Genomic DNA, 72,089 nt, shown 5'->3' with positions numbered 1-72,089 from the left:
TTTCCATGTTTGTCCGCATACTGGCTATGGACGCAAGGATTGCGTCTTTAGATTGTGATAACGGCGAATCACTGTGGCTGGAATCAGACGAGTCTTCACCCAAACAAGAGTTGCATTTCCACGTATCCTTATCGAGTTTCGTGAAGTCAACTTTAACACATTTTATATGGAAAGTTGATTTACAGGTTGAGCACGTAAGCCTATCTTTTTGATGTTTGATTTTGTTTGCACACTTGGAACAAGACCCCATCGTAGAAGTTGTTTGTATATTCTGATAGTCACTGACCACACTATACACGCTTAATAGTAATAAAAAGTAGATCACGATTCAACTTTTAGTATAAACACTCGTTATATGAGTACATGATAACGTATTACAACGACCGGCACGCCAGGCTGGAGACCTATATGAGTACATGATAACGTATTACAACGACCGGCACGCCAGGCTGGAGACCTAGGCTAGAGCGAACCGATAACGATGTTCACTCATCGGCGTCTCGACTAGAACTGCGTCTCGACTAGAACTGATAAATATGATTGTTGTTGGAATGTTTTTTTACTAAACCTATTAACGTTTCCAGCGCTCATAGAAAACTCAACCTGATTTTTGTCTATGTTCTAGGTGATCCTAGATATTCTTGTGATAAGGATATCTTTAATACTAATATCAATACAGTTAATACCTTCAATATTATTTTAATTGATTTTGTTTTGTGTATCACTGAATAAATAAATACTCTGTTGATATGAATATGATTCTAATGAATGGTATTGACGGCTGATATAGACCGTTGAATATTTTTTCTTGTCTAACATTAGTGACAACGTTTGTTTCTCTAATCAATTTTTTTTTTGTGATTTTGTGTTCTTTATTTATTCATTCATTAATTCTTACAATAAGTATATCATAGAAATGATAGGGAGAGAAAAACATAAGGTAACCTTGTGCTATTCCTCTCCCAAATGTAGATTAGGTTACACATAGTCCGATAACTTTATTGCAAGGATATTGAAAATTTGTTTTCATACAGTTACCTTGAAAAGTGACGATTCCTGCACTGATTACAGAACGCAAAGATTCACTTTTCCGCTCTAGTGCGGGAAAAATCTTTTCTGCACTCCAGATTTGCAACATGGCAACACAAAATAGTTGGTGGGTTAAATGGAGGATTAGTGCACCAAAACAAAAATTAAGTTGGTAACAATGACTGTGGTTAGATTTAGATGAGAATCATTTCAATGGCTACCGTACCCTACATTTATGATAAAATCCCAATCTAGAAATCCAAAACAAGAATAATGTTCATCTAAATCATAATTAAATAATCATCATTTACGAATTCTCATCGTTTAATAATAAATAATAGTTCTTTTCTATTGATAATAATTATCAATAATAATTATTATTATTTCAACTGCAAGAAATGAGAAAAGTAGCAAATATACATTATAAAATTCGAATTTTGAGGTTAAATGATTACCGTTCGATATTCATATAAATAGAAATAATAAAAAACATAACAATACTACAATAAATATTCACTGTTGTCTATGTTATTTTTATAAATATTTCTCAGTTTACATTGAGCATTTTTCTCGGTAATTTGAGCAAAAGTCTAAATTCTGAATCGTGTTTCAGTAATTTTTTAGCTGGATGAAACAAACTTAGGTACGATTCTTCCCGCTAGGTCGCGCGCTTGTCGGTTCAGCCATCTTGTTGTGTTCAGCCATTTTGCAGCTCGGTTCAGCCAACAAGCTGCTGGCGTGTATGTTGAATGTTAATTTTTTGTTCTATCTGTATTTTTTCTGATTCTTGAATGAATAAAAATGAGAATTTTGGCTGAGAATTTTCAACTTCAATTGTATTATTAATTTTTAAATGAATTAGGATTGTTATTAATAACAGCATCACACACACAAACATTTGATGGATTTCAGCCATCATTTTACCCATAATTATTCATTTTTCATATTCAATGGTAACTGTAGGAAAAGTTTAATGTGAAATACGTGAGCAAAGTTCCTCTGCTGCACTCAAGAAGCCATTCCGCCCTCGCCTACGGCTCGGGCGTAAACGTTTCTTTCGGTGCAGCAAACTGTCACTTTGCGCACTAGTTGCACAAATAACTATTTCGCCCCACTTGGATGTAATGAGCATAAGGTAACCTTGTGCTATTCCTCTCCCAAATGTAGATTAGGTTACACATAGTCCGATAACTTTATTGCAAGGATATTGAAAATTTGTTTTTGCCCCACTTGGATGTAATGAGCTGGTTTTCGTGCATCATATGGAGGCCGAAAATGATTGTTTTCTGACCAGGCCGGTAAAAGTTTTACGGCCCTAGGGCTGTAAAATAACCTTGAAGTCAGCTGATTCAGATTTGATGTGAACGTGTTTACAAAATGGTTTATGAAACAGAATCAGTTTATGCTTCTAGAATTGAATAAGTATTCTGCAATAAGATACTATCATTTTATTTGGATGAGTAAAATACAGATAAGATATATATTATAAACTATTCAAATTCGATTTTCAGAGTAGGATAGAACTTCTAACCTAAACTTTCGAAGTCGACAACAAGCATTGTTGACGTTGACATTCAGATTGGCCAAATTTCAAGTGCGTTAAAACAGCTGATCAAAAAACTTTTCATTATTTGTGTTTATTATTCAAGAATCAAAACATTTATAATAATATCATCTTATTGTCATTTGGAAGAATAAAATGTATAAACTCAACCTCTTACATAATTGAACATAATCTTTTAGGTTATTTAGACAAATCAGAATTAAAAATAAAAATAATTGGACAATTTCCTGATATTCAGATTACCTCAGATTTGCTAGAGCTATGACCTTCCACTTTTTTGCTTTTGGAAGTGCTTAATAAACAATTATTCTCATATGTATATTGTTTATTTCTCTGTGTGGCGAAAAATAGCGTTCGCACCACGGGCAAAAATGTTTTTTCCGGCTCTCAATCTTTTCTAGTCCTCGGCCTACGGCCCTCGGACTTGAAAACCGATTTCGAGCCGGAAAAGTCTCATTTTCGGCCCTAGGTGCGAAATATACTATTGTGTAAACGCAACTTCGTCAACAGAAAAATACTTTCTATCAACTCCGTAACAGAAACATACAGCAACTTCGTATCAGGCAACAGCAAAATATTCAACCGTCGATATTATCCATAAATTTAACCAATTGAAATCATATTCATAGCTCTGATGGAAGCAATAAATACATGCTTCAGATCACGATTTTAGATTTATTTATATTCTAATATCTGATGAGGATGATTGAAATAAAGTAATTAAATATTTTTAATTTTATTCATACTCTAATATTTGAAGAGGATGAGTTATAGAGTGAGGAATAATTTCCAGAATGATTCAAAAGTAACAAAAGTGAAATATATATTTCAGATACTAATTAAGTTATTGATCATGAACACTTACCCCTTAGAAATAATTTATTCAATTGACTGACTCTCTTGGCATTTCATATTTTCTATATTACTCAACTCATATTACTCTCTTACAAATCAGGGGTTTAAGCATATTTTGACTATAAATTTTTGATTTATATGGAAAATGTTAGTTTATTCCACTAAAAATCTATAAGAAATTCACATCAACATTTTGAAAATTTATTTCTTATTTATGAAGATAGTTATTCCATAGATGAATTGATAATACACTCCTCACTCCTCACATTTATTACTCCTCACTTTTTAAGATAGCGGTACTTCAAAGTAGGTAAGCTAATGTCGATTATTGAACTCGTAACTTTCTCAATTTTACTCTAATTCTTGAAGATATTTCACAAGGAAATAAATACACTTCACATTTCAACACAATAACTCACTATTACTTACAAGAATGTAATTTAATGTATAGCAATTTATAAAAAGTTATGCATATTGTTTTAATTATTTATAAATAAAAATTAGAAATCTAAGTTCCCTTTTAAAATTGATCAATCACGACATGTTTATATAATATATAATGCCATTATCAAGTATTTTTTCGATATCAGTGTAGTAGTTTGTATTAGTAATTTTCTTTTGTTTTTGGATCAACAAATCAATTTTCTTTATTTGGTGTGAGTTTTTCTTTTCAATAATAGGCTTGATAATGGCATTATATAGCCGAAACATGTCGTAATTGAACAATTTTAAAAGGAACTTAGATTTCTAATTACTCTTTATATTTAAGAGTAACCCTATTTGATGTTTTAATTATGTTATGTGTAATTATTTTTGTGAACTGTATGTCGATTGTCAACGTTATTTGGTAATAATCAATGACATGCATTAATAATGAATCAATTTATTGTTAACACAATTCATTAATAAAAATATTGTCGACACAATTCACTGAGTTGAAACTGACGTCTACTGTGGAGATACAGCAATTGTCAAGAATTGTCACTTTAAAAATGGTTTAGGCCTGGTTGCACAAAAGCCGGTTGAATTTTAACCGTGATTGGTCACTACCTCCATAAACAAAGCACTATGTTTCGTGTGACGTCAGCACAGGTAGGGCTCCTACACCAATAAAAAACTAGCTGATATAGATCAGCTGGAATCAACGAATTTTTATTGGTGTAGGAGCCCCACCTGTGCTGACGTCACACGAATGCACTACGGCTTTGTTTACGGAGGTAGTGGATTGGTTCTCGTGGAATTGATCACGGTTAAAATTTAACCGGCTTTTGTGCAACTGGCACTTAGAGTGACAAGAGTAGCCAACACAATTCACTGAGTTGAAACTGATGTCTACTGTAGAGATACAGCAATTGTCTCTCAAGAATATATGACTTCAAATAATGGTTTATGGGTGACAAGACCAGTATTGAAGTATAAAATGATAGTTTTGATGACAAAAATAGCAAAAAAAGAAACAATACCAAAACTATTTTGTCCAGCTGACTTTGGGGATGTCGAAATGCTCCGTCAAACTATCAAGATGGCGGTTGAACTCCTCGACCCTCTGTTTGTGCGTCATCGATGCTTTTTGCAGAATGCGCTCCTTTTGCTGAAATTCAAAGAGAAAAACCAGATTAAAATTATTTCGATATAAGAAATTTCATGTTATAACTTTTCAGTATGTCTTCATAATAATATCGAGTGACCTGGCTGGCTCAGGTCTGGTGTCAGAGTTTTCAGGTTGCAACTGATCAATTTCAGGGCCTCTGACATGACCTAACGACTGCTTTTTAGGCAGCAGGGACGGCTTGATGTGTCATTCCGAAACACGCATTATGTCTACATAATGGCTGATGCATGAGAGAGGTTAATTATATAAAAATAGATAGCATCCTACGGCTTCATTACACAGACAAATATAATGAAAACCAGGGGTCTTCTTGTCGTGCACTAAAAGACCAGGGATCTTCTTGTCGTGCACTAAAAGACCAGGGATGAAATCCCTGTCATCTATTTGCAGATGACACAACCCTAGTTTCCAGGGAAGAGGATGTTGATGTAATATACATTAGAAATATTTTATACATTTGTATATTTTATTTAATATACATCATCATAAAGACGGGGTTGCTGGAAATATACAGGACTGCCCAACTGTTGGGGGTTGCCAGTGATTGGTTCCAGGTGAACAAACTTGCATTGAGGCTTGTGAGTATGGCACTCTACTCACTGGATGATGAGGCAACACAATGTTGTTTTTTTGAGATCTATGACTGACCTCCCATCATGATCTTAGTTTTTGTTATAAATTGTTAAATTTTGACGCAATCTATCCAGCAAATGCTGGTCATGGATGGAGATCAGTGAATTACTGAAGAATAGCAACACGAATGTGAATCAAATACTGCCATTATAACGTGGATCTCACAATAGAGAGTCCCTAAATTAGGAGTTATTTACGATATAGATTCCGATCAAACTGTCAACATCGATTGACAGCGAATTATTGGAGAAAAAAGTTTGTAGTGAATTTTAAAACAAATAGGCTACACAATCATTCTAATGAATATTAAAATTCATACTTATCTCTTTAGTCATGACAAGAGTTCTGGATCAATAATATTGTCTATTACTGAATCAATAAAATAGGCTGAATAAATAATTCCAGAAACTCCCTCATAGTGTACCAACATCAGCAAATTTAAATTTCAGGGTATAATATTATTGATTACCATTTAAAAAATCTCCGCCTTTTGATCAACAACACGGACTTGTTCCATATTAGAGGAGTAATTTTTAGGGGAATTTATTGTAAAATAAATAAATAATTTTATTTCCATCATAAAATTCACTTGACATTCATTTCAAGTTTTGGAAATTATATGACCACTTTGACAAGTTGTGCGGTCATTGTTAGTAATGTATTTAATTGTAATTACTAAATTGTTAAGACATAGATTAATTTTTTTTTGGAGTTCAGTTCATCACTTTACAGACATTTTAGCGCACGACGTCTGCAGCATCCTGTAAACTTTAATCACTATTCCTAACAAGCCAAGATAACCAGCAAGAAGCAAAAAATCAAATATAACAAGACAACATACAATTAACAAAAAAACAAAGCAGCAAACAAAAACAATACCCAAACCGAAGAACAACTGGATGTAAATATTAAAATTAATATAAATAATATTCTAATGTAAACGTTTAGAAGATGAGAAGAATTTGAACAAGATTATTAGTGACAAGTTAGATTATTTCGATTCGGTTTCACAAATAGAATATACTTAGCTGAATAGCCTTATACAGAGATAAGTTTACAAGTTAACTTTGCCAAATTTATCGATTCTTCATCACAAATAGAGTTTTTAATTTAAAATAATGACCAGAATTTCAAAGAAGATGATGATGATCACACGTCTTATTAGTGAAATCTGCTATTTTGTTTTTGTTTTCAGCAGCCACAAAATATTTTTTATTTTTTTTATTTACGATACAAATGACACTGATGTTATAACATTGGTAGATAAAATAATAAGGTAGTCCTTGCGCTATTTTTCTTGATGAAGTACAAAAACGGGCTTCATAGTGGTGTGTGCTGAAAAGATCGAAAGGAGGAAAAATACCTAGTCAACTATGGTTTCCCATGTAATAGGCAGGTAGAGACATATTGAGTAGCCACATTGATAACATCTGTAGGAAACTAGCCAGAGTGATGTACCTACTGAGACGTCTGAAGCCATTAATCTCCAGGAAGCATCTGGTGGAGGTGTATTTTGCTATGTTTCATAGCCATATCAACTATGGACTTTAGTTATGGGGGCACGCTCCAGGCTGTAAAGATGTACTGTTCCAGCAGAGGAAGGCTCTAAGGATCCTAGATTCAGCGGGATACTTGGACCACTGCCGACCCATCTTTATCAAGCTGAGAATACTCACGGTATACAATCAATATATCTGGCTCTCCCTGTGGCACGCAAGGGATGATTTCCACTTGCTCACAAGAAGAGAAGACAGACACTCCTACAACACCAGAGGAAAAGCGAAAATAGACATCCCTTTCTGCAGGCTGAGTAAGAAGAAGGATTGTTTCCCAATACTAGCCCTGAGGATTTACAACGCCTTACCTGACAGTGTGAAGAACTTGGACGACAGGAGCTTCAGAACAAAAATCAAATTTGGTTAATTGATTCTCCATTCTATTCAGTGGAGGAATACTTTGAGGCCACTAGAAACATCAGCTAACGTCGAGTGATAATTAATGTAATGCATACAGGCAAGGCCATCTTGAAAAGTTCAAATATTACTATTCTTAAATTTTTTTTATATGTTTGACTAAGTTTATAAACGTAAATAAGTGTTTATTACGGACATAGTTTTATGTCAACTCTACGACAAGGACCAAGTCAGGTCCAATATCTGACACAGTCAATCCAGTTATCTGGTCATGACTAAGGAGAGGAGTATGAAGTAAGTAAGTATGAAGTAAGTAAGAGAGTAGAAAGTAACGAGTAAAGGGTGAAGAGGAGCGGAAAAGAGTAGAAATAGGTGTTGCCTCTCCAAGACAGGGATTATTTAATATCATAATATTATTATTAAATTAGACTGACCATTTTCTCCTGCATTTTCTGGAATGCAAGTTCAGCTTTCGTCTGTTTCAGTTGTTCAGTTGGTTTGGTCTGTTTTTCTTCTTCAGCTACTTCTGCCACTTTTGAGACTTGTTCCAGAAGTTTCTTTTCACTCTTATTCTTTTTCTTCTTCCTGAAATGTAAAAGCACGAAAAGTGAGGAAATGCAATGTTCATGATGATAAAAAAGTAAAGCGCAAGTAAGGGAAACATTGAATAATAACAATAATAATGCTTCATTTTACAAATAAATGAACTAACCTTAACTCCTACAAGTATCAACATAGGCTAGAATAAGAATAATTAGTTTAAAGTTTAGTTTATTTGAAGCATGTGGAATAGGATATAATAATCAAGAAACTATACTTTATTTAAATAGAAAAGAAAATATTGAAATGTTTACAAATAATATACCAGAACAAAATAACCTAGAACGTTTCATCACAAATAATCAATTTGAAATACGCACTTTTTTATTCCGCTATCACTCTTAAGCCTCAGAGGTGTTTTCTCAACATATTCGTACTCAGACATTATCAAAAATCAAGTTAATTATCAAATAATTCAAATTTTAGTTAACAAAGATAAGGCTGTTGAAAACAAAAACAAAATAGCAACTTTCAATTTCAATAACCTAAAAATTTCTCAGCTGTTTTTCAACATGGTGGATTCTATTAGAGTGACAAAGCCATTGCTTAAACCAGCCTGTTGATCAAATTTCCAATTCATCGAAAGTGGAAGCCATTGTAGGGTACATACAGAGCTCTTGGTGAGTTTTTTGTCTATAGTGAGGTCCACGTTATAATGGCATTGGAGAAAGATAGGAGAACAACGTTGCCGATCCTCAGTCTTGTTACTGCCTTCTACAGACAGTAGCTGATACAAGTTATTGATGTAATATCAACTGTTCATTCTTGTTTAAAAAAAATTGCATGGTTGCCTGTAAAGTTGGTATACGGGCGAAAGTTTTACGTGACAACGACTTTGAGTGGTAAAATAATTTTAATGTGAATATTCATTCGTATAGTAGGAAGAAGGATGAAATAATAACTCACAATGAGACTGAGTGAGAGGCACGCGTCCCTTCCACTCGGGCATGGTTAGCCCGCGCCCACCTAAGAGCGAGAGAGACAACCATTGACTTGACATTTTGAATTAGTGGCGCAGTCGCAGGAGATTGCTTGCGGCGCCTGCGCAGGTTGACTGCTCCGTTTCACTCTCTCTCCAGGTGAATGCTTCGGGTTGCTGGGCTTGCTGCTGCGAGCGTTGCCACAGAGAAGATCCTCTACTCTGTGGCGTTGCTCGCCACTGCTCCTATTCGTGCTCTTTCCAGACGACAGTGAACCGAAACGAACGCTCTCACTCGCTCTCATTGTGAGCGCATAACGTGGGAACGTAACGCAGTTTCTTGAAGTGTCTCCCGGCAAACCAATTTATAAGACATTGTCACGTCAATATCAATGATATTTTATTAAGAGATAAATTATATTTCTCAATAATTTATCATAAATTTTCATAATTGAGAGGAAATATTCTGTTAATTAATTAATTATTCTTCATTGTTAAGAGATGATCTGGCAACAGAGCGAAGTGAGAAAGAAATAGCGCTATCCACTTTGTTGAATGATAGACAAGGATAGCAATGTTAATCAAACACCGCCATTATAACGTGGACCTTACTATAGCTCTTGTTAGTTCAATATTATGATGCAAGTTGATCATTTGAGCATTATGGAAGACAATATAGTTAGGAAACATGCTATATTATAAGTATTAAGTGATAATAAGTAATCACTCTACTCAGAGAAAATTTACAATATTTTTAATCTTCAACAAATTCTATATTTATCAATATTAAATATTGATAAATAAATTTATAATATAAATTTTATATTATCAATTAAGAATAGGCATAGAATAAATCAATTGGTCGTACAAGTTCTCTCCAGTATGGGTGAGGTACAAGGCTTAGGTGAGTTCTAGAAATCAGCTAAGCTCAGCTCTCGACCTAAGATTGAATGGGCTTCAAAACTAATCTAAAGATGAACCCAGAATAAAAGTTTACTCAACTTTTTTCGAGAGCTAAATAAAGAAAACTCTGAATTCCAGTTCGCAGGTTCAGTGGAGGTCAATTGATTGATGTTGTGTTGTAAGAGCTACACAATTATGTCCTTGAGCATTAATTTTGTTTCTGACAAAAATGTCTGAAAGACGCATATTCTTCGAGATACGAGAAAAAACTTTTACTCGTATTTATGCAAAAGTAACAGAATATGATACTTCCAAACCACCCCCACCTCCTCAGCACAGGGGGTAGGAGTGAGGAATTTTAATATATTTACCCCCTTACTATCCTTGAAAGAGCTGCGAGGTCAAAAATGGTGTTCCAAACTTTTCCCTCTATACCTTTTTTTGAGCACTCGTTGCAATGACTGAAACGGGATAAGCTGTTATTTATGCAATATTGAATGTCACAAGATATAAAGAGAACCTGATCTTGAATGATAATTAAAATTCAATTCATCTTTCTCAAGTTGAAACAAATTTATTCATATACCATTGAAACTGATGCTCGAAAAATCCTATGCCAATAAAGTTTGAAAAAGAGAAATTCATCGTTCAAAATGAACGGCCAACAGTTCCTAGTTTGACCAATGACATTTCAACCCAGGATCTTCAATCTAAAACCAAGGTTTCACTACTTGAAAACTTGTTTTTGAACATCCGACATTCGATTTTATCTTGTATCAATCTTTCTAAACCATATCTTTTTCATTGAACCAATATTCATGAAGGCTACATTTAAATTAATGATGGAATTCAATAAATATGTTATAATATATTGATATGTTTATCAATGAGCTAGCAGGTAACCCGTGCTCCGCAAGGGTCTTATTGGCAACATGACGAACATATAGCTTGACCAACTGATATCCTGAAGAATTTGGAATAGGCCTAAACTAGGGTTCTATGAATAGTCTATTATATAGTGCCTTAGCCTAAACCATCCTCGGTAAATTAAGAATACATATCTAAAATTTCTAGTTAAATCAGTTCAGTAGCTAAGACGTGATGATGCGTCATTCGTCAGATGAAAATAAAAATATGAGATGACTTTGTAATATCTCAAATGAACTAAGTTCACGTACGAATTTGAATATTCTAAGGCTCAACTCACATCGAGAAGAGGCTCGACTCTAGTCGAGAGCATGTGTTTTCAAATGGTGAATCGTGAATTTCCTATCCCGTGCGTATAAGCCAACCCTTTCCTTTATTATGTTATAGATTCAATTCATTATTTGCGATAAAAGACAGATGAAAATCAAAATATGAGATGACTTTGTAATATCTCAAATGAACTAAATTCTCGTACGAATTTGAATATTCTAAGGCTCAACTCACACTTACGCGATTCAGGTCGATAAGAGACTCGACTCTAGTCGAGAGCATGTGTTTCCAAATGGTGACGTCCAGGAGACTAGAGAATCGACTGGTCTGAGTGTCACCATTTGGAAACACAATATGCTCTCGACTAGAGTCGAGTCTCTTCTCCACCTGAGTCGCATAAGTGTGAGTTGAGCCTAAGCCTCACATTGTAGGCACCTTCATTACCATTGAAATATATTAAAGAATTCTCATAAAGTTATGAAAGTTACCGTAAGTTACTACACGCTGGGTGCGGCAAGTGTTTGACTTAAAACTGTCAGTATTGATTGAATGGGAAGCATTGATGTTCTCTATTAGAAATACTGACAGTTTGTAATGATTCTAACCGTAGACCTTATAGAAATTGTTGGAGGAAGAATGCATTGAGATAAACCGGAACTGTAATCAACTTTGTATTTGATTGGGCATGTGCGTGCGTGTGTGCAGGGCCGGCGAGAGCAATCGCGGGCCCCAGGGCTGGACCTAATCCGGGCCCCTAGGTATGATATGCATGAAGGCGTTTTGTTTGTGTGGGGTACCGGGGGTCTAGGGATACTCCCCAGTCCCTGAGAACAATGTTGAATTACAGATAAAATAACTCATTTTGGTGTAATCTAGACCTCTTTTCACTTATTCATTCATAAATTATCTTTTCAGGCTGTTTCATATTTAGGTAAACCACAAATTTAGGCACTCATTGAAGAAATACAAAATGGTTTTAATTGAAACCTTTTCAAAAAAAAATTATACAATAGAAAATTCAAATTAAAGCATCACAGATACCGTATGTAAATGTTGATTTAATTGAATAGACAATGGTATTTAAAAAAGAAAAATACAACATGTTTTGATTGGAGAAATTGATTTATTAATCCATATACATAATTATTACATATAATTCACGTAGAGAAATTATGATTATACATAATTGATTTTTTTCCATTTTTCAAAGTAAACAACACTTTCCGTCAATTAAAGTCTTTAATCTAACCATGTCTACAACAAAACTCCTCTTCTGGCTTTTCTTGACACAAATTTGTCAATTATTCTATCTATATTTGCTCATTTTACTAGGTCCATTTCCACCGCCAAAACACCTAGGCTTGACAACCTGTTTTGGAACATTGTTGAGCATAGAACGTTTTTTATCCTGTTTAATACTGAAAATGAACGTTCTGCACTGGCGACTGTGGCTGGAATTGTGGAAAAAATTCTCAAGGCAACAGTAAGATTTGGGAATAAAGATTCTAAATTGAAGAGTTTAATTTTATTGAGAAGTTCAAAGGGTAAAAGTTTTTTTCCACCAGAGTTTGCTTCATATATTTGCTTCAGACTCTCCAGTTCCTCAAGAAGATCGGTTCCCAGATCCTTTTGGTGTCGTTGTACTAGTTCAGCAGATTTAGTTTCGATCAGGTCATCTGGCATTTCTTTGAATGACCACAAAACAGAAAAGTTACTACACAAATCGCTGACTGACTTGAAACACACTGTAATGTCCCCAATGACACTGTCCAAAATGACATTAAAAACTTTGTTTTTAAAAGTGGTCTTTGCATAAAGTTCATGTTCCGTATTGTCATCACACACCTCGTCATCCTCGTCAGCTGCTCTTTTTTGTTTCCCACTTCTTTTCTCTTCCTCTTCAAGTTGCTGCGGCCACCCTATGTTTTCAGCAATGACCAAAACTTCATTGAAGATTTTATCCCAACCATCATTCTGCAAAACTTTCAAATCTTCTATCAATTGACTTAGATTCTTTGACGCTACATCTAAGGTTTCACCACGGTTCTGTAAAACTCTGTTGACTGTGTCAGTGGGTTTCAATATTTTGTACCAAACCGATGCAAGAAGAAGGCAGTTGAAGCTCTTGAAGTATTTCTTCAGTCCCCCTATGTCTCGACGACATTCTGCTGTCAAATTTAGTTTGATCACTTCCTCAAGTGCTTCTACTATTCCAGAAAGATGAGGTGCAACAGGTCTTACACTATCCACTCTTGCTGACCATCGTGTTTTGACATGGAGTGAAGAGATCGGGTATTCTATTTTTCAAAATATCCCACCTCTGGGGGCTTGAACTGAAAATGTTGAATAACTTTTGGACAGCCCCAAAAAAAGTTATAGCCGCTGGACAGCACTCCACTGCTTGTTCACCACAAAGGTTTAAGGAGTGACAAGTGCACACAGAGTAAACAGCTTCGCTGTTGGCTGATAATATGAAAGCCTGAGCTCCTTTATAGGAACCTTTCAAGTTACTTCCATTGTCGTACCCTTGGCCTTTACAGTCTTCTATAGGGATTTCATAGCGTTTCAAAGTACTCAAGATAAGCTCAGCAATATCTTTGCCACTCTTTTTTGTGCAATCAGCAAAACATAGAGGTCGTTCTTGCACTTTGTAGGGTTCACTTTCTTCTTCGGTTTCATGCACGTATCTCAAAATAAATGCTGTCTGTTCAATGTAAGCTGAATCAGGTGATTCAAATGGAACAGAAACGGAACGATAGAACTATCCATGAAACCGCACAGAAAATTGACAGCGTGCCACAGACATAAGTAAACAAAGAAGCTAGACAGATACACTGCCATTGGCCGCGATGACGGCTAGTGCAGTGTTGCCAATGCTGCATGCTGCTACCTCGCAGACTTGATAATACCCACGGGCAGCCGGGCCGGACCTGCGGGCCACCACAGTACTAAAACCCCTCACCTTCAAATTTACCGTTTCTTTTCTTCTATTCTACAATAGAAGAAAAACTCAAGTTTTGCCCTACTGATTAATGCATTACACCCAACTTTATTTTTAGATAAGAAGTCTGTTAAAGGAAATATTGCCCAATCAAAAAGACCACTGATTTGTATTTTAAACCAGACCTAGGGCCCCGGATCGGGCCCCCTCCGGGGGCCCGGGCCCCGGGGCTGTAGCCCCCCCTACCCCTCCCTGTCACCGGCCCTGCGTGTGTGAGTGTGTGGATCTTCATCGACCTTCAGGGTGAAAGTGCGTGCTGTAAGAGTTCAGGGTGTGTTCAACAACAGCTTCTATATCTATATATCTGTGTGAGGTTGCATGCTATCTGACCAGATTATAACTGTATACATTCCAGTATTTCACGTGAATGTATCTATACTGAGGTCCATGTTATAATGGCAGTGTTTGATTAGCAATGGTATTGATATCCTTGTCTATCAATCAACAAAGCTGATAGCGCTATATCTTTCTCGCTTTGCTCTGTTGCCAGATCGTCTTTTAATAATGTAGAATTAATAATTAATTAACTGAATATTTCATCTTAATTATAAAACTTTATAAGAAATTATTGAGAAATACAATTTATTATTTCTTAATAAAAAAATCTGGGGTGGCGCACTCACACAACTTTCCTTGCCGTTATGAAAATTGATCACTTGACGCTAGTGTTCAAGTCTACTATTCAAAGATCTGAGCCAGCTGGTGTCAGGATAATAACGCTGGAGACACACGAAGTCTGCTATCTCTTCATAGTGAATGATACAATAGAATCAACAGTTGCCAAAAGTTTGCAATTGAATAACCACGTTTTCTCGAATTTCAAGCTTATTTTAAATTTAAGGAGAAAATGTTACTGAACACTAATTGTAGAGACTTTCATGCTCAATCTTTTCCACTTTGTTTTTGTTTAAATTGTATATGTAGCCTGATAATTGGGAATCTAAAATCAAGCTTTGCATAGATGGGGCGGAGCTCCTGAAATTTTTACAGATTTGGGACTTGTGGCAGTTGATAAAGCTTATCAATGACTATTAAAATGAGGTATTAATTTGATCAAAATCGTTGGAGCCGTTTTCGAGAAAATCGCAAAAAACCTATTTTTGACAAAATTCTAGCTATTTTAGCCGCCATCTTGAACTTCATTTGATCGAAATTGTTAGTGTCAGTTTCTTATACTGTAAGAACCTTAAGTCTCAAATTTCAAATCATTCCGTCGATTGGGAGATGAGATATCGTCTACACAGACACACATACAAACCAATATCCAAAAACCACTTTTTTGGACTCAATAGAACTCTTGGAACGTATAGAATTTTGGAGATTGGGGTACCTTATTTTTTTCGGAAAGGAATAAGAATAAGAATAAGAATAAGAATTTTATTTGCCATTAAACATATAAACATCAATGCAATAGGCTTCGTCAAAATATAAATTTGAAATACATATTACAATATAATATATAACATGAAAACTAATTATAGCTCACAGTCTAGCAATACTACTAATATCACAGTCTAGAAATTCTCTTAAGTTATAAAATGGATTCTTTTTCAGCCAATTCTTTACCACTAATTTAAAGCTTTTTTCTTGCAAATTTCTTATTGCTATGGGGATTTTATTAAACATTACATGCCTCTGATACATATGACTCCTATGAGTTCTAGATAATCTTACATAGGGTGTGAGAAGGTCACCGTTTTGTCAGGTATTGTAATTATGGTTATCACTATTTTGACGATAATTTCCCAAATTGTTTCTCACCTGGATTAGATTGTAGTAAATATACAATGAAGTCACAGTCATTATACCGAATTTAATAAAACTCTCTCTACAGGAATCTCTTTGCTGCAGGTTAGCAATAATTCTGATGACTTTTTTCTGTAGTATTAACACCCTTCCTGCATTGCTGCTGTTCCCCCACAGCATAACTCCATAACTGATGAGTGAGTGGAACAGGCCAAAATAGGTCATCAGTAGTGTTTGAGTACCTACGCAATATTTTAACTTCCTTATAAGATAGACTACTCTTGAAATTTTCCTGCATACAAACTCCACTTGCTCTTTCCATGTTAATTTATTATCTAAATATAAACCTAACAATTTGACTGATCTATTCTCACAAACATTGTTCGCCAATGAAAAATATATATTCTCAGTCTTATCATTATTAATTGCTAATCTATTAGATTCAAACCAGGCCGTAGACAATTGGATACTCTCTATCAACCTTGCTGTAACGTCTTCCTGTCTTTTTTGAGAGCACATCAATGATGTGTCGTCTGCATACAGTATTGGTAGACAATTATTAGATGATACACTACAATGAAAGTCATTCATGAATATTAGAAATAGGAATGGGCCCAATATCGACCCTTGAGGTACTCCTGCTATCACCTTTACAACTTCTGACTTCTTACTGTTTATAATTACAACTTGTCTCCTATTCTGCAGATAAGACATGATTACATTTAGCTCACTGCCCAAGATACCATAGTGGCGTAATTTATTCTCTAGAATAGTGTGTGATATGGAGTCGAATGCTTTTTGCAAATCTATTAGACACACACCTGCAATTAACTTATTCTCAAATGCTTCTAATATCCTATTAACAACAGTCTCAACGGCTGTTATGGTAGAATGTTTCGGTCGGTAACCATATTGATGTTCATAGAGTAAGTCATTGGAATTAAAATAGTCGTACAATTGAACAAACATACAGGCTTCAATAATCTTACCTATTATAGGAACTAAAGCTATTGGTCTGTAACTATTAGGCTGCGTTTTATCACCTTTCTTGTAAACCGGAGTTACCTTACTGAGCTTTAAGCAATCTGGAAATTTTCCACCCATAAGAACTGAATTAATCAGAAATGTAAGAGGTGTCAGTATACCTTCTATGAAACCTTTGACAACGACATTGCTCAGGCCATAAATATCACCTGCTGATGAAGTGCTTAGATTTTTTACAATGTCAAGAACCAGCTTTGGTTCCACTTTTTTCCATTTGAAATTATTATTTTCTAAGTTCAAAGGCATTTTAAATTTATTTAACAAAATTGAATGATTCTCAGAAGGTACGTTACTAGCATTAATAGCACATCATACATTTATAAAATAATTGTTTAAAACATCTGCTGATATAGGTGGCTCTTGCTGTTTATATCCAGAAGTTGCTGACTCAGTTTTTATAATATTCCATGCCGCTTTACACAAATTTTTTGCTCTAGTAATACAGTCATCATTGGTCTTAATTTTAGAGTTTGTAATGGCTTTCCTATAATCTCTTTTAAATTTCAAGAAGTTTTGCCTATCTTCAATGTCATGACTATACTTCCATCTATTATACAAAATAATCAGCCAATTTCTCATATTTGCTATTTGAGGTGTGTACCACTTATTACAAGATTTTTTCTTAGCACTTTCAACATAAGTAATTACAGGACAACATATATTAAAATGATTCAATACTTTCCTTACCTATGGTAATAGGGCAAGGTAAGTAAAAATATTATTGATTATTTTCAACGAGAATGAACAGTTAATATTACATCAATTAACCTGTATCAGCTAACGTATATAGAAGGCATTGACAAGACAGATGATCGGCAATGTTGTTCTCCTATCGTTCTCCACTGCCATTATAACGTGGACGTCACTATATGTTATATACAAACATGTGTAATTTTGAATGCTACTTGAAAAGAATATAACTATACATCTACAGTGATATACACTTCAGCATTGGTTAGATGGGAAACGCTGATAATTTTGTTGAATGGATGCTGACAATTAAAAGTGAAAGGCATGCTGAAAATCTCATTAGAGTTTGAGTAGAATTTGTTTATATAACGATGTAAAATCGTGCGCTCTTTGAAGAGAGAATACCAATAAGTTCAATATGCTCTTTGTTGTATGACGTATACATAAGATAGATTCACTTTCGTTGATAACGAATTACAAAGAGATTTAGCGAAGATAAATAAAGTGGTGACGAGAGAGAAAAGTGATGAATTGAGTTACGAGAAAGAATGATTGATTAGGTTCTCTTGTTGAAATGTGTTTGTCTAATTTACTGATGGGTGGTATAACAGTCAAAATAATATTAGAGATGGAAACAGTCATGTTATCGGATGGGCACGTTAAATTGTAGGTCCCGGCTGAAGTATGACAGTCGTAAGGCCCTTTGACGGCTTAAATGATATATTCAGGCGAGGTGGAACTTCCGTCAGGAACTACTATAATATAGTATTAAAATTTTATTCTGCTGTATTCTGTGCTAGAAGGTAACCTGTGCTCCGCAAGGGACTAATTTATTAAAAACTTGACCTTCTGAAATTGTGAAGAATTTAAAACTTGCCTATAACTATCCTCGTTAAATTAAGAATCCATATGCGAAATTTCAAGTTACTCAGTCCAGTAGTTGAGACGTAATGATGCGTCATTTGTGAATTTCCTATCCCGTACTTTAATAAGCCAATTCTTTGCTTTATTCTATTTCAGTATTCATTTTGAATCTGACTTTTTTGCGACTCCACCAGCGGTCAAAGACTTTTCTTTTGCTAGTGGTGCCTGAAACAATTTTCAGTTTTTTAGTTCTCGGTAGTTAATTTTATTTTATTTTCTTGTAATAAGTGTTGATTTATTAACCTCGATTTGTTGCATTGTTAAATTCTGGCAATAGAGAATTGAATTGAATAGATTATAAGGAGTACAAATTGGGTTACCGAGATGTTTGGATGTTTAGATTTTTTATGTTTATATGTTTGTATTTCACCGGATCTCGAAAACGGCTCTAACGATTCTCACTAAATTCAGAACATAGTAGGTTTATAATATAAAGATTCGATTGCACTAGGTCTCATCCCTGGGAAAAATCGCTCACTAAATTCAGAACATAGTAGGTTTATAATATAAAGATTCGATTGCACTAGGTCTCATCCCTGGGAAAAATCGCTCACTAAATTCAGAACATAGTAGGTTTATAATATAAAGATTCGATTGCACTAGGTCTCATCCCTGGGAAAAATCGCTGAAGGACATTAAAAGGATAATTATTATTCATCCTTGGAAAAACAGCTGATAATAATTATTTCGTCGTCTGTTGGTGATGGAAGTGAGTGAGCGAGTTCATGTGTGTGGGACTGTGTTAAAATTATGACTCAGCTGTTGAAGTTTTGTAATCATTCAATCAAGTACTAAGTGCCGGTTACAAAAAAGCCGGGTTATTTTCAATCTTGATTAATTCCAGTAGATCTTTTTGAAACGGTCTTCTCTGATTTGGTTCACGTGAAGATAATCAGGATTAAAATTTAACCGGCTTTTGTACAACTGGGCCTTTGTGAGTGAAATTTTGGCATTCTTTTGGGAATTAATCTCAATTTACTGTGATTAGATAGAACATTTCTGTATGAATGTTATTATAATTTCTACTTTCGTAATACATTTTTTATGCTTTTGTACTCCAGAGCGAAGCTCGGTCCCCGATATTCGATTCCTAATAAGGTCAACAACAGAGTCCATTTTGTATTAGATCAATAACTGAGTCTCACATCATAACATTACAATCGTATTCTAGTCAATTGTTTCCCATGCTCCTATTCTCATAGGCCAACATATGTGGAAGAAACATGCACGTATAAACAAGTACTACATATGTATCACATACCACACAACATGTTTACTATAATCTGGGTGAGATCTGCTCTTAATACGCCTAATTTGCTCCATTTCTTGCGTGGAATTACTATAACATCCTACGGTCAAAGACCGCCACATTGAAGCCTGGTAATTATAATACAAATGGTATTGTGTAATCTCGTAACACGTAGGTGGAGATATGCATATCCAACAATGAGTGCAAATTGAAATAATATGGATAAATGGAGACCTGGCATGACAGTAATGAAGACTTCGCTTTCTCTCGCTATATATTTCAGTTGTAATTCAAGTGAAACATTTAATTTGTGATAGGTATTTCTTATGCTGTTTCTTATAGCTGTTTGATAGCCTCTTACTTATGTTCATGCTTCTAGTACAGGGTGATTACCGGGAAACGCATGTTTTTCAAATAACGAGAACTATTGCAATACTTCTTACTATCATCAATATACTTATATTATCAATATACTTCTTAGTATCATCAATCAATAAACAGGATCTGATATAGATGATGTATTTTTGGTATTGATAGGATAGGTGCATGTTTCTTAGTATCAATCAATAAACAGGATCCGATATGAATGATATATTTTTGGTATTGATAGGATAGAAACCAACATGGAATAATCGAAATAAAAAAAATCTAGATAATATTAGGTTGATTGCAACGTTTCCATTGAATGATTACTCAGAATTTTAGCTGCGAGGGGGAGGAGGAGAAGAAGAAGAAGAAAAGAAGGAGAAGGAGAAGGAGAAGGAGGAGAAGAAGGAGAAGAAGTTTTCCAATCATTATAATGATTCTTATCTATTCGATCAAAAAGCATAGAGTATCTAGGATCTACTTAATCGGCATGAAAACAAATTGTCAAGATGTTCGATTTAAACCAAAGTATCTTCTAATAAATAACGTTAGACCTTATCAGGAAATCAGTAGCCTACGCTTAATTAGAAACTTTTATGCAGAAATGCGTTGTTGGCTATCCATCTTGTTTTCACTAATATTATTACTATTGTATTTTTATAACTTTAAAGTGAAATAAAAATCTGGTGTGGCGCACTCACACAACTTTCCTTGCCGTTATGAAAATTGATCACCTGACGCTAGTGTACTCGCGCATCTCAAGTCTACTATTCAAAGATATGAGACAGCTGGTGATAGGTTAATAACGCTGGAAACACACGAGGTCTGCTATCTCTTCGTAGTGAATGATTTAATAGAACCAACAGTTGCCAACAGTTTGCAATTTAATAATCACATTTTCTCGGATTTCATGCTTATTTCAATTCTAGGTGGAAATGTTACTGAACATTAATTGCAGAGATTTTCATGCTCAATCTTTTCCACTTGAAATTTTTTGTTTAAATTGTATATGATGTATTATACACACACACACACACACACACACACACACACACACACACACACCACACACACACACACACACACACACACACCACACACACACACACACCACACACACACACACCACACACACACACACACACACACACACACACACACACACACACACACACACACACACACACACACACACACACACACACACACACACACACACACACACTTTTTCGGACTCAGGGGTCCTTGAAACGTATAAAAATTTAGAAATTGGGGTAACTTAATTTTTTCGGAAAGCAATACCTATGGTAATATGGCAAGGAAAGTAAAAACACTCGCATTTGGAGTCGCCACACCAAATAATGTGAGTGCTTTTTTACTTTAAAGTTAACAAAATACAATAGTAAGAAACCTTCAATCACATGTTATTTCACTAACCTGAAAATGGCACTAAGATGTTGAAACATGTTGTGAATAGAAGTTTCCAATAAAGGATACTTAGATTCCTATTTCCTGATAAATATGAGTAGACCACACTAGAAAGTTAATATCGGACCTATTTAAATACTAATTTTATATGTGTGAAATAGGCTACGGGTTGCATTATTCATTGGAGGTGTCAATCACTTGTCTTCTTTGACGGAAGCTACCTAATTCTTACATCATTACCTCTGTCCGATGGTTATACATCTCAAAACATTTTTCTAACATGTAATAAAAATTGTTAACCATTCACTGAGCATTAACCCGTAGCATATATAACGGAATAAATGTTGACCATTACTGTTTACACTGAAGTCGTTGAAAAAACCGCAGATTCCAGAGAGGTAGTATTTTCGAATAGAACGTCTTCTAAAAGTAGTTAATAATACAAAAGAATTTGTGTTATATAAGGTTCGTTATTTTTATGAGGAAGAATGATGATAATACAGAGGCCTAGATTTCAGATAACAGTTTTTAACCAAACTGCTTGTTGAATGAAAAAGACTGAATTGTCAAAAAAACATTGTCAGTTTATCAGAGATTGACAATGGTGTATTAACTGAAATCGGTCTTTCTAATTATCAATAAATCAGTGGTTTTTTGACAATTTCTTAGTCTTTTTCATTCAATATGAATGATTACCACAATATCAACTTCTCAACTACACAAAAAGGCAAACTGCTTGTCTCTAGAACTGAAAGAAGAGTTCTTTATTCTTCATTGATAAGTATATCATAAGTATAAGTAGATCACTAAAATGATAGGGAGAGGAAAATAAGGTACCTTGTGCTATCAAATGAGAGAAAATAGAACCGTTGTTTTCGATCTTTCACTTTAACAAAACAATATTAAATTAGGTACTGCAATTACTGTCTGAATAAATTCAACAAATTAGAATATTCTCAGGACCGAATCAATGATTTGTGAACCTTCAGGCAGATTAGTATTGCAGGACTTAAGATTATTCGCTAAGATGAATCAAATCTATTCATGGGAAAGATAATCATGAAAAACGATGTCTCTAGTCACCCAGGAAATGCTGCTACCTAGTGGCAGAGTATGGAATTACAGTAGCCTCTCTCTTAACCGGACACCTTTTAACCGGACATCGGTTTAACCGGACTACACTCCACGGAAGTGACATCTCTTTAACCGGAAAATAATTATCAGCACATCGGTTCAACCGGACTGGATTGGCAGGAAATGGAAACTGCTGTTACAACTTTTCTCGTGGGAAAGACTATTTTCTTGTGTTTTGTGTTCACAGATATCATAATAAAGCGTCTAGTTTTATTATATTTACGTAAAAGTCATTATTGGCTTATAAACTACAAAATATGCGTACCAATTTAACGACTTTTAGGGAACGTCGGTTTAACCGGAAAAAACGTTATCCGGACTGGCCTCAGTCCCGATGAGTCCGGATAAGAGAGAGGCTACTGTACAGACATTACAAACTGTCGGCCAATGTGGAGAGAGTAGGCGGAGTTGAAAATATGACCCTACATGTGCTGCCATCTACTGGCAGAAATCTGAGTTAGATTACAAACTGTTTCGATTAATTAGATTGGTTTGTTGGATTGGTTGGAATGTGTATGAATTTCCTTTGAATTTATTGTATTAATAAATAAGTAGTTGTGTTTTTTCTGGCTCTAAATTTTGAAAAATTACTCAAAAATTTTCCAATTAATGGTGATTTGAGTGTGATATTTTTGTTTTTTTATTCTGTTTTCAACCGTCAAAATTTAAAAATCCTAGTTTTCGTTGTTTTTGAGTGAAACTGGACTAAATTTTAGTAAAGTGAAATAATAACCCTATTTTGGGCTTTAAAAATGTTATCTAAATTTGGAAGAAAAATAGTACAAGGAGTATCTTCAGTTTTTCTCTCCCAATCAGTGTTTCTTTGTAAAAAATTAAAATAAATAAATAGATTGAGAATACATTCGAATTTGAATCAGGAGATAGTATTAAGAGTGAAATGGTTATCCAACAAGAGATGCTGATGTATTTGAGTTCCACGTTATAATGACAGTATTTGATTAATATTGGTGTATAGCTATCCTTGTCTATCATACGACAAAGCAGAAAGTGCTATCCCTTTCTAGGTCCACATCGTTTTTGAAAAATGTAGAAGTGTAATTTATTAACAAAATATATAATCTCATCAATGAAAATTTGTTAATTAATCATTGAAAAATATATTTCCTTGGCAAATAATCCATTATTGTTGATATTACATCTGATATACGGGTATCATCAGATATCTTCTACAAAAAGCAGTGGCTAGGCCGAGACTCGGCAACGATGTGGTCCTATCTTTCTCCGCTGCCATTAGAATATAATATTTCTCCGTGGACCTACTATCAAATGGAATCAAATCAACTATAAACTATATCAACTATAGAATTCCAAGTTGGGTATTTTCCACGCTGTCGACCACACTTTTTTTTAAACTTTTTTGAATATAAGTTTCTAAAATCATATCGTAAGTACTTTAATGTTTCAAATTTATTCAAAAGTTATATACTTGAATAGTATAACTCTATCGGTTGATATATGAATAGATAAATTATAATTATTTTATTATAGGCTACTTCTTGTACTGTTACTCATTCCCCACACACAGATCCCTCTATGTGGGGAAAATATTCACAAATTTGTTTTTAGATATGTTGTCTATGTAAATGTACCTTTTGTTTTGTATTATGAATTGAATTGAATAAACCAGAACCAGAAAGTGAAATTGAAATACAATACATAACAATCGTAATGCATGAAACTTTCGTAACGTCTTACTAAAACCAATCGTTATCTAATTTAAATTGAATTCCAAATAATTAATGGTAGGTGTTCAGACGACTGCATTCCGATGCGACGCTCTCAGACCGAGAGAGAGAAAGTCCTCGCGACGGACTTAAAAAAGTCTTTTGATGACTTAGTCAAGTAATAAGTCACTGCAAGCTATAGCTCAAGTAACTCCAGGTTCAGTTTACAACCTGAAGATCACGTATTTCAATAAAGGATGAAACTCAGGCGATTTCACATTGTATTCTTTGTTATGTAGATACAGTACTGTCAATTACAATCTCATTTTACTTTCTTTCTTTGGTCTAAGATTTGCAGTGTTTTCCTTGAAAGAGTTTGTGGAGTAGGAATAAAATGCTGAATTATATTTGAGGAAATTGGATGATAATAGGCTGATTGAGGAAATTAATATAGGCTGATATTATCATATTATATTACACAGAGTGAGTCGTGAGTCATATGCTTGGGAACCCTTCAATAAATTGGAGACTGTTTTAGATATAATACTGTAACTCTCAGGATAAGTTATTGGTCGAATACTCTACCTTTCGACGTACAACTGAATTTCACCCCCTCATAAGGTGCCTTAGGGGTTGTAACTCGAATACTTTGAATGTAAACACCCATTGTGTGGTATATCATTTTAAAGGCCTTTTTTAAACAAGAAATAATGTTCTATGATACTTGTATCCAAAATGGCAACTGATTGAAGTTTCAGTTTTTAAAGAAATGAGGGGCTATAACTCGAATATTATTGCAAATGTTTCTAAAAATTTTGAATGTAAACACCCATTGTGTGATAAATCAATGTGATAAAATGTGATAAATTGTGCGATATATATGACTCACTCTGTATAAACACATTCATATAAAATATATCCAGCTCAACTTGTCAACTTGATATAAAAATGAAAAATAATCATTAAACTACCTACAGCAACAAATATGTAGGATAAAAAAACTATTCACTACAAAATTTTATGTCAAGATCATTTTTATGTTAGCTATTGCTTCGTGGAGTACTACTGTACTACTTTTGGTCCAAGGATCACTTGTGAGACCGTGACTATAGCGTATGTTGAATATCTAGGGTATTCCTCTCACATTCTGATTGGAAAAGCACAACATTTTTGATATACTTGGATAAACCTGATAAAGTTGATCGTTTTTAGAGAACAATGAAACTAAACCATTCGCAGAATTCTCATTCTTTAAATTAATAACATTGTTACAATCAGGACAAATGTAACAATCAATAAATTTTGTTACAATGAGACAAAATTCGATCCTTGTTTCTACACATGTCATTAAACTCTCTCAAACTCATCCTAAATTCAGATTTGGGTCATACGAGACATATAAGTACAGTAGTTATGATAAAACAGCAATAAAAAATCGAGGTACATGTGGGCTCAAAATGTTACCATTATATTTATTTCGACACTACGGATTTGGCAACCGAGCTCCAGTTTGAATCAAAGTTACAGAACAATTGAAGTTAAATACTTTGCATTGTGCACTTCAAATATTTAACGATTCATTGTGTAATTGTTTCAATTTAAAGAGATGTGATAAAGGAATAGGCAACGTTGAGGTATGATCATTATCATGATAATGTTCTAATAAATTCCGAGCAGAGATAACAATGGCGAGAGAGAGAGAGAGAAAGAAGAGAGAGAGAGTGTGAGAGTGAATAAGTGATTTCAATGGTGGAAAAAATATGAGAATTAACATTGGAACAATTAGTTTAGGGTGTAGTCTATATTTGAAAGAATTTATCTTATGAAATTATGTAATAGTTCGACATAATGGTTTTTATCAAGGATCTTCTCTACTTTTCTTATGAATCTTTTTCTAGTGTTTCCTCAATATCTTCTTGTTCATCTCTTTCTCCTCAATCATGAATTCATCGAACAGTTGACTGTATTTATAGGTATTCGAAACAACAAGCTATATCGTTGTTTCAAACGAGAATCTGAGCTAGTTCTTTATATTCTGCTGATTGGAAATCTATAATATGAATGAAGAACGCTAATCCATATTATATTCATATTCTTGTTCTCCTCCTCGTTCTTATTTTTCTCATCCTCCTCCTACTCAACCTACTTATTCTTCTTCTACTCCTCTCATCATCCTTTCTCATTTATCGCGCCTTTCCCACTTGTTACTTACTCCAGCTATTATCATTTTTTCCACTACTTTTGTATTGTTCTTCCAATCAATTTTGTTTTTCTTGCTCACCTTTCCTCAAGTTTAATTTATTTATGTATTTATTCATTTTCCATCAATTCTGCGTCCACTTTCTCATTCGTTCATAGTTCTTCTTCTTTACCTTCATCTCATTTCTTCTTCTACTCGATCCCTTCTGTCCTTCTCTATATCTCCTTCTTTATCAGGACTCTTCCTATTCTTCATCTTCATTATTCTCATAATTATCAACATTCTCTTCTTCTTCTCCTGCTTTCTTCTTCTTCTTCTTCTTCTTCTTCTTCTTCTTCTTCTTCTTCTCCTCCTCCTCCTCCTTATCCTCCTCCTCCTGTCGTCTTCTCTTCTTCTTCTTTGTTTTTAGCTATCATAGCCATCCGATTTTTCATCATCATCTCCTTCTTCATCTCATTCATTCTTGTCGTCCTCCTCCTCTTCATTTCTCATTCTACCTTATAATCTTCTCCCTCATCCTCTACCAGAGATGCAAGTGTGAAGAGCTTAAGGGTCCCAGTAGTCAGTCTGTGGAAGACGAAAGGAGTGGGACAGACAGGAATTACGATAATAAACAATAGAACCGCGCGGTGCGGTAGAGGTAGAAAGTTCTCATGAGAGCTGGTGAATCTCCTTTTCCTCCTCTCCTCCTCCTCTACCTCCTCATTCACATCCTCTCCTTCCACCCCACCTCTTTCTACCCCTCATTCTCCTCCTACATCTCTCCCACAAGAGGTTGAAGTGCATGAAGAAGCAGAAGAATATCGGATAAGTCGATTTACCAGTCAGTTGAATTCAGTAATTCGTTAGTGCACCTCGAGTCAGGCAACCATGGATTATTCAGTGAGTAGTTTTAGTTGAAAATAATTTCGAAGTTTGATTTTTCTGAGTGTTTTGTGCACGATTTGATTGGATTTAACGGCAGTCTAACACTAGGGAGTATGGTTTCTACTAATACAAAGGGCGGTTCAACTTTTATTCTCCTTGGATAATTTTATTATGATACTAGAATTTCAAAAAGATAGTTCTAATGTTTGATTTTTCAGTGTTCTGGGTACGATGTGATTAGAAATTATAGTCTAACATTATAGTTGGGTCCACGTTATAATGGTAGTGGAAAAAGCTAGGAGAACAGCATTGCCGATTCTCTCTTCTTTGAGGATAGCTAATACCGGTATATCTGATAATGATTAACTGTTCATTCTTGTTTAAAATAATCAACTCTATTTATTTCATTTATAAGAAAAAGTATTTCCAATGATTAAAAATAATAAATTTTCATATTTGAGATTCAATATGTTGCTAATAAATTATATTTCTACATTGTAAAAACACGATCTGGAAATGTTGAAGAGCTAGAAAAGTATAGCGCCATCTGTTGTGTCTAGTGATAGACAAGGATAGCAACACCAATGTTAATCAAATACTGCCATTATAACGAGGACCTCACTTCATGGTGTGTGTTTTTCGGTAATATGAGGCGGTCAAGCTTATTATCACCCGTTCATCATCATAAACTTACAAGATAAAATCGTTTAAAAGTTCTGACGATATGTCCTCAAGATTAGTTTTCAGTGTTTTGTGAAGGATTTGATTGTATTTCAACGGTTGTCTTACACTGTGTAGTATGATTCAAACTAATAAAAGGCATTTCAAGTCATTTTCACTGGATTTGCTTCATCTTAAAACTGTTTTCTCACAGTCGTTATATTGTAACACTTTCTTTTCTCAATGAGAATTTGAAGTAAACGTAAATGCAGTAATGAATAAGCATCCAGTAACTGGAATAATTTGAAATGAATTCAAAATTTTGAATAATACTCACCTTTTCTATTAAAATAAAATTATCAAATGGATAGAAGATTTACTCTTCTTTCCTATTCACTTGACACTTTTTACTCGACTCATACGTGGGAGAAAAGATTTCAGGTACCGTACTCGGAATTCTAGATTTCGTCAGGGAATTTCCAATCACAATCAAATTTCGAGGCAATTCATTCCATTCATTGTCTGTGTATTACTTATTACCAGAGAAAAACTCTATAATGCTTAAGTAATACACAGACAAAATAAGTAATTGTTTTGTCTTCTCTAGGGCTGGTTTCCGAGCTCGGGATTTGGCTAAGTTCTAGACTTTAAACAGCTGGAGTAAGAAAATTTGCTTTCCGAAACGGGGCGTAGTCGTAGTCATTGTCAAAGTCACGTTTGAATTAAATTTCAAAAAACTAGAAAATTAAACACAAAATAAAGAGAAAATAGTGTAAAGTTTCAGCTATTTTGAAATATTTAGAAATTTTTAAATTCTTCAAGGAAAAACGTTTCCAATTATAGAAATGATGAAATAAAAACTGCAACTACTGTTACAAAAACTGCGACTACGCCCCGTTTTGGAAAGCTAATTTTTTGACTCCAGCTGTTTAAAGTCTAGAACTTAGTTAAATCCGTAGCTCGGAAACCGGCCAAATGTTTTATTTTTAAAGAATTATTGAATCTTCACTACGTATCAATGCTATATAGGTAGTATGAAAGACTGTGGATAATTTTTCCATCGTAATGATGTAAAAGCCCACATGATGTGTGGGACACTCCAAGTGTTAGAATATTATTAGGTCAATTGAATAAAAGATTTAGTGAGGTCCACGTTATAATGGCAGTGTTTGATTAGCAATGGTATTGCTATCCTTGTCTATCATCATTCAACAATGTGGATAGCGCTATCTCTTTCTCGCTTTGCTCTGTTGCCAGATCTTCTTTCAACAATGTAGAATTAATAATCAATTAACAAGATATTTTATAAATAGAAAGAAAAATAAAAAATCTCAGTACCCTTTTTGAATTATTTAATCACAATTAATGTTTTTATTAATTAAGATAGAATATCTTTATCTCTTTTCTGTATAAGGCTACTTGTGATATAAATAGAAAGAAAAAAATCTCAGTACCCTTTTTGAATTATTTAATCACAATTAAAAACATTAATTAATAGAAAGAAACTGAGATTTTTTATTTTTCTTTCTATTAATTAATGTTTTAATTGTGATTAAATAATTCAAAAAGGGTACTGAGATTTTTTTCTTTCTATTTATATTACAAGTAGCCTTATACAGAAAAGAGATAAAGATATTCTATCGTAATTATGAAAATTCATTATGAAATTATTAAAAAATATAATTAATTGTATACTTAGTACAATTAATTATATCAAATAAGTAATTATATTACATCAATAAATTATTAAAAAATATTATTAATTATTCAATAGAATATAATTGATTATTTTGAACGAGAATGAACAGTTGATATTACATCAATAAACATGTATCAGCTACCGTTTATAGAAGGCATTGTCAAGACAGAGGTTCGGCAACGTTGTTCGCCTATCTTTCTCCACTGCCATTATAACGTGGACCTCACTATACCAATTGCTAGTTCTAAATCCTAAAACAACGAGTGAGCAAACCAAAAAAAGCCATGTTCAAGTACTTGAATTTTCGCCTAGATCATCCATAGATATAAAACTTTAATCAAAGATCTATCCAAGTTTTATATCTATGGATGATCTAGGCGAAAATTCAAGTACTTGAACATGGCTTTTTTTGGTTTGCTCACTCGTTGTTTTAGGACTAAGAACTATTAATTGAGGTCCACATAAATTTAGAACTAGCAATTGGTATAGTGAGGTCCACGTTATAATGGCAGTGGAGAAAGATAGGCGAACAATGTTGCCGAACCTTTGTCTTGACAATGCCTTCTATAAACGGTAGCTGATATATGTTAATTGATGTAATATCAACTGTTCATTCTCGTTCAAAATAATCAATTATATTCTATTGAATAATTAATAATATTTTTTAATAATTTATTGATGTAATATAATTACTTATTTGATATAATTAATTGTACTAAGTATACAATTAATTATATTTTTTAATAATTTCATAATGAATTTTCATAATTACGATAGAATATCTTTATCTCTTTTCTGTATAAGGCTACTTGTAATATAAATAGAAAGAAAAAAATCTCAGTACCCTTTTTGAATTATTTAATCACAATTAAAAACATTAATTAATAGAAAGAAAAATAAAAAATCTCAGTTTCTTTCTATTAATTAATGTTTTTAATTGTGATTAAATAATTCAAAAAGGGTACTGAGATTTTTTCTTTCTATTTATATCACAAGTAGCCTTATACAGAAAAGAGATAAAGATATTCTATCTTAATTAATAAAAACATTAATTGTGATTAAATAATTCAAAAAGGGTACTGAGATTTTTTATTTTTCTTTCTATTTATAAAATATCTTGTTGATTGATTATTAATTCTACATTGTTGAAAGAAGATCTGGCAACAGAGCAAAGCGATAAAGAGATAGCGCTATCCACTTTGTTGAATGATAGACAAGGATATCAATACCGTACCATTGCTAATCAAACACTGCCATTATAACGTGGACCTCACTAAATCTTCTATTCAATTGACCTAATAATATTCTAACACTTGGAGTGTCCCACACATCATGTGGGCTTTTACATCATTACGATGGAAAAATTATCCACAGTCTTTCATACTACCTATATAGCATTGATACGTAGTGAAGATTCAATTCTTTCCAATAAAACATTTGGCCGGTTTCCGAGCTACGGATTTAGCTAAGTTCTAGACTTTAAACAGCTGGAGTCAACTTTGATTGCAGCTATTATGAAACGAATTGTGCCAATTTTATCAACCGATTATACGTTATTTTTTGTTATTTTTGTGTCAGTACAATAATTATTCTCCAAGAATCGATAGAGAGAAGTTATTACAGAGTTATTTTTTGTTATTCTTGTGTCAAAACAATAAATTATTATTCTTGAAGCATCAAAAAGGAAGATTTTTTACAGAGTTCCACCCATTTTTTTTGTTTCTACAGTTACTTTTTTTCTAGTTTTCTAAAATTGGAGTGCATACTGAATGCTCGTTGCTAGCGCACAAACTTTGTTTTGCTTGCAACGCCAATATTATATATTTTATTATTATTTAGTTTCAATAAAAGCTTTTGTATTTTTGTTAGAAAGTTTCTAATGTATGAAACTGAATTTTGTTTTCCATGTTTTGTGAATTATTTATAGGAATTTGGCAATAAATTCTATTTGATATTTAGCTTTGAAGTCATCCGTTTTGCAATATTGGATGAAATCGACTTGATATTGTCGTAACTGCCAATCTCTCAGAACAATGTGAAATTTTAGATGCTGATATTTTTTGGGACTTAGAATTGTGTGTAAATAAAATCATGAACTATACATAACCTATGGACTGTTCATTTTAAATCAAGGTCGAGAGCAATTTTGGCTGTATCAACAGGCAGGTGTTGAACACCTGAATTTGTATATTGTTTATGAATGAATAAATATTTCGGTTGTTGTAAAACATTTTATCAATCTGGATAAAATTAGAAGCTTAAACAATGAGCAGCACAATATTATACTATTTGAAAAGAAGTAAACATGGAATGAGAAAAAACAGAATCGGAAAAGTAGTTATACAAATATTGTCAAATCCACACAAAAATCAAGTTTATTTAAAAACCATACTCGAGTTTCAACGCCATACTTGGCATCATCCTCTGTCAATATTTTTGTATAATTACTTTTTCACTTAATCATGGAGAAGTTCCACAACATTTCTGAAAACAGAAATGCCTCATATAAAGTTATTTTCATCAGTGAGGATTCATTAATTATTTTATAATAAATTATGAATGATGATATTTGTGGTGGAATATGATTGGGCCGAATCACACCAGATTTGGTTCACAATATCTTTCAGATCAACCTGTATGGATCTCTCCAATTTTAACAACCGAAAAGTATAGTTTCTACAAAATATAACAACTACAATACAGATTTCCAGTGAACTATAACTGTATTGGACTCATGTTTTATATCTCCAGATCATGAATCAATCACGACTCAGACAGACACAAGTGAAAGTCATAAGTTCATCAACCAATACAATGATTTGTTCCCGCCTTTAACACAAACATCAACAAAAGTCCAATCAATTCTCAAGGAATGACGTGCTACAATTTAATTTCAGGTGATACAAGTAGTGAAATTCAGTAATCCTTTACTATTAAACGAGCAACTTCTGTTCATATGTTGAGATGTTTGAATGTTTATATGTTTAGATATTTGTATTTCACCGGATCTCGAAAACGGCTCTAACGATCCTTACGAAATTCAGAACATAGTGGGTTTATAATATAAAGATTCGATTGCACTAGGTCTCATCCCTGGGAAAACTCGCTGAAGGACATTGAAAGGATAATTATTATTCATCCTTGGAAAAACAGCTGATAATAATTATATCGTCGTCTGTTGGTGATGGAAATGAGTGAGCGAGTTCATGTGTTTGGGACTGTGTCAAAATTATTACTCAGCTGTTGAACTTTTGTAATCATTGAATCAGGTACTTGGTGCTGGTTGCAAAAAAGCCGGGTTATTTTCAATCCTGATTAATTCCAGTAGATCCATTTTTTTGAAATAGTTTTCTCATATTTGGTTCACGTGAAGTTAAACAGGATTGAAATTTAACCGGCTTTTGTGCAACTGGGCCTTTGTGAAGGAAATTTTGCATTCCTCTTGGAATTAATCTTAATTTACTGTGATTAGATAGAACATTTCTGTATGAATGTTATTATAATTTCTTCTTTAGTAATACATTTTTTATGCTTTTGTACTCCAGAGCGAAGCTCGGTCCCCAATATCAATTACTATAAATGAGAAACTACCCAGTCAATCAATGTGATGACTTAAATGTGAATTTCAAAATAATTATATAATCCCAACGTTCTTTTTGACTTCCACTACTTTGATTTACGAAATCTTTGATAGTCATTTTTTCGTGATTGATGTGTCAGTCCCTATAGTGAGGTCCCCGTTATAATGACAGTGTTTGATTAGCAATGGTATTGCTATCCTTGTCTATCATTCAACAAAGCGGATAGCGCTATCTCTTTTTCGCTTTGCTCTGTTGCCAGTTTTTTAACAATGTAGAATCCTATTATATCAAGCAAGCAATTTCTCTATATCTGTTTATATTTTTATATTTTGTTATTTATATTTATTTACATCTGGTTATTTATGTCCAACGGATCTCTAAACGGCTCTAACGATTTTCACGAAATTTGGAACATAGTAGATTTATGATATAAAAATTTGATTGTACTAGGTCTCATCCCTGGGAAAACTCGCTGAAGGACATGAAAAGGATAAGAATTATTCATCCTTCCAGATGATATTTTCGTCGTCTGTCGAAACAGAATATGCGTGTGTAGGAGAAAAACAGAATTATTTCCAGTTGTGTAATCAATCAGTGAGGAATATTATCTAGAAATTTTAATCGACTTGATCAAAATAATCTGATTCGTTGAGAAGACATGATAATCATTCTAAACTAGAGTATAACATAATTTTCAAAGTTAATCATTATTTCACCATTTTAAGTGATTAGTGAGTGTTATTTTGTTATTCAATTTGTATTGTAAATAATCTGAATTAGTACTTTTTTGTTTTAAAATGTTTGGACTGAAAATTGAACCTGAATTCAAGTGTATTGAACATAACCTGATTTATGGACTATTTATAGTGTATAAATCAAAATTCGGGGAAGAAACAGTTGTAGGCTGCGCCTGTCATTCCTTCCCCAATCATTTTAAAGAATTATTGGGTTCGGTTTATCAATAGTCAATAAATAAATAACGAGCGAAGCTCGGTGCCCCGATATTTAATAATAAATTAACAAAATATTCAATCTTGATTATGAAATCATTTATAAATATAATTTTTTGCGTGATAAAATAAAATGAATTATTATAAACGAGAATGAACAGTTAATATTACATCAATAAACCGGTATCATTACCATAAATAGAAGGCAGATTTATACAGAATTCTGTATTTGTATGGCTAGTCCGTGAACAAATAATAAAATGATTATTCATTTATTTAAGTAGAAGGCATTGACAAGACAGAGGATCGGCACCGTTGTTCTTTCTCCACTGCCATTATAACGTGGACCCCACTATAGTGAATTGATTTCTTGGTAGCGAAATTCGTCACTTTCTTTATGAGAATGATCACAATAATTAAACCATTTCAACGTAACCATGACCACGGAAAATAATATCCAAATTACTCACTAGTCATCCCAATCCAATAAACAGATAGATCTCGCGCATTACAACGCTATAATAAATCAACTCATAATTCACGCTATAATAAATCAACTCATAATCCTCACTATAATCCAAAGCTATAATCGATCATAACCGATTATGGGCAACCAACACATAACGTCGTGATGCCACCTACAGATATATAGATATATACATGGTGGGAGCATATACATGAGTCTCTGTATATATAGTTATATTTAGAGGATGCCACTGCAAGTTTCTGTTCAAGTTGAAAGCATGCTTAGCTGCTAAGTCACCACCTTGTGGTACGAAGTTATATATGATGCTTAACTTTCTCATGGTTCACTGCACTTGGGAGAGAGAACTTGACCCGCCGAGGAAGAGAGGTAAAGTATGAGGAAGGAAGAGAGGAATAGTGGGAGGAGAAGGGGGAAGAAGATGAGGAGAAGGAGAAGAAATGAACAAGAAGAAAAAGGAGAAATGAGATGATGAGAGGAAAGTGAAAGATGTAGCAGATAGAGAGGAAGAAGAAGGAGAGGGGAAAAGAAGAAGAAGAAGAAGAAGAAGAAGAAGAAGAAGAAGAAGAAGAAGAAGAATGAAGGTGATGAAGGAGAAAGAGGATGAAGAAGAAAGAGGATTAGGATGAAGAAGAAAGAGTATGATGATAAAGAAGGGAGAGGATGATGAAGAAGAAGAATGAAAGGTGATGAAGGAGAAAGAGGATGAAGAAGAAAGAGGATTAGGATGAAGAAGAAAGAGTATGATGATAAAGAAGGGAGAGGATGATGAAGAAGAAGAAGGGTAAGAAGAAGAAGAAGAAGAAAAAGGAGAAGGAGAAGAGGGAGAAAAAGGTGAAGAAGGACAATAAGAACCGTAACAAGACGAGGAAATTGAGTAGCAGGAGAAGGAGAAAGAGGAGGAGGAGGAGAAGGAGGAAAAGAGAGATAAGAAGAAGAACTAGACCAAGTAGTAGCTCAAGAGTGTAGGGCAAGAAACATGGAAAAGCAATGAAGATTGATAGGGAAGTGGAAACGTGGAGGGATAGAAGGACAGAATTAGATAGATAGTAGAAGAAATAAGAGAGTGAGAGAGAATAAATCAAAGGAAGAGAAGAATAATACATGGAACCAGAAAGAGTTAAAAAAAGTAAAAAGTAAATTCGTATGGCTTTTGTTGTTGGAGAGTCCCTTGCGGGAAGGTCCCACCGCCTGAATATATCATTTGAGCCGTCAATACGACTGTCATACTTCAGCCAGGACCAACAATTTAACGTGTCCATCCGATAACACGGGAGTGATCTGGTTAAAAAACGTTTGGTAGTAAGAGTGAAGAGGAGTGATATAAGGAAGGAAGAAGGTAATTATGGAGAGAGAAGGATGAAATGAGAAAGAAGGAAAATAAAAAGTAAGAACAAGAAGAGAAAATGTAGAGAGATAGTTGGGGGAAAAGGGTAGATGATAACAGATGCAAAAGGGGTAGAGAAATAAGTGTAATGGTACAAGTGAAGGAGAGAAGGTAAAATACGAGTGGAAGAAGAATGGTGAAAAACTAACAATGACAAAACAGGGTTATGAACTGCAGGAATGTGGAGAAGGGGAAGAAGACGAAGAATAGAAGAAGAAGAAACGAGTGGACTGTAGAAGAAGAAGAAGAAAGGTGTAGACTGTAGAGGAAGAAGGAAGGGTGTTTGTAGGAGTTATGAACTTGAGATGCAAGGTGTGAGTAACCTATACACTTTCACTCTCCAGAGGTTCACCCTGAGATGCTTACACTACACTATACCTCACTATATACCAATACTATATACACCAGACAGTATACAACAGTAACTGAATGGAAAGAGTAACTTATACGGCCGTCAAACGCCTCAACAAATTTCACCTATAAATTTCGAGAAAAAAAATCATGTTCGTTACTGTGGTTCAATCTCCCCCTTCCCCTCCACCCATACAAAACCTGTTATTTGATGAGGGGGGGTTCGGAGGATAGATTTCTGAGTAACCTGTTCCGGAAGTCAATATTCAAGTATTCAACAGATGTGCTTTGTGAGGTGAATTGATTATAAATGTAACCAAAGTTGGATGTGCCAGTACTTTTTCTGAAAGTATTATTCGAATCTTGAAGGATGAACAAACAAGTCTTGACTTATCTCTCTTTTAGAAGAATCTCTCATTTTCACACATCATAGCAATGAAAAGGGATGAATAGCCACGAAGCAAAAGGAATGAATAGTTAAATGAAGACTAACAATTTCAGTAAGAGATAAATTCCGAGAAGAAAAAGTAGTTCGGTCCCAACTGCCTGAAAAGCAGTCGTTAGGTCATGTCAGAGGCCTTGAAATTGATCAGTTGCGACCTGAAAACTCTGACACCAGACCTGAGCCAGCCAGGTCACTCGATATTATTATTTTAGTAAGAGATTAATCAATAGAAGACCTATATAGGAGACCTATCATTAATCAATCTATCAATATCAATAAGAGATCAATCAATAGAAAACCTATAATTAATGGTCCTACCATATTTATAATCTACAATTAAAGGTATAATCTGAGATTAAAAGTAGCATGAAGTAGTTCAATGTTGTCTTTACGCCTACAATCCCAAAAATATCAATCAGTAGGTATCCAATCATTTGTTCGATATACATAGTTTACTCTAAAAATCTGATGTGGCGCACTCACACAACTTTCCTTGTCGTTATGAAAATTAATCACCTGACGCTATTGTTCACGCGCATCTCAAGTCTAGTATTCAAAGATCTTAGCCACCTATGGTGACAGGACAATAACGCTGTAGACACACGAGGTCTGCTATCTCGTCATAGTGAATGATTTAATAGAATCAACAGTTGCCAACAGTTTGCATGTGAATAAACACATTTTCTTGAATTACGAGCTTATTTCCAATTTTAGGTGCAAATGTCACTGAACATAATTTGTAGAGATTTTCATGTTCAATCTTTGTCTACATATTCCTTTGAACATCACGACGATAATATCTTTTGTCTCGCATATCTCACAATGGAACATGCTCTTGAACCAAACCTATCAACTTTTCATTGTCCATAGTTAAAACTTCATAAAACAGAACAAGTTCAAAAAACGAAAACAGACAAGACTGTGATACAATTTTGAGGTTAGGATGATGTTGTCTCAGCTCGACTTCGGCCGGATAGAGCCGGACAATCCCATTCAATTCGGATCGGCCGGAGACGGTCGTGCACGGACGTATTGCAATGGACGAGCTTTCTTTGTTGGGGGATCGTTCTGACGAGTTCGGTAGTTTTCGGCCGATTCTAGTTCGGACGAAATCGGTCCAGTGGACGGCCCACCAAAATAGAACTACTGTGCGATTTATCCACCTACTCATTTGCACGGAATAGCCAACAGTTTTCTCAATAATTACCCTTGATTGATGGTTAAACATGCAATAATTAATCAAGATGTATAAATGCAATTGTTTGTCATTTCTATAACTTATTCATGAGGTGTGGAATTGCTGAATCGTGTACATTCAATCATCTCGTTTTCATGTAAAACATAATGTAGCCAATTATTAATTTTGCAGTCGAGGTATAAACTTTATAGCTTCACTTTGCATTCAAAATAATGTATCAAGTCTCACGATCATTCAAATCACTGTATTTGAGAGCTATATTATCCAAGATTTATTCTTCCATTGATGATAGAAGTAATAAAAATTTTTAATATTCTTACAAAGTACTGCAATTGGTTCATTTCAAGCTTTAATTCATTTTAAACGAAGAATCATAGTCTAGATCCTTCACAGCCAATCAGAAATCAGTAATGGTAGAAGATCCGCCTCTAAGCAATCCTATTGGCCAGCGCTCGTTCCACCAATGAAAACAGTCTCGACCAATCAGGAACAAGAAAAATGGCCGATTCCAACAATATCGTTCATATTTGATCATTTTAGTCAACAGTCGCCCATCCTCAGTGACTTATGGACTCATATTCAAGTACAGTAATATCAATTAAATTATTCATTTTCTTTCCCCAAAATATAATTTCTTTCCCTTAAAAATTCTTCTCAATCAAGAATATTTTGATTTTCCAAAGTTGTCAATTTTCATAGTTATCTCAAGTAACAAGGATAGATACTTTATTGATTCATACAATAAGTACATCATTGAAATGATAGGGAGTGAAAAAATGATGTAACCTTGTGCTATTCCTCTCCCAAATTTATATAAGGTTACACATAGTCTGAAAAAGATTAAGTAGATAGATTTATAGAGTAAATAGATAGATTAATAGATTAGTACATTAATAGAGTAAATAGATTAGTCTTGTTGAATCGCTCCATGGTAATTTATCTCTCATTATTCCTATAAGCTACTTTTCTTCCCTCTCTTATACCCTTGAAATCTCATTCATTATCGTCTGAGCTCAATCATTGTACCAATTTTCCTGAATTTTATATTTAAATTTTCATTTTATCTGAATTTGGTAGAGGAATAGCACAAGGTTACCATATTCTTCCTCTCCCTCTCATTATCCTTTTGATAATGTACTTATTGTATAAATGAATAAAGAATGGATTACAAATAAAGTAAATATCAATTGATTGGGCTTATATGTATTTCCAATTTTAAATTTATCTTCCACAGTGGTAGGCTACCATAGAGTACCGCCTAGATTTTTTGTCTATGGTAGTACGCTCTATCATTTCGTCCTCAACTATCGTTTAACTTGTAAATTATTGAAAAAATATACTGTAAAAAAGTAAGAAATCTCTGAACAGAGATTGTAAACTGTTACTTTTGCCAATCACTCAAATCATTAGAATCAGCGCACACCTATTACCAAGCACAATACACAACTAAAGTGGACATCATATGATTAGAATTATTTTTTTACTCTATCCAATAAATAAATAGATAAATAAATCATCACAAGACGAATAAGTCTTGGAATTCTCTCGGAATTCCCATCGGAATACAATTATATCCACGATAAAAATCAGCTCAACTCTTGTAACATAATTGACCGAGCGAAGTGAGGTCTAAGATTCAAGTCGACGGTTAGGCATTTCTCTTAATGTTTAAAGTTTATATGTTATACTTTTTAATTTTATATGTTGCGCATTTACGGCGAAACGCGGTAATAGATTTTCATGAAATTGACAGGTATGCTCTTTTTTAATTGCGCGTCGACGTATATACAAGGTTTTTGGAAATTTTGCATTTCAAGGATAATATAAAAGGAAGAAGGAGCCTCCTTTATATGCCAATATTAGAGTAAAAATCAGACTATTGAATTATTCGTCATAAATCAGCTGACAAGTGATTACACAGATGTGTGGAGAAGCCAGTCTATTACTGTATTTCCATAAGGTCTATAGTTTCAATCAGGTACTTGTGGATGAGAATACTGTGTGAGGTCTACTGTTCACAGAACTACTAGTAAATAGATAAATAAATCATCACAAGACGAATAAGTCTCACGGAAAACCCATCTTTATAAAATTACATACACGATAAAAATCAACTCAACTCTTGTAACATAATGACGTGTTATAATAACTTTTAACAATCGATGCGAGATATTACAAGATTTCATACGTATATAATTATACTCACAATACATAAGCCACACACAAGATGTATCGTATATGAACAACACACCCAAATACTCGAAGAACAAGGAAGTTGCTTTGACGAGAGTCTTCACTTTCTCCTAAAGATCATCTTCAGCCCGGAGCGACTCAAAGAAAAAAGAAATTTGTGTTGTATCAGACAATGCGACTTATCAGTAGATGTCATGATGAAATACAGGATCGGTGATGTATGTCTTTCATCAATGTAGGTGTTGAAAGTGACTGTAACCATGGAGAAAAGATACCTTTTAATTATACTTGTATATGTAGATACTTGTTTCTGCTGTAACAAACCGTGTGGGAAGGAACAAGAAAAATGTTTTATTTGACATTGTAAATTGTCGGGAGAGAGATAGCTTTGAAATGTTTTATTCTTCCTTTAGCGATGGTTATTGATGATTAATGAGATAAAATTAAATATCGAGATAGAGGTCGGATTGAAGTAGTGTTTCAGTCCGTGAATATACCTTATTTATCAATAAATAACTTAATAGAATACTATCAACATCAAGCCCATTGAAAACATCAATTATTAGTTATTGATAATTCGTTGCCCATCTCAGCATGTGCCCTTATTATTATTATTATTATAAGCGTATGGCTTTGAATAGTGGGGAGACCCAAGGGTAGTTCCACCTCGCCGTATAAAGTGCAAAGTTCCCATTAAATAGCTAAAATAACTCTTGATTTAAAGGCCGCAAAATGACAATGTTTTTTTATTTTATGTACTTGAAATGTAATAATCTTATAGAAGGCACTAGGGAAACCACATTGGTAGTGTGAGGCTCACAACTAACACCCAAGTCACAATAACTACAATGTCATCGTTGTATATTTATTTATTCATTTATTTATTTATTAGAACAGTCACAAACACGATATTTGGAAAGAGAAACAGGCAATTGCCCAAAACTTCTTCAATTCCTTGATTTTGGCACATAAATAGTCCAAAGTGAGGTTAAGTTTGAAATTTCTGTTTTCACCAAAGATTAACACTCAGAGATACGTATTCGAGATAGACTGATTTTTGAATTTCGAAGGGTTGATAAGAGCCGGAAATAACACAAAACAATCAGAAAGTTTCAATAATATTGAAATAAACTTGAAAATTTTGAGCAGAAAAATTAAAACTACTATCACTGCAACTATTATCGTCAAATAAGTTCATTGGTTTCGCATAAATTATTTTATCAAATAAGATTATTGTTTCAAACACTTTGTTTTCAACTATTTGTAATATATATGTGTAACCTTATCTAATTGGGAGAGGAATGCACAAGGTTACCTTATTTTTTCTCTCCTCATCATTTTGATTATGTACTATTTAGATGATCAAGAATCAATAAAGAATGAAAAAAATTTTTGGAAACAATCGATTTTATGACACAAGGCCCTTCAAAATATAATCACTTCCATGGAAACTATCTTATATCATATTTTTGATGACAAAAATTGTTGACAAACAGTTCGTCGGTTACGGAATCTCGAGACACGGAAGTAAAGATGACAGTTTTTACCTCATTTTAAGCAATACTGAGATTCACTCAGTTTGAAGGGAATTCTGACAGTAATTCTGTCAAAATCACTGTCAATTTTACAGAATTACTGGTGTAATTCTGACAGTAAAACGTGAGTTTCACTATATTAGGTGACTTCCCATCGTCGTTTAGCATTGTTTGAAAGTGCACATCTTATTTTCAAAGATAAGGATGAGATATTAAATAACAGATTCGGTTTGAGGAGTTGAAGAGCCCAGATTCAATTACAAACTAATAAGGAAAGTTGCAACTAGTACTTCCGAAATAAGTGAGCATATTCATAAAAAAACAGCCACAACGATCATTAAGTTAAATGATTCCCGAGAGTTTTACGTTGGTTATATTATGGTATCGTTGGTAATGGTTATCAAGACTTGTTATAAACGGAAATATTGGTTAAGAGTATGGATGATTAATTATTATGTCACTTACCCGAAATAGGTAATCAGGAGAAATTAAATTTTGTTGCTTTATTATAGAATAATTCTCCTGGAAAAGATTTTATAAGAGCTTCATGAATAATTCATAGAATTCAGGTTTAATTTACTTCAAAATTATGTAGTATCGAAGTATTTGAACGTTCCAGGTTGTAAAAGTAGATTTAATAATTGGTTCTGTGTTGTGAGAAAAATCAAATCTCATGAATGTTAAACTATTTCTTAGTTAGGTTCTCAACTCTTCATCTTCTCTTTTCGTGTCTGGAATTACCAAACTAGATATGGGTGGAAATAAAAATAAAAATCTGGTGTGGTGCACTCACTCAACTTTCCTTGCCGTTATGAAAATTTATCAAATGACGCAAGTGTTCCCGCACATCTCAAGTTTACTTTCCTAAGATCTGAGCCAGCTGGTGACAGGACAATAGCGCTGCAGACACACGAAGTCTGCTATCTCTTCATAGTGAATGATTTAATAGAATCAACAGTTGCCAACAGTTTGCAATTGAATAATATAATTTTCTCGAATTTCGAGCTTATTTTCGATTTTAGGTGAAAATGTTACTGGACATTAATTGTAGAGACTCTCATGCTCAATCTATTCCACACAATTTTTTTTTGTTTGAATTGTATCTGAAGCCTGATAATTGAGAATCTAAAATCAAACTTTGCATAGCTGGGGCGGAGCTCCTGAAATTTTTACAGATATGGGACTAGTGGTAGTTGATAGAACTTATCAATGACTAATTGAGGTATGAATTTAATCAAAATCTTTGAAGTCGTTTTCGAGAAAATCGCGAAAATCCCTGTTTTTGACAACATTTTCTCCATTTTAGCCGCCATCAACATCAGGTTTTTAGTTTGATATAATCAACATCATTATAGAGTAGCAACATTGACGTCATTCATCCTACGTAAATTATTGAGGTTATATTTGTAAAAATGGATAAGTAAATGAATAATCTCTCATCATCATCCGTCTCATTAGGACCTACTCACGCACAAGCCTAAGGATCATGTGGGCATCGTCCTTAGAAAAGAAAATGGTTGAATAGTCCTGTTGAATTAGCTGAAAGTGAAATAGTCCTGTATGGCTGTACAGAGGATAAGAGAACGTTATAAGAACAAACAGTTCTGACTTTGAACAAGACAGACCAGTTACGATTTGACATTTGAGGAAAATATTGGTATATAAAATGCTGGCCAAGATCAATCTCGTATAACTATGGACCGCTTTACTGAATAAAGAATAAGTCTTCAAGAGTGAATTTTCAAGGAAACATAGATATATTAACGGTGGTTAAGATTGATTTCCGGTTAAGCGGTGAGAGTTGACGTGAGGTTAGACGTCTGCCGCTTTCTGACTGGAGGTCATCTCGAGGTCATAACCGGCGATTACAGTCAGCTGACTGGGGTCAAGTTTACTTGCATAAGTCACGTGATTTCTTTTCCTGTTCACCCTTGACAAATTTCACTGAACTTGAATGAAACTGAAACTTAACGCTGGTCAATGAACGTGGCATTGCGTTAATAATCAACACTTGTAAGCTCTACGATTATTTTACACACTTTTTAATTCTCTGTCACGGAAACTGCGGATTTTATTAAACTGTTTTGAGATATTCAAGTTTTTTCACACTTTTAGCAGCTCTCATATTTACAAATTACAAGTTATATCCAACATACTTCGAGAATTTTTCACACTTTACCATCTCTCATCTATACAAATTGCAAGTTATATCCAACATACTTCGAGGATTTTTCACACTTCTCAGTTCTCAACCATAAAAATGTCTGTTTTATTCAACACTTAAAAAGTTTTCTAGTATTTTCATATTTTATAATCCTACATCATAACAAATTGGTAATTAGTAAACACTTTTAACCATTTCAATTTGCAAGTATTTTCACTATTTTTTCCAGTATTTACGGATAGATTATGTATTGCCATCTACCATAATAGCTGTAAATAATACATTAGAAAATGAATAAACACAAGGAATGTCTGAAATAGTAAAAATATTCCGGTATCACCTGAGGAAGTACTGAAAACATTATTTCAGTCCCACTTTGAGGATTCCGAAAATGAAATACAGAGTTTGAATTTTCGATTGAAATACAATTTATTTTATAATATTATTATTAAACGAAATTCCAATTAAATGCTGTAAATCACCCCGAATACTTCTGCTACTGCAAATATTGACTACAGGATAAACAGCTAGATGGAAATTCAATGAGCGCTACTGTACAAAAATTATCTGTCAGCCCGGGAATCAAACCCAGTGCCTCCTACAATTTATTTATAGAGTTTGTGGAGTTAATACGAAAGCACGCTCCTGTAAAATAATAATTTATATTGAAATAAAGTGGAATATTGGAAAAATCTCAAGTCTCTTCAATAATTATTAATTACAATATTAATCTGGCATAGTGGTTTTGTGTTTTGCTCCGGTTTTGTATATGTTTGGAATTTTTAACATAAAAAAGAACTTTATTCCGAAGTGAACAGTGTAAATTTGAAGTATTGTGCTCACTATAACCTCAGTGTCCGGTTTCCCATTAGGGAACTTTGAACTATATACGGCGAGGTGGAACTACCCTTGGGTCTCCCCACCATTCAAAGCCATACGCTAATAATAATTAGAGAGATTTGCATTGTTTGTAATCTAATCACTAGAAACCCTTCCACCATATTTTGCTAATGAGGATGGTATAATTCACAATACTACACATTTCTCTTCAGTATTCTATTTTGTATATTTCTCTTGTACTTTATTGTAGCTATCCTTTTCTAAAAGTATTAGTTCTACAGAGAAGTTTTCTGCATCGTTATATCCTTTCCTTTCTCTCTTACAATAAGAGTCTGCACCTCTACACTAATCTCTTGAAAGCTCTCCTTGTTAAGCAAATTCTACACATAAATCTCACTCACTTCTGAGAGAACTCTTCCAGTTGCTCCCCTTCGTAATCATCTGGTTATCTGATTACACCTGACATTGTAGTTCCAATTATTCCCACCACAGATCTAGTTCCTAGTCATCATCGTTAGAAATGCGAAATATTCTTCCTTTCATTCTTGAATCTATGCTTTCCATTCTTGAATATCCTTAAACATCTTTCTCCATCCATCACCAGCTTACATCCTTTTCTTTCTTCTTATCTTCCTTTATTCTTTGTATTCTCCTTTATCTCTGTCCTTCTATTCTTATCATCTCTATCTTAATTTATTTATTAGAGCAAACAATACAATAATCAGAAAAGAAGAACAGGTCATTGCCCAAAAATTATTCTATTTCTCAATTTTGATCAAATCATCATTTATCTCTTCCTAGACATATTCTATTACTCCAAGTTCTTTCTTCTCTTTATCTCTATTATTCTATTCATCTCTCCTATTTCCATCTGTTCTGTTACATATCATTCTCAATTATTATTTCTCTGACTTCCTTTTTCCAAATTCCTAATTTCTCCATCCTTATTTATATATCATGGCATACTTTATCACCTATCTTTGCTCCATATTATTGTAAAACTCACCAATCTATAGATTAATATGATTCATTATGGTATTCTACTCTCACTTTCAATTATTTTTAACGTTAGAACGTAAGTTGAATGATTTGATTTGTTGAACACATCTATGGAGGAATCTGAAATCTGAACCCTTTTCCTCTTCTACTCACTCATACTTACATTTAATGTTGGCCGTGAATGTAAAGAAAAATATGAATGAGTTTATATGTAGGGAAAATATTCACCACCATTATACAATAAATAGGCAACACATTGATGTGCCCTATACCAGACTTAATAGAGTTCAGAGAAGTTCAAAGTTGGTTTCTTTAAAAATATTCAACAAGCTACCCATCAGTGTGAGAGCTATGACAATAAATGCCTTTAAAAATAGATTAAAAATGCTTTTAACGGAAAATCCTCTTTATTCACTAGCTGAGTATTTTAATATGGATGAAGGGATATTTAACAATTATTTCTGAACATATGTTTATATTTCCTATTGACATTATACTTTAAAGTAATATTATTGTATTATAGTACATAGAATTTGAGGAATTGACGTGATTATTTGTTTAGATCTTAATTTAATTTATGGCTGACGTTTCCAATTGTATATTCTGTATACTTAAAGGAATAAACTTTATTATTATTATTATTATTATTTAGCTGAACTCTCTCTTTCCTTCCTCTCTCCATTAATTCTTCATACTCTTTATCAAACATCTTACTTATAACTCAACACTCCAATTTTTTTTCAATTTATTAAAAACACAAAACAAAATTACAAAGAACTACGAAACAAATAAAACACAATAAAATGTTACAAATATAAAAAACCATGGGCTTTGTGGTTGGGTGTGTTGGAGAAGAGAAAAAGAGAGGAAGATACCTAGCCAACTATGGTTTCCCATGTAACTTGGCTAATCATACTTTATGATTTTTCCTCTGTCTTTCTCTTTCATTTTTCCTTCTATTCCCATCTCTTTAATTACTCATCATCCTTCATGATTCTTCCTCGGTCATTCCATTTTCACTCCATCACTCCTTTATCCTTTGCCTCTCTTCTACTTACTCAAACTAACATCAGCTGAATTCACTTCATCCTCCCTCTTTCCTTCTCTAATCCTTAATCCTCTTCCTCTTTAAACATCTTCTTCCATCACTCAAAACTAACCTTATCATCCTCCATACTACCTTCTTTCTCTCTCACTGTATCTCCACTTCTTCGTCCTTTTTTTAAATATCTTCCATAATTCATACCTCAGCTCATCATTCTCTCTCTGTCCTCTCTCTCTCTCTCTCTCTCTCTCTCTCTCTCTCTCTCTCTCTCTCTCTCTCTCTCTCTCTCTCTCTCTCTCTCCACTCATTTATCCTTCTCCTTTTCAAATATTTCCCATAACTTAGAACTCAGCTCATCATTCTCTCTCTCCACTCATTTATCCTTCTCTTTTCCAAATATCATCCATAACTTAGAACCTAGCTTATCATTCTCTTTCTGTCTCTCTCTCCACTTATTTTTCCTTCTCCTTTTGAAATATCTTCCATCACTCAGTACTCAGCTCTTCCTTCTCTCTCTTACCCTCTCTCCACTCATTTATCCTTCTCCTTTTAAAATACCTTCCATCACTCAGAACTCAGCTCATTATTCTCTCTCTGTCTCTCTCTCTACTCATTTATTTATTTATTCAATCATTCAGAATTATACAACTAACAGAAAAGTACCACAGGCTAACTTAAGCCCAAATCGGTTCCAATTCTAATTTATACAACAGTCCAAATGGAGCTAGAGGTTATGTGTCACTTCAAAATCTTCAATTACACACTCAATTCACAATCCATACAAACAAAAATCATTTTTTAATAAAAAAATACTTCTAAATTGATAACAAATAATTGGAAAATTCCAAACTTTGAAAAAACTATAAAATTTTGGGACCGAAAAGACAAACACACTATTCAGAACTATTATATCCTTCTCCTTTTAAAATATCTTTCATCACTCAAAACTCAGCTCATCATTCTCTCTCTGTCCCTCTTCCTCCACTCCTCTTCTTCCTCCTTTGGAGTATCTTCTATCATTCAAAACCACATTCCACAAATCACAACAATCATGTGATCAACTCTGTGTAAGTACGAATATCTCAAACTGAATAACTTTCTCCTTCATAAGTTTTATACCCAAGGAACAGTCGGTACCATCCTAGGTGACATCAAGGCACTAACTATGAAGTATCTTCACATTGTTGAGATGATCCAAGAAAATCATAGACCTACATGGAATATAGTGTGAAAACTCATCATTTCACCTTAATCTCAATCGAATTTCAAATACAATTTGGAAATCAAATAATCCCCGGTGGATTTTACAGTGTTCCGCAAGGGCACGACAAAAATAATAATATACAGAGTGGGTGAAAAGTCCGAGAACAGCTTAATATCTCAAACACAAAGGTAATTTGATGGTGGGTGTGATTGGGGATCCGACTCAATTTGAAAATACTACTTTACTATGACTTTAAAAATCTGGTCCGCCATCTTGGATTCACCATATTGAATGCAACTTTATTTTTTTAAATAGGGAGGTTGTCATACGATACATGAATTCAATACGGAATTTCAAGACAAAATTAATGCGAAAACCGTACATCCATATCTCAAACCATTTCGGAGATATTCACGTTATTAATCAATACTATTCAAAGCAGAAAGGAGAGAAAAAAGTCTGAGAACGGTTTAATATCTCAAACACAAAGGTAATTTGACGGTGGGTGTGATTGGGGATCCTACTCAAATTGAAAATACTACTTTACTATGACTTTAAAAATCTGGTCGGCCATCTTGGATCCGCCATATTGAATGCAACTTTATTTTTTTAAATAGGGAGGTGGTCATGCGATACATGATTTCGATACGGAATTTCAAGACAAAATGAATGGCGAAAACCGCACATCCATATCTCAAACTGTTTACAAGATATTCACAGTAAAGTAGTATTTTCAAATTGAGTAGGATCCCCAATCACACCCACCATCAAATTACCTTTGTGTTTGAGATATTAAGCTGTTCTCGGACTTTTCACCTATCCTGTATATATTTCATAGTATTCTCTCCTATCTAGAGAAATAGTCTACTAGTACAATAATTATGGTCAGTAGTTGCATCCTAAGTGCATTCTCATATTATTCCATAGAAGCATTCATTATCTCCATTTCCAAACTCGTATATACATATTATCTAGTTAGTAGAGTCCATACACACAGAGTCCAACTTCCTGATTAGCCTTCTGAGTGAGCTAGGTGTAATAATGTTTACATTGCGATGGGAATGCCCAGCCGAATAACCAGATAGCAGACTGCATTATCACGGAGAAAGTAGCGTCTATTTTGTGAGTACGGTACTCTGTAGTAGCATAGAGTAAAGATACTTAGATTATTTGTCTCTGGTAGTACTCAGCAATGTAAACAAAGAAGTTTCGAATATTGCTTGTAATTCAAACAAAGAGAGAAGTTTTGGATAGTTCTATTCGAGCAAGTATTGCAGTCGTAGGCCTATTGTGTTACTAAAGATTATGTGCTTTCTGGATTGAAATAGATTTGTTACAGTGAACAACTACAAGACTTAACCTATTTCGGACTATGTGTAACCTTATCCAAGTTTGGGAGAGGAATAGCACAAGGTTGCCTTATTTTTTCTCTCATCATTTTTGATGATGTACTTATTGTATGAATCAATATAGAATAAAGAATTCAAACGAAGAGAGAGGTTTCAAATTCAAATGGTAGTTGGATAGTTTTATTCAAGCGAATATTGTAGTTGAAAAGTGGTACTTTGGATTTCGATGTGTTTTAACAGACGTTAGGTCATGTCAGAGGCCCTGAAATTGATCAGGTGCGACCTGAAAGCAGTGACACCAGACCTGAGCCAGCCAGGTCACTCGATATCATTATTAATATATGTGAGTATAATGGAATATTTGTTACAGATGAGATCAATTTAAACAAATAGAGAGGTTTAGAATTCTGGAGTGTTGGATATTTTCATTCGAGCAAGTATTGTACTAAATACTCACTGGGTATTATACATTGGATTCTTGAAGCAACCCAGAAATTAAAATCCATTAGCTTTGTAATACAACCTATTTCAGATTACGTGTAACTTTATCTAAATTTGGGAGAGGAATAGCACAATGTTGCCTTATTTTTTCTGTCTCTATCATTTCTATGATGCACTTATTGTATGAATCAATATATTCATATTGTATTTTGAGCAAGTGTAATAAAACTTATTCTATTTCATTCGATTTTATATTGAAATGTTTGTCCAATAATTAATCAACTTCACAATTTACAGAGATGCCAAAAAAAATCTTTGAGAACCCCGTTGGAATCTCTACATGTCGTAGTGGCACAAGTAAACTTAAGATCAACGATATAATGGCAGTGGAGAAAGATAGGAGAAAATCCTGTCTTGTCAATGCCTTCTATAGACGGTAGCTGATACAGGTTTTTTGATGTAATATTAACTGTTCATTCTCGTTTAAAATAATAAATTATATTCTATTAAGCAAGACATTTTATTATTCGATAATTTCATAATTAAGATGAATATTTAGTTTTAAATGAAAAGTAGAATTAAAGAACACATCAGAGATTGGAATAAACAAAATGGGGAATCTAACATTGCAGAACATTTGATAACAAATAATCTCAAGTTCACAGTTGCGGAGAATGTTGAGTTTCTGCATGTTAATAACAAACGCAGATCTTTGAATATTCTAGAGGCTTTAGGAATAACAAGAGTAATTAAGGAAAATTCCAAGTAAAGTTTAAATGACCAGATTCATTTCAACCAATACAACACTACGAATTTAGTTTTATCATAACATTGTAAGCATACATTAGTCAATAGTTTTTCCATTTACATATTTGTTTTATAATCTTTCACTTGTTTTCTTGGTTCTTATTTTGTACTGAAAGTAGATTTTGTTATTATGGCCAGTCTGCTGCTTAAGCAGCCATTTTGTGACACTGATGAGTGGGAGGAGACTGTCTAGCTGGACCAATGGCAGGCGTTCATGCCCTTGACCAATAGCAGTAATCGCCTACTAGTATAAATTCTGTTGCTCTTGTATTTAGTTTTAGTTTATCAGAGATTGACAGTGGTGTTACAACCGAAACCGGTCTTTCTAAGTATCAATAAATCTATGGTTTTTTGACAATTTCTTCATTTAATATGAATAATTACCACAATATAAATATTAATATGACATTATCTTCATTTAATATGAATAATTACCACAATATCAACCTCTCAACTACACAAAAAGTGAAAATATTTTGTTAATTAATTATCAATCCTACATTGTTAAAAGAGGATCTGGCAACAGAGCAAAGCGAGAAAGAGATAGCGCTATCCGCTTTGTTGAATGATAGACAAGGATAGCAATACCATTCCTAGTCAAACACTGCCATTAAAACGTGGACCTCAATATAGGAAATGAGCATTTCTACCTACAGCTCAAGAATTCTTTCCCCCGAGCTCCAAGTTTCAAAGTCGTGATTGAAAGACTGTTTATGTTGGTATGAGTCGTGCTTTGATAATTCCGATAAGACTTAATAGGAAACACATCACCTACTGTACTACAGTTCACTATATTATACTGATCTATAGTCACGTATAGCACTATAGTTTACTGTATTATAGTTGACTTCATGCTATAGTTGACCATCCAGTGTTATGCCAACAGAGAACTCTGTCTCATCCTTTACTGTCTTTCACCAAACTGGAGAGAAACAGTACGGAAGCGTGACTTCTTAGATAGTCTACTTAAAAAAGCAGCTTCTGAAGAATTATTTTCTTGTCATGACCAAATATTTTCTTCCACCTTAATCTCAGCTTTTAATTGACCTGTCAATTTTTGGGAGTCACGTTTGATTCGGTGGTAGAGGATTGGGGTTAATTGGGGAACTTGAAGTTTCCTGATACGCTATGAATAATGTTGGTAAAGTTTTAAGAAAATACTGGCGTGAGTTCTTAGAGGATGAGGATTATTGAGGTGCGTACAGACTTATGTGCCACGAAGACGCGCGTTTCAATTTATTATCATCAGCTGATTCAATGCTTATTATATCAGTATGTGTACAGAAACAGTAAGATACAGGTATAATAAACATAACATCAGCTGATGGGAATCGAAATGCACGTGGCACATAATTCTATAATATGCACATAAGGTTTTTTACAGCAAAATTTATACTCTTTTGCATATAAACACGTATATGCTTTAAACATGAGATGAAGCAATCGCTATTCTCTCAATTTTCAACATGTAATTGATTGAAAACAGAGTCTTCTCAAATACAAAAATAAAAAACTGGCAGATAATTCATTGAAATACTCCTTTATCTATTTCCATTCGAGGACACCTTCAAGAGCTATTACGTCACATAGTTTCGGCCAATCACAAAGGAGCAGCTTGATTCTCGCATCCTATTGGCCTGTTATACAAAATGGACTACTCTACTTCCTAGAACGAAATCAATCTTTGTTGATTTTGACGCTTGTTGATGCTCAATCAGAGAATGCAACAAATTACAATAATATCAACTCTTTTCACCTTGATAGATAATCTAGATCCTTATATTCTTCTTCTTTTGTGTCTTCTTCTTCTTCTTCTTCTTCTTCTTCTTCTTCTACCTTTCATGCACAATACAGAATAATCTTAATAATAAAGGAAAGGATGGTTTATACATGTACAGGGTAAGAAATTCACGAATGACGCATCATCATGTCTCAACTACTAAACTGATTAACTTGTAATTTTGCTTATTGATTCTTAATTCACCGACTATGGTTATAAGCCTACTTCAACTCTTCAAGATTTCTGTACTTCAAGTTTCCAGTTAGTGAAGTTTTTTATTAGACACTTGCGTAGCACGGGTTACCTGCTAGTATTCAATAGAGATAGGCCCAGTTAAACAAAATGTTAATCATGATTAAATGTCAAGAGAACCAATTAGAGACAGCTGTTTTTAGAAGAAAACGCCTCTGATTTGTTCTTGTGGCAATTCAATCACTGTTAGAATCTAACCGGCTATTTTTAAAAATATTTCATCCTTGAAAGTATTGATGAGCTTATTACAGTAGTTTATGCTCCTTTGATAACTTATCCCTTATGCTGTGATAGATTACGAAACATTATCGATGACATCAATCATTTATTAAAGGTTGATTAATGAATGAATGACCAAATTCATTCAAATTCATTCAGTAGGTAACGAAATGATTTTGATGAGATGAATATAGTATGAATTGGAAATACATTTATAAATTAGGAGCTCTTCAGGTTGGTCTTGAACATTAGAAACTGACTCAGGTTGTCTTCTAGAAACGCAGTATCACCATAGGACAGCTGGACAGACAGTTGTAAGATTTCCAAGACGTTTAAGCATCATTTCGCTCAAGTATCCCATTGTGTTAGTTGCATTCCATCAATTTTGAAAGCATTCTTAACCTATGACATTTCACTGAAATCTTCAGCTGAACCTTCTGGTCTTCTATATAATCAAACAATCTTCTGTAGTGTTCTCTTCTTGTCTTTACTGTATACCTATATCCTTCTAATTCTGCTTATCTTCTTCTCTTCTTCTTCTTCTTCTTCTTCTTCTTCTTCTTTCTTCTTCTTCTTCTTCGTGGCCTTGTCCTTCAGCTACTTATTTTTCAAATACTTGGGACAAATTATGATAGTAGTAACGATTTGGAGAAAGTCCATAAGAGATATCTTGGCATTGATGCCGACTACACGCTTATAATATTATTGCATGTTGTTTCTGCAAGCTAATATTCTTGTCAGAGACAACTAAGTTGCTCTCTCTCACTCTCTCTCTCTCTCTCTCTCTCTCTCTTTCTCTCTCTCTCACTCTCCATCAACTAGTTGCTCTCTCACTCTATCAAACTCACACTGTTCTATCTCATTCATTCTGTCTCTGTCTAATATTTGGTAGAGAGTTACTGGGAAGGTTATTTTTAATATTCTTTCCAAAGAATGGACACTGATATGTCCAAAGCTCCGCCAATTTATGTAGATACATAACAATATTATCTATAGCTATTACCAATTGCTTTTTTCATATCATTCTACAGTTAAATAATTATTTTATTAGTTTATGTTAGGTAAATTCATCTATAATTTTGCTGTATTGTGAGCTATTGTATATAAGTGTATAAGCCAGTATATATTGTAATCTACATAAATAAAGTACTCAATCAATCAATCAATCTAATGCAAACTTTGACTTGTGAGTTTTATAGTTGTCGAGTTTAAAAAATGATGATAATTTCTCTTCTAATCGAAATAATAATACAGTAGTGTCATATTTACTCTGTTTGCTGAGAAAGATTCCTAAACATAGATGATGATGATGATTGTGATGAGGATGATGATGATTTAGTGATGATTGGATTATGATTTTCTAACGAGCCCTAAACCACTGGGTATCTATTTTGAACTCATAACTCATAGTGGAGCAGACTTCAAGCGGTCACCCTTCCAACAAGATTCTAAGAGCACGCACTTGATTGACATTCTGACCACTTTGAATAAGTCGTCTATTTTCAAATACAGATACATCACGAGATCGAAATTTTTCAGGGAACGTAAAAAAACAATTATAAAACGCTATTTACGAGACACATAATTTCTGTAGATGAACTTATTCAACCTACTAGCCGTCAGGCTCGCTTCGCTCGCAATACCCGTCTAGCAAGGGGGCTCCGCCCCCTGGACCCCCGACTGGATCATCCAAAAATGAGATCAGCGGGCTCGCTTCGCTCGCCTGCATTTTTCATTTGAGCTTACTTCATTCCATCAGAAAGTGGAAGTACTGATAAAATGCAGAAAAACGTTGGAAAAACGCTGATTTTGGGCGTATCTTTGATGAAATATTAAAGTCACCTCATCACACAATTTTTAAACACTAGCTAAACCTCTGAACCAAATTTGAACATTTTCTGTCTATTACTTGATGAAAGAACTGAGAAACTGGGCGTATCTTTGGTGTTATTTCAAATTCCTTTTTAACACAACATTATTACACCCCTGCTGAGCTTCTGTAGTAAATTTGAACATTTTCTGTTCATTTGTTCTCGATAAAGCTGAGAAAACGCAAAAAAACGCTAATTTTGGCGTATCTTTGACGTTATTGCAAATTCCTTGCAACACAACATTATTACACCCTAACTGAGCTACTGTACTAAATTTGAACATTTTCAGTTCATTTGTTCTCGATAAAGCTGAGAAAACGCTGGAAAAACGCAGATTTTGGGCGTATCTTTGGAAAATTTTCCAAATCCGTTCTTAGTGTGCCTCCAAAGGGCCAACTGAACATACCTAGCAAATTTGAACGTTTTTGGTCCGGTACATTTTTAGTTCTGCGAGTGAGTGAGTCAGTCAGTCAGTCAGTCAGTCAGTCAGTGAGTGCCATTTCGCTTATATATATATAGATGTAGAATTTCCTGAATAATATAATGATTACTCAATACAATTTTCGAAAAATGAAAACGAAAAGAAGAAGGGATAAGATCCTTTGGCGAATGATATTTGTCACTCATATTTCTGTATCCAGATTCCAAGGAAATAACTCTATGAGCTACAATTTTTGTACTATCTAGAATGCAAATACCAATATGAATTCCCTTGATCAAATATTTGTAGGAAAAACGTTTAATCAACAGGTTTACTTCAATTCCGATAGGAGCATAAATTGAGCTGAATTGAAGAATCAACATTCAGAGGTTATAAGACGAGGGTATAAGTCTTAGTGCCGGTTGCACAAACGCCGGTTAAATCTAACCGTGATTAATTCCACGAGAACCAATCAGAGAAGCCGTCTTTCCAAAAAAACCTTCTCTGGTTCTCGTGAAATTAATCACGGTTAAAATTTAACCGGCTTTTGTGCAACCGGGCCTCGATCTTCAAGGCTTACAAAAATCATACATTTGAAGTCATCACTAAGGGCCGTTTGCACAGTATATATTGCTAAACTCGATTAAGTTAATCTAAAAGTTTAAACTTGAATCGGTTTTCTCAGTGCATTTACTAATCCACTTTAAGTTAAACTAGTTTAGCGTTAAGTTGGTAATAGAATGTCATCGTTTATAATATCAGGAATGCTGATTTTTACAGGAAATTTGGTATTTGTTTACAAACCATCAGTAGATTGAGGTTATGTAGCTACTATTTTCTTGTTCAAAATCCACAGAGCTGTAACCTATACGGTAATAAAGGTGAAAAGCGATCAAGAAATTCTTTAAAAACTTATGTTTAGTTGGCACCAAAAAATATATTTTAGAAGTAAGATAAAAAAGTTATTTTGTTACGCTTGAATCTACTATGGTCTTCCTCTTTATTTATAAATTTCTCGAAAGCAAAATATCTCAGTTATGTGCTATTGAAAACATGTTTTCTAATCAAAGACCACTGTTAAAGAATGTCATAATTTCTATCAAGTGGTTTATTCATTCAAATACTAAATTGGCAATTGCTTTACTCAAACAAAACCATTAAAACAAATTCTCTATCATCCCAGAAATTTAGATTATTCGTTTTTTGCCCAATTTTTCTGTTTCAAAATTTCTTCGCAGTCATCTATATCAATCGCATTAAAAACTTCTATCAATTCCTCCATTATAATTATTTTTCATTCAAATAATAATTCATATTCAAATAATTACTATCGTCTACACAAGTAATAGAAACAACCGTCGAAAAATAATTTACTATATGCTGTTTCCCCATTGAATCTTTACAGATGTCAAGTTAATCCAAATTATTTGGTTTAAACCTCCTGCTTTGGAGGTTTAAACTTCCCCAGAGTTGAAATCAATACAGAGTTTAAACTGATACTGTGCAAATGGAGTTTTAGTTTAAACAAAAAAAAATCCAGATTTGGTTTAAGCTTTAGCTTAAACTTACACTGTGCAAACAGCCCTAAGGGGGTGATGATTCTCAATCCTTAATACTTATGGATCCTCAAAATCCTCTGTTTGTCAGCCCAGCTCTATTAGTATAGAATTCTATACTGGAATCATTCTAATTCTAATACTAGAAGCATACTTTTACAGCCCAAGAACATAAGAGAATCAGGAAGTGTTTGGATCGCTCCATTGTTGCTACAATGCAACTGAATTCGGCAATAACCGCATTAAAAACAATAGGCACTTTTCCCAGACTGCTAAAAAATCATTATAATTATTGTCTTCTCTGTCACTATAACTATCACAAGTCCTTTGTATTTCTTACTGCTAACTTCATTTTTCTTTACTTCTACTTTATTTATTTTACTTCATTTTCATTCATTTTTGTGTAGACGTGGAAGGAAAGTATGTAGAATGAGAAAAAGAATGACTGGATCACAACGGATAGAGAGAAGAGAATGATAAATGAGAAGGAAAGAGGAAACTGGAAGGAAAAACGAGTATCTGGGATAAGAAGATGAATGAGATGACAAATGCGTGGTTGGAGAAGTGAAGAAGAGACAAAATCGAAGTAGTATGAGAAGGAGAAAGAGAGGATGATAAAGATTAAAAGCAAGGGGATTGAAGGAATAACTGGAGTGAGGAGATGAATGAGAAGACAAAAAAATGATAGGAGAAGTAAAGAGAACAGCTAAAGAAGGAGACAAAATCAAAGTAGTGGAAGAAGGAGAAAAAGAAGAAGAAAAAGAAGAAGACAGGAGATAAAGAAGAAGAAGGAGAAAAAGAAGAAGAAAAAGAAGAAGACAGTAGAAGAAGAAGAAGAAGAAGAAGAGAAGAAGAGGAGAGAAAAGAAGAAGAAGAAGAAAAGAAGAAGAAGAGGAGAAGAAGAAGAGGAAGAAGGGAAGAAGAGAAGAAGAAGAGGAAGAGAGAAGAAGAAGAAGAAGAAGAAGAAGAAGAAGAAAGAAGAAGGGGAAGGATAAGAAGAAGAAGAAGAAGAAGAAGAAAGAAGAAGAAGAAGACAGGGGAAGGATAAGAAGAAGAAGAAGAAGAAGAAGAAGACAGGGGAAGGATAAGAAGAAGAAGAAGAAGAAGAGAAGAAGAAGAAGAAGAAGAAGAAGAAGAAGAAGAAGAAGAGAAGAAGAAGAAAAGAAGAAGAAGAAGAAGAAGAGAAGAGAAGAAAATAAAAGAAGAGAAGAAGAAGAAGAAGAAGAAGAAGAAGAGAAAAAAGAAGAAAAAAGAAGAAAAAAGAAGAAGAAAAAAAAAAAAAAGAGAAGAAGAAAAAGAAAAAGAAGAAGAAGAAGAAGAAGAGAAGAAGAAGAAGAAGAAGAAGAAGAAGATGATGATGAGGATTATCAAGATGACGCATAGGAGAAATACTAATGATATTCAAAATTATTTATCTGATGGAGTGACTGTGAGAACATTAATAATAATGAATCTGATTATAAGATCACGAGGACTGCAATTCAATGCCTATAATAATAGATGGAAGCTTAACACCTACTTCAGCTTCGACTAATTGACAAATTTAATTTTAGGTTTCGACTTTCGCTGCCACCACAAAATAAGATAATTATTGTGATTCGCAGTTCGTTGATCCTACAGAGTTGAGAGTTCTTACTAATTATCCAAAAATTCTATATTTGTAACTCTAACTATTAGTTTTTTGTACTATCAAATAATTTTTATGGGATTTCTAGTCTGAGGATGAATTTGAATTTTCTACAATGTATAATGAATGAATGAATTAATTTTCAAGGAAAGAGTTATGAATGAATTAATTAATTTTTATAACAAGGAATGAATTAATTCTCTAGGAACATAATTGATGAATTAATTAATTAAATTTTATGGAAACCATTACCCTATTTCGGACATTTAAAATGTTATCTAGATTTAGGAGAGAAACTAGTCCAAGGAGTATCCTTAGTTTTTCTCTCCCAATCAGTGCTACTTTGTAAAAATTATAAATAAATAAATTTTGTGCATTGTATAATATACAGTGATGTGTATATTATATTTTTTTTCTATTTTTTCTATTTTCTATTTCTATACAGTGATGCATAGTATATGAATAGATCAAACCTCTAGTGAACTCCACGTTATAATGACAGTGTTTGATTTATCAATGGTATTGCTATCCTTGTCTATCATTCAACAAAGCGGATAGCGCTATCTCTTTCTTGCTTTGATCTGTTGCCAGATCGACTTTTTAACAATGTAGAGCTAATAATTATTTAACAAATTAATAAAAGCAATATAAGAATCTTTTAGTACCCTCTATTTTTAAAAACTTTAAAATAGTTCAACGACTAGTTACAAGATTTGTATATTGTTTTTATTAATTTGTTCAAAGATAGCCCATGAAAGGGTGTTTTGAATTAACAAGATATTTCATCTTAAATCCATTATGAAATAATTGAAAAATATAATATCTTGCTTAATAAAATATTGATTATTTCAAACGAGAATGAACAGTTAATATTACATCATTAAACCTGTATCAGCTACCATATATAGAAGGCATTGACAAGACAGATGATTGGCAACGTTGCTCTCCTATCTTTCTCCACTGCCATTTGTAGGAAATTGATTTAGTAGTTTCCTTATAATTTTTAATTATCATTTAATTTCAAATTGTAATGTATATTATTATTTTTATGTAACTCATAATCGTGGGTTAAATGGAAGAGGGGGCTTCTATTGCCTCAATTTCGCCCACATCACTTTTATTGTAAAGTGTAAATAATAGTTATTTGTATATCTAGAGTGAAAAGTACGACTTTTTCTCACTGAGGGAAAAGTTTGAAGCCCGAGGCGAAGCCGAGGGCAACAATTTTCCTGAGGGAGAAAAAGTATTTTTCACTCGTGATGTACACAACATTTTTCCTCCATCTACATTTTTTTATAGAAACTGCAAATAAAATCATTTTAATAACTTACGTATTGGTGACAATGTTTCCTAACAACATAACCTAAAAATCTAAAACCTAAAAACTGGCCGTCTGATTGGCACTGCCGATTGCGCTATCTACCGGCTAAAGTTGTAACTTTAAATTATATCAGCTGGGTGTTTACCAAACATGGCTGACTCCAGATCACGCGGTTCAGATTTGAATTGCAGATCAAAAATATTTGTTGGCTGGTATTTTGAATAGAATAAGATATTTTAAAAATTGTATAAATTTTTATCGTCTACTAATATTAAGAATATAATATCATACAAACATATATTTCATGATTTGATCAAATTTCTGGTTGTGGTATTGAATTCAGTTGACTCAATGACAGACACCTCTTTATGCTTTCTCATCTGAGCTTAGACCTTCTAACCTATTATAATGTAAGTTTTTAAAATAGAGATGCTTCCCATGTTATTTAAATGAAGTCACTTTTACTCCCTAGGGAGTTTTTCTGTTTTTTACTACCGAGGGCGAAAAAGTGACACTTTAGTATTATGTTTCAGGGAGTAAAGTAAGTACTTTAGCCAGTAGGTGGAGGAAAAAGTCATTTATCTATCTATCTATCTATTATAACGTGGACCTCACTATACATTCACTTTATACTGATAGCATTCCTTATAAATAATTCTCATGAATAGTATTAATTTATCTTATTGAAACTCATGAATAATATTATTCTCAATAATTATTCATGAGTAATAAATTCTTAATCAATTCCTCCCTTTGAATTAATGTAGTTTGAAGTGAATATCACTACAGTGTTGGACGAAAACGACTTGATGTTTTGAAAACCACACTGGTTTATTAAAACAATCAGGAATAACAGTTTCGGTTGTTACACCATTGTTAATCTCTAGTAAACTGAAAGCTTGAACATTTATCAGCAGAATGTATGATGTGGGTGAAGCCCTACGATTGGCCATTAGCTGTCGACCAATAGAAGATGAGCTCTACTGCTATTGGCCGAGACACGGCACACTCAAGTATTTCAAACTAGCAGGTAACCGGTGCTCGGCAATGATCTAATTAAAAACTTGACAAACTGAAAACTCGACCTACTGAAATCTTAGAGAATTTGAGATAGGTCTATAACCATCCTCGGTAAATTAACAATCTACAAGCAGAATTTCAAGTTAATCAGTCCAGTAGTTCAGACGTGATGATGCGTCATTCGTGAATTTCCTATACCGTACGTGTATAAGCCGAATCTTTCCTTTATTATATTATAGATGTGATGATGAAGACGGTTAGACAACAACCAATGAGACAAACTTATTAACTAACAAAACCAAATGAATAATATGAGAATGAATGGAAAAAATACTTTTTGAAAACCAGACAACTCGAGAATACAAAGACTTCATCAGAAAACGAAGTAAGAAAACAAAAATAAAGGAGGATTATGCAATATTCTATCCAACCAATGAAATAAATAAAGAGACTAAAAATTTGTCAAAAGGCACAGATTTTATTGAAAGTAGAAAGACTGGTTTCGGTTGTTACACCATTATCAATCTCTGATAAACTCTGACAATCTCTTAGTCTTTATTTAATATGAATAATTATCACAATATCCACTTCTCAACTACACGAAAAGCAATAAAATAAACAACTATTCTTCTTTTTCTGACTTCCTCGGTATAGGCATGATTGCCTGTTCCATTCTTTAAAATAGCCTTTTGAATATCTTCTCCTTCTTCTCTCAAACAGGGATTAGGCTATTGCCTGTTCCGACTCACATCTTGCTTGTAATTAGAATGAAAAAATTGATAATAAATAATAATGTCTAAATTAATAACATCAATATAATCTAATCTAATATAACATTTATCTCTATAATCGCTCTTAATTCTGAAACCACCTTTTCCTTGGTCTCTTCCCCCTTATTCACTCTATTCTTCAAAATGAATAAAAAAAGAATCTGAGTATACTTAATTGAATAAGTAATAATAACAATATAAACTAATGTTGAGCATGTTTAGATGAGCATGATAATGAAACTTTCCTATACCATAGTAGTCTAGGGTTCCTTGAATGATTCTTCTCAACTTTCTGATAAGTACATTGTTTATTTTTTCGCGATAAAAATAATGAACAGCTTCGCTTAAATTTCTCTCTGCACATTCAAATTCTATGCTATCAGTAGCATCAACACACTTTCGCTCATAAATCTAAAAGTCTGATTCTCGTTTTCTTCCGAAATCACGTTCATTGGGTTGACATTGATGTAGATTTATTGTTATGTTTTGGTGCTGGACTTATTCCAAGACTATCTCACTCTGTTACTGTCCTTGATCTTGTGGGCTACTATAAGAATATCAGGAACTTACCTGATCTGAAAAAAGCTTGTAGTATATTCTATAGTATAAGAAACCATGCATTCAATCATTGGTTTTAGTTCTATTAATGGGATAGTTCTCAGTTCATTGACGAATATACTGACATATTATTTTCTAAAAACGTATTTCCTCAGGGCTACTCAATTTGTTATAGTTGTAAACTAATACCATAGTACCCTTTCAAGTCATATACTGGCTTTCATTTCATACTTTCATCTCCTTGGAATTACTTACAATAAATCACTCTCCTCACTGAAGATGATTCGTTACCAATACATGCATAGATCACCAATAAAGGCGTATTGAACTGCAATGATCCTTTCTCCTCTAGAGTAGCTTTTCAAGTTCAATAGTCCAGTCAATATAGACATAAAAAGGGGGTGTGCTTGCAATTCATATTGTGGTTCTGATTTTTTAATATATTATTTGGGTAAATATGAGAAGTCCAGAACCATTTTCTTCATGCAAAATTTCAAGATCAAATATGATTTTTATAATAAGGGGTTACCGAGATACATAGCTTTGAATATAGAAATTGACCATTTTTTGGGTATTGGAATAATATGAGCTTAAGTAGCCTACACTCAACACTAAATTTTCTATTTTTCGACCGAATTTGTCTTATGATGCATGAATTTGGACCGCCTTGACGAGACGAGAAGAATGAAGTGTAGTGCGATGGAATCTGAGCATTGTGTCAAAAGTTATAAGTGTTTGAAATTTTGATCCTTGAGGTGGCCTTAAGCGCGCCTCTCCACTAGGAAATACTGAAATGAAGTGCTTATAACGGGTGATTCTTATAGAACATAATATCATGAACCTTTGTAATTGTGAGAAATATCAATGTGAGGACAATGTAGTTGGTGATGATGTTTGAAGCTGAAAATTGGGTGTTTTTCACAATACAAGGAGCATTGTTGTCAGGTGTACCTGGAAATCTTTATAAGATAGATCGCTCTACCTGATCTTAGATTGTAGAGCACAAAAATACGCCCAGAGGGATTTTGAATTATACATCTAAATGGTAGCAATCGAAAGATATTGTTGATCAAAAAATAAAATTCATCAAAATTGATTTTTTTCTTCAAATTTCACTCATTTTTGAAAAATCATAACTCATTACTCATTGGAGATAGAGAGTTCCGAATGATCTCATTTGATCCAGAATTTCATTTCATAGAAAGAAGCGAGAGCAAATTTTTCTGTCCGATTACGAGATTTGACAGAAATAGCTGAAAACTGGAAAATGAGCCGAAAATACAAGGTTTTTGGGCCACCCTGTATCTAGCACAAGGAAATTTTGCTTGAAGAAATTGGTTCTGGACTTCTCTTATGTACCCAAATAATATATTAAAAAATCAGAACTACAATATAAATTGCATGCACCAATGTATATAGTGACTGGACTACAAATTTCTTCATTCTTTTTATGAATACGGATATCTTGCTCCTATGTCCATACTAATCTCCTTCTCCTTGAATTCATAGCATTGAACATTGTCACAATTAGAAATAATTTGGAAATAATTGCAGACTACACAAAAACCCGGAAAGCTTAAGGAACCACAGTCATAACACAAGAAACAGAAACCCTTCTTATTATGAACGTGGCTAGGAAGGCAATATATCAACGATACTTCAACCACCTAGCACCAAAACTCCACAATCTACTTCCTGCACAAATTAAGTCAATAGAAAACCCAAGAAGATTCAAAATTGCAGCTAAGAACTGGATTATTTCAACTGGATGTCGTCCATATAGAAAACATAATCTCAAACAATATGTGAGCTCACTTACCCAACGTATTTGCAGTTTGCACCCCCACCCACAATCTATTACTACTACTAACACCTATTCTTGTACATGGGTTTCCCATAGTTGAGTAGGTTAATTTCCAATAGAATTAAATTCCATATTTTTTCATAAGCCTATTGTATTGTAGATATTTTGTACTTTTTATGTTTTAATTGCTTGATTGTATTTTTTGTATTGTAGATATTTTGTACTCTTTATGTTTTAATTGCTTGATTGTATTTTTTGTATTGTAGATATTTTGTACTCTTTATGTTTTAATTGCTTGATTGTATTTTTTTTATTGTAGATATTTTGTACTCTTTATGTTTTAATTGCTTGATTGTATTTTTTAAAGGAAATTATTAATCTGTCCACTTGTTAACCATTTACATGATATCTTGAGCATGCTGCTTGACCGGTTTGAAGGATTGAAAAATCTCTTTTAATGGATGTTATTTTGTGTATACGGCAATAATCCAACATATTATAAATATATTAGGTTATATAAATAATTATTTTTATGCTTGAGCTATTGTTGAAAATCGTAAGTCAATATTCTGACGTAAACGGTAATGTAACGAATATATTAGAGAAAAAACAGTTTTATTTTTGTCACTTCCATATTTATTATATCTGTACAAAGGCAGGGCCGGTGACAGGGAGGGGTAGGGGGGGCTACAGCCCCGGGGCCCGGGCCCCCGGAGGGGGCCCGATCCGGGGCCCTAGGTCTGGTTTAAAATACAAATCAGTGGTCTTTTTGATTGGGCAATATTTCCTTTAACAGACTTCTTATCTAAAAATAAAGTTGGGTGTAATGCATTAATCAGTAGGGCAAAACTTGAGTTTTTCTTCTATTGTAGAATAGAAGAAAAGAAACGGTAAATTTGAAGGTGAGGGGTTTTAGTACTGTGGTGGCCCGCAGGTCCGGCCCGGCTGCCCGGTGGGTATTATCAAGTCTGCGAGGTAGCAGCATGCAGCATTGGCAACACTGCACTAGCCGTCATCGCGGCCAATGGCAGTGTATCTGTCTAGCTTCTTTGTTTACTTATGTCTGTGGCACGCTGTCAATTTTCTGTGCGGTTTCATGGATAGTTCTATCGTTCCGTTTCTGTTCCATTTGAATCACCTGATTCAGCTTACATTGAACAGACAGCATTTATTTTGAGATACGTGCATGAAACCGAAGAAGAAAGTGAACCCTACAAAGTGCAAGAACGACCTCTATGTTTTGCTGATTGCACAAAAAAGAGTGGCAAAGATATTGCTGAGCTTATCTTGAGTACTTTGAAACGCTATGAAATCCCTATAGAAGACTGTAAAGGCCAAGGGTACGACAATGGAAGTAACTTGAAAGGTGCCTATAAAGGAGCTCAGGCTTTCATATTATCAGCCAACAGCGAAGCTGTTTACTCTGTGTGCACTTGTCACTCCTTAAACCTTTGTGGTGAACAAGCAGTGGAGTGCTGTCCAGCGGCTATAACTTTTTTTGGGGCTGTCCAAAAGTTATTCAACATTTTCAGTTCAAGCCCCCAGAGGTGGGATATTTTGAAAAATAGAATACCCGGATCTCTTCACTCCATGTCAAAAACACGATGGTCAGCAAGAGTGGATAGTGTAAGACCTGTTGCACCTCATCTTTCTGGAATAGTAGAAGCACTTGAGGAAGTGATCAAACTAAATTTGACAGCAGAATGTCGTCGAGACATAGGGGGACTGAAGAAATACTTCAAGAGCTTCAACTGCCTTCTTCTTGCATCGGTTTGGTACAAAATATTGAAACCCACTGACACAGTCAACAGAGTTTTACAGAACCGTGGTGAAACCTTAGATGTAGCGTCAAAGAATCTAAGTCAATTGATAGAAGATTTGAAAGTTTTGCAGAATGATGGTTGGGATAAAATCTTCAATGAAGTTTTGGTCATTGCTGAAAACATAGGGTGGCCGCAGCAACTTGAAGAGGAAGAGAAAAGAAGTGGGAAACAAAAAAGAGCAGCTGACGAGGATGACGAGGTGTGTGATGACAATACGGAACATGAACTTTATGCAAAGACCACTTTTAAAAACAAAGTTTTTAATGTCATTTTGGACAGTGTCATTGGGGACATTACAGTGTGTTTCAAGTCAGTCAGCGATTTGTGTAGTAACTTTTCTGTTTTGTGGTCATTCAAAGAAATGCCAGATGACCTGATCGAAACTAAATCTGCTGAACTAGTACAACGACACCAAAAGGATCTGGGAACCGATCTTCTTGAGGAACTGGAGAGTCTGAAGCAAATATATGAAGCAAACTCTGGTGGAAAAAAACTTTTACCCTTTGAACTTCTCAATAAAATTAAACTCTTCAATTTAGAATCTTTATTCCCAAATCTTACTGTTGCCTTGAGAATTTTTTCCACAATTCCAGCCACAGTCGCCAGTGCAGAACGTTCATTTTCAGTATTAAACAGGATAAAAAACGTTCTATGCTCAACAATGTTCCAAAACAGGTTGTCAAGCCTAGGTGTTTTGGCGGTGGAAATGGACCTAGTAAAATGAGCAAATATAGATAGAATAATTGACAAATTTGTGTCAAGAAAAGCCAGAAGAGGAGTTTTGTTGTAGACATGGTTAGATTAAAGACTTTAATTGACGGAAAGTGTTGTTTACTTTGAAAAATGGAAAAAAATCAATTATGTATAATCATAATTTCTCTACGTGAATTATATGTAATAATTATGTATATGGATTAATAAATCAATTTCTCCAATCAAAACATGTTGTATTTTTCTTTTTAAATACCATTGTCTATTCAATTAAATCAACATTTACATACGGTATCTGTGATGCTTTAATTTGAATTTTCTATTGTATAATTTTTTTTTGAAAAGGTTTCAATTAAAACCATTTTGTATTTCTTCAATGAGTGCCTAAATTTGTGGTTTACCTAAATATGAAACAGCCTGAAAAGATAATTTATGAATGAATAAGTGAAAAGAGGTCTAGATTACACCAAAATGAGTTATTTTATCTGTAATTCAACATTGTTCTCAGGGACTGGGGAGTATCCCTAGACCCCCGGTACCCCACACAAACAAAACGCCTTCATGCATATCATACCTAGGGGCCCGGATTAGGTCCAGCCCTGGGGCCCGCGATTGCTCTCGCCGGCCCTGTACAAAGGACTACAGTTGAAACCAACACAGTTGGAGAATAAATTCTCACAATATCAATTCCTATTCAATAAAACGGATACGCTTGCATTAAGGTGCGTACAGATTTACTCGCCGCGAACATGAGCAATTTACTTTTAATCAGCTGATATATATCTATATCTTACCGTTTCTGTAAAAGTACAGATATAATCAGCTGATTAAAAGTGAATTGCTCATGTTCGCGGCGCGTAAATATATCTGTACGCACCTCTACAGTCTTCGACTTCATAACATTAGCAGGAAAAACTAGTAGACTTGAGTCAGACATTCAATAGAGTAGGCCTGTATCTCGCATCATCTATGCCTTTCATAATTGAATACTTACCATACTCAATTACTTGAATAAAAAGGCTCAGTTGCACAGAAGCCTGTTGAATTTTAACCGTGATGTAATACGACAAGAGCCAATCGGATGAACCTTCTTTTTGAAGAAACCTTCTCTGATTGGTTCTCGTGACACTTGATCATGATTTAGATTTGAAAGGATTTTGTGCAATCAAGCCACAGTCTTGTAGGAATTATTAATCTTTCAACTTGTTCTGCTTGTTTTGTTCCAGGCTATCTTCATACTAGCAGCCTTATCACTACTAGCAACGATTCAAGCTGAGGAATCCAACGGCCATGCAGTCGGCAACATACAGAGCAACCACCCCCCACCCATCAAACTCGACCCAAAACTGAGGCGCGCTCTACTGAGGGTACTCACGAAACTCGAAGAGGAGGAAAAACAAAACAAAGACTACGACTTCGACAAAATGCCCATGGGAAACATTGTGACCGAGGAAGACTTCATCAACTATTTCAACAGCAAGGATGCCCAGACCCAACTATTCGATGCCACATCCAAAGAAGACGACCAGGTCATCAAAATCGACCAGAACTACAAGAGGGCTCCGGGCGAGCAGTTAAAGTTCAGTTTGTATGACCCTTCAGGTGAAAAACATAACCCTGAGGAGATCCTGAATGGTCCATTCGTAGAGAAATACAAGAACCAAGAGGTTGATGAGATGAGGATGAAAGAAGTTGAGGAGTTGTCAGAGCGGGTGAAGTTTGTATCAACTGAACCCTCACCTCAAGACGCCATATTTTTCCAGATACCTCACCCCATAGAGATCCCCAATACATCAAATCTGGATAGCACCAAGTTCTCGTTCACTAACGACTCCCTTAACGCGCAGGAAACTAGAAACATTGTAGCTTCCCAAACTGAATCAGTAAAGGTTGATGAGAAGGTTAAGGAGGAAGCAGTAGCTGAGAATGAAGTGGCAGGTAATGTAGGGGATGACAATGATGAAGAGGAAGTAGAAGATGAGAAACCTAGTGGAAATTCAACAAAACCGGAGAAACATGAGGTTGAATTCTTTGGTGCTCCCTTATTGGCTGCCTTCACTGTACAACAAGACCAACAAGGTTTACCCCGCAGAGTGATCCCATTGGATTACAGGAGCAACGGAGGAGAACCCATACCGTTGCCTACAATCAAGGAACAGGAGGAACAAGAGGCCAAGGAGAGGGAACTACAGGAAAAACAAAGGATTTTGGAACAACAGTTGTTGGAACAACGGGAGAGATTGAGGTTGTTGCAACAACAACAATTTCAACCTCAACAGGTCTTTGGGAACAGTGAGAACAGCCAATTCAGGTTTAGTGACAACGAACACAGGAACAGCCCACAGTATTATGAACAGTTGAGAAGTCAACAACAGATTTTGTTGGCCAATCAACAGCGACAACAGTTGGCAGTAACACAACAGGGGGAACAACAGAGGTTGTCACTCCTGGAACAAGCCAGACAAAAACAACAGACGATCCTGTTGAGTCCTCAACAGAGACAACAGGAAGAACAGGAGAGGATTTTGGCGCTGAGGGAACAGGAACGGTTGAGATTATTGAGGAAGGAGGAAGAATTGAGGAATCAACAGGGTTTCAACTTTCAGAGGAGTGTTGACTTCCAGTTTAGACCTTCACAGCCTCTACCCAACCAGTTTGGATCCAACAATGTCAGTCCATTCAACCAGTTTCAACCATCAGCTGAGCTGAACAGAGTCAACCGTGGTGAATCAAACAGATTTGTGGGTAATCTGGGGTTCAACAATGTTATACCAACACCTGCACCCACTCCAGATGCTCAACTTCAGAATCTGCTCTTCCGGTCAGGTGTTACAGGAGAAATTAAGACTACGGGACAACAGGAGGACCTCAATATTGTTTCAAAAGTGTTGGCTTTGAATCACGGGGCGCAGTTACAACAGTTCCAGAATCCTCAACAGAGTTTTGTTAGTCAACAATCAAACAACAATCAACAGTTTGTTCAGCAGCAGCCACAGAACCCCCCACAACAAAACTTTGTGCAGCAGCAACCCAATGGGTTACAGTTCCAGAACTTTGTTCAGCAACAACCAAGTGTAGCACAAAACTTTGTTCAACAACAGAGTAATCAGCAAAGCTTTGTGCAACAACAGCCAAGTGTTTCACAGAGCTTTGTTCAGCAACAACCTAGTGTGTCACTAAACTTTGTTCAACAACAACCCAGTGTCTCACAGAACTTTGTTCAACAACAACCTAGTGTCTCACAGAACTTTGTTCAACAGCAACAGAGTGTGTCACAAAATTTCGTGCAGCAGCAACAGCCACGAGATTCACAAATTTTGTACAGCAACCAAGTGTCTCACAGAACTTTGTTCAACAGCCTAGCGCTCCACAAAACTTTGCTCAACAGCCTCAAAACTTTGCACAACCTCAGAACTTTGTTCAACAACCTCAATCACAACAACAGTTTCAACAACCACAGCAGCCACCTCAAAACAACTTCGTACAACAACCACAAAACTTTGTGCAAAATTCTCAACACTTTGCACAGCCACTACAAGCTCAACAACAGACCTTTGTGCAACAGCACCAAAACTTTGCTCAACCACCCACAAATACTTTCCAACCCATTCAACAGAACTTGTTACAATCGTTTACAAATCAGCAGAATGAAATATTTAGGTCGAGGGAAATCCTAGGTCAGCATTCTTCAAAAGTTAGTAAAGTTGTTAGGGCACCTTCTAGAGTCATAGAGCCCCCATTCCCGTGAAAAACTCCCTAGTGCCTGAAATCTCAAAATTTTGTTGTTGGATGCAACAACAATCGATGAATATTTGGTCAAAATATGAGTGAAAATATTTTTTAAATTCAAATTCTCAGTTGTTGCTTCCAAAATACCACTCAATTGTAAATATTGTTGACTGTATATCTTTTGTAATTTTACAAATTGTTGTGTTAATATAGTTTTTAAGTGATGATTGAATAGTATTCAAAGTTTTATGGACATTTGTTATGCTATAACATTGTTATAACTAGTATTTAATTTAAATCATGCTTCAAGTCCATTAACAATGATAGCCCATATAGTAGAAGATTGAAATAACTTCAGGGAGCTCTAGAATAGTCTCAATAATAGATTTGAATAATAGTTGGCTTTGGCTTTATTTATTTGACAGCTGTTTACACCTTGTTGATACATACTAGCAGATATGTAGTAGATAATGACCACCTACTTCATACCTATGTCTAGATTATGTTAACAAGTTATATTTCACAAGCTATACTTTACAAGCTTTATCAAAAATATTTCACATTAGATAGGCAGCTCAAAGTACCTGTGTATAATATTATAGTCTATGATAGAGTATCATGATATTTCTGGATAATTGTCACTTTAGAACCTGTTAAAAAACTGCGGTAGAGCCTAGTAAGCAATGTCATCTTCTTGAAAATCCTACATGAGTGAATCAATTTATACACAAGTAAAGATGCTTTAATGAATATTATTTTTCTTTGTATGATAAGAATAATTATTGATCTAGTTCTCTTTTAAGCTAGGTTCACACCAAAGCTATTAGCAAAATGTTTATTTCTCAGTCCTTATAGATTCTATTAGATTGAACATAACTTATCAAACACATGATGAGCATATGTGTTTGTCAAGCTTCGTTTAAACTAATAGAATCTTTAAGGACGGAAAAATAAAACATTTTGTTAATAACTTTATTGTAAATGCAGCTTCATGAATCTATATTCAAGATATATTTTTGTCATTCGAGTAAAATCAAAATAATAGTTACTGTTCAATGAATTGTAAATAGAACACTATATGAACATGTAAACAAAATCAATGTGTTGAATGTGTTTTTTAATAAATTCTTGTACAAAGATCTATCTCATTTTATTCACCCTGAGGGTACTAACAGAACTGTCAGGTCGATGTTTAGCTTTCAGTGAAGGTCGCTCTCACGATCGACCTTTGTATCTATATCTACACTTGTATTAGCACGATAACTCATAGACTCAAAGGTATTTATGATGTCCAGCTAATTACTGGCATCGATCTACACTGTGACCCATTCTGTTCGCACCTTAAATCATTAAAACAATTAATCAAAATAAAAAATATTAATAGCAATTAAAAAAATCATATCAGCAATTGATCATGTTTTTGTTTGAAAGCTTTCGAAATTTCAACATTTGAAGAAAATACTATTTGAAGATAATTCACCTTGGAATGACTTTGACAACTACATTATTAGAATTTTGAAGCTAACAGTTCGATGATGGACGGATATGAAACAATATGAGAGGTTATTAGTGACTTCAATAACGTAAGTAGCTATAGTGAGCTGTTGAACTTTTCTAATCATTCAATCAGGTACTTAGTGCCGGTTGTACAAAAGCCGGTTAAATTTTAATCCTGATTAATTCCAGTAGGACCAATCAGATAAGCTATTTTTTTGAAATGGTCTTCTCTGATTTGG

At 34.1% G+C, this 72,089-nt stretch overlaps 3 protein-coding genes across 3 annotated transcripts in view; 1 reads left to right on the top strand and 2 right to left on the bottom strand.

The window, feature by feature from the left end:
- LOC120352780 overlaps nucleotides 1-531 on the bottom strand; it is a 1,342-nt gene extending 811 nt beyond the window's left edge. The window contains exons 1-2 of the mRNA XM_039435017.1: nucleotides 458-531; nucleotides 1-404 (exon numbers count right to left, since the gene is read on the bottom strand). The exon at nucleotides 1-404 is cut by the window's left edge and continues 811 nt beyond it. Of these exons, the coding sequence (XP_039290951.1) occupies nucleotides 1-250 (250 nt within the window). The 5' untranslated portion in view covers nucleotides 251-404; nucleotides 458-531. The remainder of the gene's footprint in view (nucleotides 405-457) is intronic.
- Nucleotides 532-3,399: 2,868 nt separating this feature from the next.
- On the bottom strand, nucleotides 3,400-8,715 carry LOC111044170 (protein FAM32A-like). The gene is made up of 3 exons (XM_022329250.2): nucleotides 8,527-8,715; nucleotides 8,041-8,191; nucleotides 3,400-5,039 (listed from the first exon to the last, which is right to left on the bottom strand). Exons 1-3 carry the CDS (start codon nucleotides 8,589-8,591, stop codon nucleotides 4,917-4,919), a joined length of 339 nt encoding a protein of 112 aa, XP_022184942.1. The 5' UTR covers nucleotides 8,592-8,715; the 3' UTR covers nucleotides 3,400-4,916.
- An 18,743-nt stretch (nucleotides 8,716-27,458) lies between these two features.
- Nucleotides 27,459-71,486, top strand: LOC111044173 (epsin-2-like). The gene is made up of 2 exons (XM_022329253.2): nucleotides 27,459-27,574; nucleotides 67,851-71,486. Exons 1-2 carry the CDS (start codon nucleotides 27,563-27,565, stop codon nucleotides 70,299-70,301), a joined length of 2,463 nt encoding a protein of 820 aa, XP_022184945.2. The 5' UTR covers nucleotides 27,459-27,562; the 3' UTR covers nucleotides 70,302-71,486.
- Nucleotides 71,487-72,089: the final 603 nt, after the last annotated feature.

This window comes from Nilaparvata lugens, chromosome 8, assembly GCF_014356525.2.
Source record: "Nilaparvata lugens isolate BPH chromosome 8, ASM1435652v1, whole genome shotgun sequence".
In the NCBI taxonomy this organism is placed as follows: domain Eukaryota; kingdom Metazoa; phylum Arthropoda; class Insecta; order Hemiptera; family Delphacidae; genus Nilaparvata; species Nilaparvata lugens.
The sequence above is the reverse complement of the archived record's forward strand: the minus strand, read 5'-3'. Positions and strand labels throughout refer to the sequence as shown.

Coding starts and splice junctions, on each gene's coding strand:
- LOC111044170 (XM_022329250.2), bottom strand. CDS start 8,591: ATGTCTGAGTACGAATATGTTGAGAAAACACCTCTGAGGCTTAAGAGT. Junction 8,192..8,526: donor AGTGATAGCGGAATAAAAAA/GTGCGTATTTCA, acceptor TTTACATTTCAG/GAAGAAGAAAAAGAATAAGA. Junction 5,040..8,040: donor AGAAAATGCAGGAGAAAATG/GTCAGTCTAATT, acceptor TTTGAATTTCAG/CAAAAGGAGCGCATTCTGCA.